Below are 72089 nucleotides of genomic sequence, written 5' to 3'. Positions count from 1 at the left end.
GCGGGCGACCAAGTGACACTTCATCTACACATTGTGCAGGTTCTAGATTATGCACAAAGCCATTCCTTCCCCGGTCCATGGAAAAACTGGTTTTCCCAGAACTGGTTCCTGGTGCCAGAAAGATTGGGGACCACTGATCTACAGTACAGCTAGTCCTTGAGTTACCATCACAATTCAGCTCAAAATTTATGTTGCTAAGCAAGGCAGTTCTTACCTGAGTTTTGCCCCACCCATGTTATGACCTTTGCCTGCTGCAGTTGTTACGTGAATCACTGCAGGTGTTAAGTGAATCATGTCATTAAGTGAATCCGACTTCCCCCACTGACTATGCTTGTCAGAAGTCGGCTGGGAAAGTTACAAATGATGATCACATGACCCAGGGACAGTGCAACCATCACAAAGACCATAAGTGCCATTGTGACTTCGAACAGTCAGTAAATGAATGGTTGTAAGTCAAGGACTACCTGAAATTCTCTGATAGTTCAAATGGAGGCAGATCGTGTGTGTGTGTGTGTGTGTGTGTGTGTGTGTAAGAGAGGGAGGGAGGGAGGGAGGGACAGACAGACAGACAAAGAGACAGAATGTTTCTAAACATTTATGTACGTCAGAGGAGCTTCTAGGTTATGACCAAATGCCATATGCAAACACCAGTAAATTTGTTTTGCAAATGGGATGGTTAATTTTACAAGCAATCGTTTCTACTTTGTAGTCATTAACTCTATTTATTGCCCTTTTTGGTGTATATGTTAAGCGGGTAGACAAAAACATCACATACATACATTTATTTCCCAGAAAGCGGCTCTCTGGGTTTGCTTTACAATTTGTTTTCCCCAATGTATTATTCCTGAGGGAAAGGAGCTGGGAAAAGAACCAGACAGGGCAGAGGGGAAAAACGGGTAATATTGTACTCATATGCAAAGACACTTCTCTTGGCACCTTCAAGCTTCCTGCTTCTCAGGTTTTACTATTTTGTTTCAATAATAAAAATGTGACGGGGAAAACAGTATATCAGCAAGCCAAGTGCCTGATTCCAACGTCAACTTTATTTGCAGGAATGGGACCCACAACAAGGGACTCATTCACATACTTGGTGGGGTGGGGGAGAAGAGTTACGGCTACGGCCAAGGTGTTTTTATGGAAATGTACAGCCCTGCCAGGGAAGAAAAAAAACATCAAGATTATGAAAATCTGCTTTATTCTCTTTCTAAATCCAAATACTGTACGGCCATGATGGTGAGCCTATGGCACGCATGCCATAGGTGGCACGCAGAGCCCCCTCTGCGGGTATGCAAGCCATCGCCCAGCTCAGCTCCACTGTGCATGTGTGCGTGTCTTCCAGCTGATTTTCGGGTCTCTGCCACGCATGCGGGAGATGTGTGCGCATGCGTGGGGGGCAGGGGGCGTGCGCATGCACGGGGGGACGGCCACCCTCACCTCGCACCGTTTTTGGTTTCTGGAGGCTTTAGGGAGGCCTGCTACGCCCAAAACGGGGCGCGGGGGGTGCAGTGTGCCCCCCCCTGCGGCCCATTCTTTGTCCCAGGAGACTGTAGGGAAGCTTGCTAGGCGCAAAACGGGGTGTGGAGGGGGGTGGCACGCATGCACTGGGGTAGGGTGTGGGATCATGCATTCATGTACAGGGGACGTGGCGCATTGCACTGTGTGGGCATGCACGCACGGGTGATTTCGGCACAGGGCAGGGGTGGGTTTCAGGTGGTTCGTGGCAGTCCCCGCGAACTGGTTAATCGGCGAACCCGAAAGTAAGTAACTTCCGGGAACGCCGAAGGATCCACCCGACCGCCCGCGTTTCTTACCCGGTTTTGATGAGTTCTGCGCTTCCACGCATGCGCAGAACGCATACAGCGCCTGCACGATCCTCCAGGAGCAGCTGGAGCATCGCACAGGCGCTAGTACGCATGCATGCACTGCGCGCGTGCACGAGGATGCCGCCAGCCCCGTTCCAACCGAACCGGTTGGAACGGGGCGAGAAACCCACCCCTGGCACAGGGGGACGAAAAGGTTAGCCATCACTGCTGTAGGGGCATAAATCAAGATCTCCCCTATCATCTACACACTTGGGAGAAACCCACCCAAGCTACCTCTGCCCACACCAGAGCAAAGAACATCTGAAGAGGGAAGGCAGAAAGATAAATCTGCACAATAACAAGATATGCCAGGGTAATATGCAAAGGAGCCTCCTACCTCCTTTAGTTTCCCGCCTTGTTTTTCTTCCCTGTTCAAGTTTGAACAAACATATCAATCACTTGCTCTTCTTTGAAAGTGGTAAGCCGAGTGGTGTCTCCTTCATGCAGATATGAATTTGCAAGCCCCATCGCTGTTGTCTTTAAAGCAACAACAAGGACTTTTAAATATGTGTTGCCACGGAAAAGTGTCTGGAGCTTTACAAAAAGAGGTGGATTGTCAGAGCCATGTTTGATCTTCTGATATAAGCTTGACTACTACAGATACTTGTATGTGGGGCTGTCCCACATACTACCAGAGATGCAGTTTGCTTCTACGTTTAGCTTGAGGGAAGCCACCCCTCCTAGAAGAGTGAAATATTTTGAGAAATGTTTAAAAAGGCAGAACATTATATTTCCCTAGGGGAGCAACATGTTTTTGAAAAAGTCTTTCTTAATAGCCCCAGCAGGATTGAGCCAGCCTATCTACAAGACAAAAGACCTTGAGCTCCAGTATGACATGATTAAGACATGACCCTCCAGGACATAATATGATTAACCCACTGCCATCTAGCAACAGAGCTCACTGCACTGCACAATCTCCTAAGAACATTGCATCTCCCACCAAACTTAGACAACCTACAGAGCTAGCTATGACCCCTACAACAGCCAATAGAATACAAGGCCTTCACTCTCAACTCGGTCAAACTATTCAAACTATTCTCCAAAGCACTTGAGGGTAGAATAAGAAGCAATGGGTGGAAACTAATCAAGGAGAGAAGCAATCTAGAACTAAGGAGAAACTTCCTGACAGTTAAAACAATTAACCAATGGAACAACTTGCCTCCAGAAGTTGTGAATGTGCCAACGCTGGAAGTTTTTAAGAAGATGTTGGATAACCATTTGTCTGAAGTGGTGTAGGGTTTCCTGCCTAGACAGGGGGTTGGACTGGGAGACCTCCAAGGTCCCTTCCAACTCTGTTATTTATTCTATTCTAACTCCATGTGGTCAGTTGCCCAGAACCCATGTTCGTTCCAGTAAGCTTCCATGTTTCCAGTGTCTTTCTCCTGGCTTGGAACTGGACCAGATGGATATTTCTTCCAACAAACTGTAGGTCTAGAAAAAAGAACTATTGAAAACCTGGCGTTAACATGAGGAAAAAACCTATCCTTCTCTCCACAAAGAAGCCACAGGTCAACCGGAATGCCTTCTGTAGAACCCATGCTGCTGTGATCATTCCTCTTCTAAATGCTTTCTGCAGAGGCCCATATTGCTATGATATTCCCTCTCCTAACTAACAGATGTTCAGAACCCGCAATTGGCAAGTACTGGAAGTAAATGCAAAGGCTTTTGCTGCCAAGGAATAAAAAGTATGAAGGCTCCTTCAGTGTCAAGAAGCCCAGGCCGAGTCTGTAAAGCACATCTGAGAGCTGGAAGCAGGCAGCCCTCAAACCACAGAATCACAGACTTGGAAGGACTCGTGTAGGCCACAGAGTCCAAATTCCTGATCAGTGCAGGAAGCCAAGTTAAAGCATCCCCAACAGATGGCTGTCTAGCCTCTGCTTGGACTCATTCAACAAAGGAAGAGGCCGCCTACTCTGGCCATGGCTTCTGTCGTCAAACTGTTCCTACTGTTTGGAGGCCTCCCTTTTCTTCACAGATGGTCAGAATCTGCCTTCCTGGAACTAAGATCTTTACATTTTGCACTACGGGACAAAAGAAAACAGATCGGCTGACACAGAACTGAAGAGACCAATCCTCTGTTCAGTGCAGAAATCCAGATGAAAGCATCCCCAGCAAACAGCAGTCTAGCTTCCACTTGAGCATCTCCACTGGGTTCCACTGACAAAGTCCTCTTAGCATTTGTTCATCAACATTGACATGTAACTCTGTCTGGTAACCAGTACATCAGAAGAGAGTGTAGAGGGCAGAGGAAACACCTGCTTTCCAAATGAATATCTGGCCACCTCTGGCTTAAATAGGATTTTCACCCTCAGATCACAGCTCACCTGACTACAGAGGTCCTCAATCCAAGGCTGGTCATCAGACATGCTCTCCTCCTCCAGGTATTTTGGACCAACTCTCATCCAGAGGTGGTATTCAACAGGTTCTGACCAGTTCTGGAGAACCGGTAGGGTAAATTTTGAGTAGTTCGGAGAACCGGTAAATACCACCTCTGGCTGGCCCCGCCCCCATCTATTCTCTGCCTCCTGAGTCCCAGCTGATCGGGAGGAAACTTTCCCCTGCCATGCCCACCAAGCCACGCCTACCAAGCCACGCCCGTCAAGCGACACCCCCAGAACCAGTAGCAACCACTGCTCTCATCAGCCCAAGCTAGCATGGTCAACTTTATAAGATTTGTCCAACACATCTGGAAGGTATCAAGCACACCTATGTTTTCCATATTCCATTTTTCTGAATGCTAATTGCTTATGTGGAAATAATCCATTTTATTCATCATCCCTTCACCCAAGGGCTTCTCTGCTGCAGCAACAGCACCTTTTCTGTATTCAAGAGACACCAAGACAGCCTGTGCTAGCCAGTTCATGGGTTTCTGAACTGTTAAGAGACTGGCAGATTGGCTTCCCCAGCCATGCAATCTTGCCTTCAGACAGCGTCTTAATACCAGACTTCATGTACAAACAAGACCTTCCAAGTTCCAAATATAAACACAGTCATGGAGTGCCTTTCAACCAGCCATCCTAAGTCTCTCTATTTAGAATAGCACAATGTGTGTGTGTGTGTGCGCGCGCACGCATGCCAGCAAAAAGTTATGGATACAGTGACTCATTACAGCCACTCGGAAAACTATTTCAAGCTTCTAACCATTTTTCCATCAGGGTCCAGGCCAGAGAATATTGTCATGTGTAGCAAGCCAAGCTATTGGTGTGTCTCCTGCTAGCAAGTAGTTGACTGGGATTGGAGTCATAGCCTCTAAATCCTTGTGTCAGCCCTGAAGCTGGCCTGACTGAGGCCACTTTAAGACTTCAGCACTTACACACTGGAGAAGAGGGACAGAGAGGAGGGGATAGAGATAGTTGGGGTGTTGTAGTCAAAACAAAATACTTTTATCTTGGGAACCAAGGACATTCCTGCAGATGCTCGGAAGGAGGGGACTGGAGTCACCCAGCAACTGGACAGTATCCTGATTGGACCATGTGACTGATTGTTTTGAGAAAGTGAAAAACGTTTACTTTTAATTAGGTGAAAACCACGGGAATAGTCAGAGTCGGTTTTCACCAGCCTGTGTCAATACGACATATCCAATAAATTTGTTCTTTGAGGAATTTATCTGCCTCAATGAGGCAGATAAATTCTATGGGTACATTACTTGGAACCCTGACACCTTCCTTACAATCTACACATAGTAAGTTACCAAACTTATAGTAGGGAAGGAAAGATTCAAATTGCTAAATCATAAACTTGGACTAACAAAAGGACAATAATTATAGTCACCCAACTTGCATTCCTATTATGTCTTTGTGTGAAGCCCTGGTTCAGACGACATGCCCAGTTGTAACTAGCCAACCACATTTTATCAAATCTAGTATGATGCGCCCACAAAGCTATTACAATACGTGATTCCTTGAAAACTCACTAGCAGACTCCTTGTTTCATGGGTAAATATGTCAGACATAAATCTTCTGATAAATCCTAGTTTGTCCAGTTGGGAAATTTTTAGTCTTTCTACCAAGGCCTTCCTCCTTCAGCCCATCTTTAGGGGAAAAAAAGGAAGGTGCTTTGGATCTTCTTACCTAAAGCCCCAAAATAAAGAATTTCATAAATCTTGCATTAATCCTTTAACCTTGTATAATATGACTCTTGCATTTTTGGAAAAGTTTAATGAGAAATTCCCTTATTTAAACCAATAAAGTCAAATCTGGTTAAGAAAACATGAAATAAGAAAATGATTTCTTGGAGAAAGAGGAATATAAGAGGGAATAGGGGCAGCAAAAATGCTTAGAGATCCGCTGGGTTTTCTGCTTGGATACTGATAGGCAGGGCCTCTTGGTTACTTCTTTATCTTTCTCCTCAGTGTGAAGTAGTAACTTGCATGTACCTCCTAGTGGTATGTTAACAACAGAATGTTAATTTGTCATCACAATAAATCCTAATATATGTTTATATGTTGAGGCAACAATAATCTTTTATTAAGCATAATTTAGAGTTCAACGTGTTGCAGCCTGTGTGCGAAATATGTGTGTAGTTTTTAGCTGTTAGGTTGCCTGCAACAGTACATCAACTCCAGGTAAAGGTAAAGGTTCCCCCGCAATTGCGTGCTAGTCTAGGGGTCACACTCATCTCCGTGTAAGGTTTCCAAAAGATGTCCTAATTAATTCATAAGCCTCAAGCAAAGTTTCAAAAGAAATCCAGTCATTTATTAGGAACAACATTTCGGCAATATCCCACTGCAGTGAGATCTGACTTCACATAACATTGCTGCTGAACTTTGCTCCTGTTTCCCCCCTCCCTTCAGTCTGTGTCATAAATCACATTATCCAATGAGGTGCTTGGTAATCTGAGATCAGACTCTAGCCAAAGGTATCAATAGAATGCTCTCCCCACCTTTTCTCTCATGAGAACTTGATAACAAATATGGGAATGTTTTACGTGTTGACATTCCGTTTCTAAGCCAAAGATCCAGTACTGTCCGAAGAAATCTCCGTGGTCATGTGACCAGCATGACTGAATGCCAAAGACATGTGGATCGCTGTTACCTTTCCCCCAAAGTGATCCCTATTTTTCTACTTGCATTTTTACATGCTTTCGAACAGCTAGGTTGGCAGTAGCTGAGACAAGTAACGGGAGCTCACCCCGTTATGTGGCGCTAGGGATTTGAACTGCTAAACTGTTGAACCTCTGATCGACAAGCTCAGCATCTTAGCCACTGAGCCACCACATCCTTTATCAACTCCAAGGTAGCCTCTAATTTGGAGATCCCGTGACAGGAAATAAAATATTGGAGGAGATGAATGAAAATTGAACAGGAAGAAAACCACAGATATCCAGAGAAGAGTGAAAAGCAAAGAAGCAACCAGACCAGGTTGGACATGAACTGCCACAATAAGAACTGATATGTAGTAGGACACAAAAATACTGTTGATGTGGAAAAGAAGATGCAAAAGAAGCTGTTGCGAGGAATTAAAAGGGAAAGCGTAACAGATAATTTGACATCCATGCATCTATCACCAGAATTGGGTGCCCCATCTCTCCCAAAACCCTTTACAACCTTGATCAATTTATATTGAGGAAACCGAGTACATGGATGTGCATGCCAGACTAAGGTGAGGCTTAAGCAAACTGTGTCCAATGAAAGCTTTGTAGGCTAACAGAGACTCTCTATGTGCTGCGTATTCCCTAGAGCATTTTCATTACAGCACAAGATTCTGAACTCCTGTACCTCAGCTGAAAGTGTGTAAGTGCATCCACTAATAATATTTCTCTCCCCTACTAAGACCATGCGTGACTAAGCCTCAGCTGTCCATATTTAGCCCCAGTGGGTTAGACAATTCACGAGGGAGATGACCTGCATATATACCTCAGCACAGAGTTGACAGGGGAAAAGAATAAACAGGAATGTTTAACAATTCTAGCTTGCTTGGAACAGAGAGAAAGGGTGTCCAAGCGAGGAAAAAAATACCTTTAGTTACACTTTATAGAATACTAGTAAAAATCGGGCATATTGTTCGTACTATTAGCAAGGAATGCTCCGTGTGGTATGGCTACAACTAAGATGGCAATGTAAATAAAACCTTGTTAGTATTATTAAAAAGGGTTTGAGACAGCCTCAACTGATCAAATCTATGACAAGCAGCAGAGGTCTAACTGAAAAGACTACATAGACCATAATCTAAGTGCGGGCAGGTATGTTCTCCTCTGTCCAAGCAGTGTGAAGAAAATAGCCAGCCCCTCTAATCACTGTTTTGCTGTTTATTTCTTAGGGAAATAAACAAAGATGGGCTGTGGTGGCGCAGTGGTTAGAATGCAATATTGCAGACTAATTCTGCAGACTGCCAGTGGTTCGATTCTCACCGGCTCAAGGTTGACTCATCCGTCCATCCTTCCAAGGTTGGTAAAACGAGGGCCCAGACTGTTGGGGGCAATTGGCTGACTCTGTAAACTCCTTAGAGAGGGCTATAAAACACTGTGAAGCGGTATGTAAGCCTAAGTGATATTGCTATTGCAAAATGGTATAACATCATCTGGTGGAGTCAAAATCCATATTACTCTTAAAAAACTTTCTGGGGCTGTAGTCCCAAAAGTGCATGAGGTTTAGTCTTTAATTAGGGCCAAAACAATTAATGGAATTATTCTGTACCTACAAATCATTCCCTTCGTTTCTTTAAAGCTTCCAGTTAGGCAACACTATGTTTTTCTTGAGATTAAAGGAGGTCCCTGATGATTTTTCACTCAGGCAAAACATCAACTCTGAAAAAAAATTAGCACTGATGATTCCTCATTAGGCTGATTTCTTGTGAGTCAATTAGTTTAATCCATTAATCTGGTCATCTGTTTATATTCCAACCTCTTTCCACTGCGGTGATTCAATAGATCTTGAGGGCAAGATAATCCATACTTGATAGTCAATGGTGTTCACAGCACTGGGTGTTAGCAAATTGGCAAATGGAGGGAAAGACACTGCCAGAGGCAGAGGTTGCTACTCCATGACTGAATCAGTAAAAGCATGAGTGCAAAGGTCTGAGCTCACAGAGAAAGCCTTCCTGTTGTTTTTGTTGTTGCTCTTGTCATTGTTGTTGCCATTTTCTACCCCGATTCTGGGGGAATTATAACCACCCCATCACTTGGCATGCTTTACCCTAAGGCAGCGATGGTGAACCTTTTTTGGCTCACGTGCCATAAGTGGGGGGAGCGTGAGGGTGGGGGTGTCGTGTGCCAGTGTGCCACACCCATAATGCAATGTGCGACCCCCTCAGTGCGCATATGCGCACTACAGGCGTAACCCCCCATTTTTTGCATGTTTTTTTCACCCTCCCCAGGCTCCAGAGGCTTTATAGGAACCTGGGGAGGGCGAAAACAGCCTCCCCCCCACCCCAGAAGCCCTCAGGAGGCTTCAGGGACCTTCACTGAAGCCTCCGGAGCAGTCAAAATGACCCTCCCAGCAAACCAGAAGTCACTTCCGGTTTGCTTGGAGGGTCGTTTTGAGCGCTCCAGACGCTTCAGGGACCTTCAGGAGGCTTCCCTGAAACCTCCGGAGCAGTCAAAACAACCCTCCAAGCAAACCGGAAGTCCATTCCCGAACTTCCGGTTTGCCCGTAGGGATGGTTTTTTGCACTCCGGAGGCTTTAGGGAAGCTCATAAAGCCTCTGGAGAGCCTCGGGGCGGAGGGGGGGCTCTTTTCACCCTCCTCAGGCTCCTATAAAGCCTCTGGAGACTGGGGAGGGCAAAAAATGACTTTAAAAAAGGGTGAACTCAGCTGGCCAGCGCGTGCATGCGTGCTGGCCAGCTGACAGTGCAGCGCCTCGCGTGCCCTGACAAATGGCTCCGTGTGCCACCTGTGGCACGCGTGCCATAGGTTCGCCATCACTGCCCTAAGGCAACCCAAAAAGTTTCAGATCAGGGGAAGTAGAAATCCCAAAGCAATGGGGAGGAAAGCTTGTCCTTTCATTAAGTACTACATGAAAGGAAATGAGGGAAAGTCACGAGAAGGCATGCATACCCATGCCTAGCCCATCAAAGGAGAAATAGAGTGTGAAATGTGTCAGAATCTTTTTTTTTCAGAGTGGTGATAAACTCCGAGCTCAGGAGGCAAGATCATTCCTGTATCTGGGGCTACTGAATTGCAATTCTTTCATTATGGATGGTTTTACAAAAGGAAGATTTTGACTCGGGTCTGAGGTTCTAGCCTCATCTGTTCTTAGCACCTAAATGGACCTTGTTTCCTGAAATGCTACCTTAAAATTCTTATTGCACATGCTATGTGATATTAAAACCTATTCTACAAGCTATGCCCTGTATTCTAATCTGATTGGAACTGGACCTTTGGCTTTGTTTGTTTGTTTGTCTGTCCGTCAAACATGTACAAGATAACAAGTATAGGTATGAACAGAAACATGAACAAAGAAAGTAAATACAGATAAATGGGGACAGTAAGACAGGGACGGTAGGCATGCTGGTGCGCTTATGCAGGCCCCCTTTACGAACCTCTTAAAAATGGGGTGAGATCCACGGTAGACAGCTTAAGGTTCAAGCTGTGAGGGTTTGAGGCTGTAACAACGGAGTCAGGTAGAGCATCCCACGCGTTGTGGCTGAAGTCGCATTTTCTGCAATCGTGGTCGAAGCAGTTTACCTTGAGTTTGTATCGATTGTTTGCCCGTGTATTATTGTGGCTGAAGCTGAAGAAGTCGTTGACAGGCAAGACGTTGTAGCAGACAATTTTGTGTTTTGGCTTGAAGTGGGATGGAGCACTGAGATTCTAGCAGCCTCTGTTTGCTCAGCTGTTAGGGCTTGGTCCTGCTCCCATCCTGATGTTGGATTGTCTTTCTCCCAGGCTATTAATACCCTGGGCTTCTCTGAAACCGCTGCTGGCACTTCTGGGATTTCTTAAGGTAGCTGCCAGCGCTTCTGGGCTTTTCTGCAGTGCAGTCAGAACTGTTAACTCTCACTGCCAGTGCTCGAGGCCTCTTCGGTGCCAATCAGCAGGCTTCTCAAGCATCTTCCAAAACATTTTAATGCCGGTGCCATGGCTGACGTTGTTTTGCCAATTTCTTCTGCCTTCACCTTGGCATTGAGTTTAGTACCCTGTACCTTATCTTTCCCTTTCTCTTTTTTTCTTCCAACTTCCATTCCCTCCCTCTCTCCCTCTCTCTCCCTCTCTCTCCCTCTCCCTCTCTCTCTCTCTCTTTGGCTCCTCCCCTGGAACATCCAGTTTCTACTAGGATTGGAGCTCTTTCTAAAGGGCTGATATACTGCAGGACTAAAGTGAGGAAGGATGCAGAATAGCACAGCTTCATTTCCATCCAAAGTGACTGACTGGCTGTTGTCTGGCAAATTACAATATCACCATTCATACCCTCTCTAAGCAGAACGGGATTCATTGGTTAAAAAACAAAGTGTATAATGTTTTAAAGCAGTGTTGTATAGGAACATTTCAGAATCCTGCCATGGAGGCATTACAGGATTCATAAGTATAACTGAGCCCAAAGATCTACATTGCATATGCCATCAATATAAATTCTAGCTCAAAAAAGTTCATTTCTACAACGCTGGTTTCTGTCATTTTCACTCAACATCCACACACTTCATTGTGCACTAAAGATGCGCGCGCGCGCGCACACAAACACACACACACACACACACACATATACCTTTTTAAAAACCAGGCAAATTAATTACTTTTTCTCCCATTCTCACTACTATCTCAAAGGTGCTTTTCAAAAGACAACTGGACTTTGTTTTTTTCTTGAAGACATTTTGTTTCTCATCCAAGAAGCTTCTTCAGTTTTCAAGAAAAAACAAAGGAAGTCCAGTTCTTTGAAAAGAACCTTTGGGAAAACCATGACCTCCTAGATCCGTGATAGTAAACCTATGGCACGCATGCCACAGGTGGCACAAGGGGGCCTCTCTGCTGGCACACGAAACCCAGCTGAGATCCACCAAGCATGCGCCAGCGACAAGCTGATTTTCGGGTCTCTGCAAAACACTATACAAGCCATCAATACACATCCAACAGGAACTGCCTCACAGGAGCAACTAGAGGTAAATCCTAGAGAGGCAGGAAATGCATCACTGAACAATGGAGATGAATGCTAGAGCTGCAAACATATAATAGCACATAGGCATGCACGGGGGAAGTGGGGGGGGTACGGGGGCACACGTGCCCTATTTGTTGTCGCAGGAGGCTTCAGGGAGGCCTGCTAGGCCCAAAATGGGGCACCGGGGGAGGGGAGTGTCGTGCCCGTGCATGTGCAGGGGGGCTGTGGGAGGGGGGCATGCATATTGTATTATGGGTGAGGGCATGCGCTTTTGACACACGGGAACAAATAGGTTAGCTATCACTGTCCTAGATGGTTGAGAATCTCCATAGATATTCTCACTACTGATTCTACCATTTCTTGCCATTTATGACACAGAGCTTGTATGTCTATCAGTTGGTGCCTTACTCCTTTTGAGGAATCCATTGTGATTATGCTACAAAACAACAGTGTCCTGTGGTTACAGTCTCCAGTTCAAATTCCCCAACATCTTACTTAGGTCAAGAATGTTTGAGAAGTCAAACTACATTGTGCAAGTCCCTTCCAGCCTTGTGGTACTATGATTCTTAGTGTGCAGGACAGTGAAGTCCTCAGGAAATAAAATGTAAAACTTGTGACTCTCATTCCAAAGAACTTGCGTGATCACATGAAATTTGAGTATTCTAGTCACAAACACAGAACATTTTTGGCCCTCTTTCTTGTAACCTCCCAGGAGTTGACAATGTTATAAGATTTCTTTACACACATACACACATAAGCACACACATGTTTTGAAGTTCTGCAAAAGCCAAATGGTCTCTCAATGTTTCATTTACACAACACATTTAATATTAAACATAGGTTAATAATCCACATTGCTAGCCTACCGAACATGCTAGGCCCAAACAAAGAAACCATCTAAAATGGAGGTTCTAAATAGGAGACATCTATTCGGTTTTTACCTAATAGATGGTCTCCTACAAAATGACACACTGCAAGGGACTCAAGCCAATTTCTGTTTTAGCCTAGCTGAGCATGTTCTTAACACCAAACCTTTCAGAGGCGCACAATTTTCTTCATACAAGATGCTTGACATCACCTCAAATCTCCCACCACTGGTGGATCCAACATCTGGAAAAGATTTCTGCACAAGTTTTGCAGGACTTTAGGCACAGAATCCACTCTCCATTATGAGATCTACCAGAAAAGACTCCAGAAGACACAAAGCAATGAAGCCACTTGTTTGGTAGCAAGGAGATTTTGAAGGGTTTTATTGAACAAAATACCAACAAAGCAAAACTGTTGCTTTAAAGTTTGATCACCCCTACAAAGCAGTCTCAGGTAGCATCAAACAATAGGTCTATTGTTCCAAACCTTTCACGGGGGAAAATTGAAGTCAGCGCTCATACAATCAGTACATATAAAACTCACAATAACAAATCTAACGCTTGCAAAGGCAAAGGAGAGATGGAAAGAGGTCAGCCTGCTCAGAAAAGGGGGCTAAATGTTCTGTCACATACGGTGGGAAGAAGAAAGATAAGCAAGATTGTTTTGAGTGCTGTTTCTATATATAGAGCTTGTTCTCGAAGTCCAGAAGTTGCTGACGTTCGTGGGATATGGCTTTCTAACTTGCTTCAATAAATATTACCTACAGTATTAGACATTCTTGGATTCCTTGTGAGCCTGATTAAGCAATGCTGTCCTCCTTGTGGGGCAAAGCCTGACTCACTCAACAAGAAGAAGCGCCATCTAGCAGACTTGAGTTGATCTGAAAGGCAGCCAAGCCGATTCAAACTCAGCTGGGGGAGCCATGTCCAAGTGACACAGACTAGACCAGGGATGGCGAACCTTTTCAGCACCGAGTGCACAAACTGGAATGCTGGAATGCACGCGTGCCAAAGCACCAGAAACCTGAAGACCAGGTGGCCAGTGTGCATGCGTGCGCCGGCTACCTGGTCTTTGGGTTTCCGGTGCACACATGCACGCCAGCCAGCTGGTCTTTGCACATGCCAGAGCACCGGATACCCAGAGACAAACTGGTCCTTGGGTTTCAGGTATTCTGGCACGCATGAAGACCAGCTGGCCAGCGCACATGCACAGGCAACCCAAGGAACAGCTGGCAACAGGGCACATGCCCACAGACAGGAGTCTGTGTGCCACCTTTGGCACGCATGCCATAGGTTCGCCATCACCTAGAGCCGAGGTGGCGCAGTGGTTAGAGTGCAGCACTGCAGGCTACTTCAGCTGACTGCAGTTCAGCAGTTCGGCTGTTCAAATCTCACCGGCTCAAGGTTGACTCAGCCTTCCATCCTTCCGAGGTGGGTAAAATGAGGACCCGGATTGTTGGGGGCAATATGCTGACTCTGTAAACCGCTTAGAGAGGGCTAAAAGCCCTATGAAGCGGTATATAAGTCTAACTGCTATTGCTATTGCTATCACGGGACTTGACCAAGGAGTCAAGAAGAACCACATTTGCATTTTTTGCCCTGAACTGCTATGCTCATGCCAAGACAACATATAGGCATGATCTTGAAGTAAACAGGGACCAGGTTCAACTCAAGGGAGCCTTTACCTGTACAAAATATAGATAGTTCTCCATTTATGACCATAATTGAGCCTGAAATTATGGTCATAAGTCATGATGAGCGAAAGGTTGGGTCATCCCATGATTTTAGGACTTTCCTGTAGCAGTTGCTAAGTGAACATGGTGACTATAACATGAGCCCTGTGATCATTAAACAAATGTCACAGTCACTAAGTGAGTCCATTGTTCGCTATGGGATGTTGTTTTTCCGTAAACCAGAAGTAAATTCCAGTTTCAAGAAGAAACACTGTAAATCATGGTTATGTGACAATGGAAAACTACAAATGTGATAAAGCAGGGGTATCAAACTCAATCCGGCCCGTGGGGTGCTTAATTCTGGCCCATGGGGCCACCCTGGAAACAGCGAAGGACAAGCCTGTGATGCCTCTGCCAGCAAAAACACAGCTCGGCGGTGGGAGGGGGGGCATGTGCAGCCCTCGTGACTTCCTTTTTTGGTGGCAGAGAGTTGCAGGAGACCGTTGCAGCCAAAACCAGAGCTTGCGAGCCCATTATCGCTGGCAGAAGCAGCTTTTTGGATGAGAAGCTAAACATCTTCAACGAAAAACCAGAAAGTCCAGTTGCCTCTTGAAAAAGCACCTTTGGGACAACCATGACCCGGATGACTGAGAATCTCCATAGACCAGGGGTCAGCAACCCACGACTCAGGAGCCTCATGTGGCTCTTTCTTCCCTCTGCTGCAGATCCCTGTCACTGGTCGGCTCCACAATTGATAGGGCTTTCGGTTAGAATAGGTAGAGGAAAAAGGAGGCCACACTAGGAGGAGACTCTATGGTGAAGGAACCGACTTCCGGTCAGCAGAGGAAAAAGGACGCCGTGCTAGGAGGAGATGCTACGGTGGAAGAACCAGACTTCCGGTCAGCTCCAGAATTGAACCGGGGGGAGGGGGGCTTCCGGTTAGGACCTTTGTAGTTCTTTGAGTGTTTAAGGTTGCCGACCCCTGTCATAAGATGCACCAGAGTATAAGGTGCACCAAGAAGAGGTAAAAAAATTTAAAATAAGGTTTTGCACTCCACAGGCCTCCCAAACCCTCTGCACACCTCGTTTGTTGCATAAAAAAAAAACACCGGCATGCAGAGCTTTGGCAGGCTTGTAGAGTGCTCCTGGGGACCAGGGGTGGGTGAAAAAACAAGCAAAAAACGGTCCGTGTGAAAAACATATGGCACTTTTTTTCAGGGCTGTTGTAATATTGAACAGTCACTAAACAAATGGTTGTAGGTCGAGAACTACCATATTTTTCAGAGTATAAGATGCACCTTTTTCCCTCAAAAAAAAGGCTGAAAATCTGGGTGTGTCTTATACACTGAATACAGCATTTTTGCCTCCTGAAACCCTGCCCTTTCACCAAAATGGCCATGCATAGCCTTTAGGAGGCTTTCAGAGTGCTCCTGGGGGCTGTGGAGGGCAGAAATGAGCGAAAAATGGGGCGGTTTTTGCTCAACCCCCCCCCCATCCCTCAGGAGCACTCTATCAGCCTTCTAAAAGCTATGCATGCCCTTTTTTGGCAAAAAATGGGGCATTTTTGGCTCATTTTGGGGGGGCACCCCCCAGGAGCACTCTACAAGCGTCCTAAAGGCTATTTATGCCCTTTTTTGAAAAAGAAATGGGCCCATTTTCACACAAAAAAACGGGCCATTTTTAGAAGGTCTGCAGAGTACAAAACTTTTTTTTTAATTTGCCTCTTCAAAGTCTTGGTGCGTCTTATACTCCGGTGCATTTTATACTCCAAAAATATGTTACCTGTACATTACAAGGTAAAACTCTGCTCTTTGCTTTCTTGCATGGGATGTCACAAGTCAAATCAGAAGGGGTAGAGTTTGTTCTGATATCACAACGCAATTTTGATAATCATGGCTAAATGCTGGAAGTTATGCCATCAGCTTTCTGCTTTTATGTCTGCAACAGACAGATTACAAGAACAGCCTCTCTCCTGAACAAACACTTCCATTTATTCACAAGAATGCACCGGGGATTCTTTTGAACTGTCAATTCTTTTCCTATTTAAAGTCTGAAATGGCAATTTTCCCTGGAGTAAACATTCCTTCTCTGATGCACTGACAAAGAAGCATTTCAACAAAGCACCTGTCAGTACCCAAAACTCAGAAACGCTGTTTCATTATTTGGAATAGGACTGGAGGTGGGAGAAACTAATAGCCACTTTTTCAGTAGGAAAGTTATACCTTTGTCCTATTTTTTTGCCGATTCCCTGAAGGGCGCACTACAAATGCTTCACATGCTGACTGGAAGACCACTGTGCCTTTTGTTATTAAATTGTTTTTTCCTCCCTCTCCCCCCCCCCCTTAAAATTTCCAAAGAATAATAAACAGACTAGATGGGAACTGGCAGACATTCAGTTATTACAGCATTGCCTCAGTTATCTTAAGCAGTTCTAGGCTGCATTAGCAGAGGGGTAGAATCAAGATCATGTGAAGTGTTAATACCAATTTATAAAGGTCTTGATAAGACCACACTTGGAATACTGCATCCAGTTTCAGTCACCCCGATATAAAAAAAATATGTTGAGAGTGTAGATTCTAGAAAAAGTGCAGAGAAGACCAACAAAGATGAATAGCAATAGCAATAGCAGTTAGACTTATATACCGCTTCATAGGGCTTTCAGCCCTCTCTAAGCGGTTTACAGAGCCAGCATATTGCCCCCAACAACAATCCGGGTCCTCATTTTACCCACCTCGGAAGGATGGAAGGCTGAGTCAACCCTGAGCCGGTGAGATTTGAACAGCCAAACTGCAGAACTGCAGTCAGCTGAAGTAGCCTGCAGTGTTGCATTTAACCACTGCGCCACCTCAGCGCAGGGAGTGGTTAAATTAGGGAGCAGTGCTGCATTTAACCACTGCACCACCTCAGCGCAGGGAGTGGTTAAATTAGGGAGCAGTGCTGCATTTAACCACTGCGCCACCTCGGTTAAATGCAGGAAGTGGTTAAATTAGGGAGGTGGAGGCTAAAACAGATAAAGAACGATTTCAGGAATTGGGTATGTCTAGTTTAATGAAAAGGACCAGGGGTGACATGATAGCAGTGCTCCAATATCTCAGGGGTTGCCACGAAGAAGAGGGAGTCAAGCTATTCTCCAAGGCACCTGAGAGCAGGACAAGAAGCAATGGGTGGAAACTAATCAAGGAGAGAAGCAACCTAGAACTAAGGACCCTGCCGCAGTTGTACTATAGTTAAATGTCTATGGAGCTTCTCAGTCACCTGGGTCATGGTTGTCCCAAAGGTGCTTTTTTCAAAAGGCAATGGGACTTTGTTTTTCCTCGTAAACACTTCACTTCTCATCCAGGAAGCTTCATCGGTTCTGACTGCATGGTGGAGAATGGAATGATTTATATTCCTTGCAAGTCATCTGGTCCTTAGAACTCTTTCTGACTCTTTCAGTTCGATTAAAATTCTTACGCCCTTAAGATACACAGTGGAATAACTAACGAATTGACAAGCAATACCCCTCAGACTCAAAATTGCATGCATTAAATTTAGCACACCATATTGTCACCTTCAAACTTTATAGGGCATTAGAAATCAATGAATACAACATGGCAACATTACATCATAGTCAATAGCCTAGGATCATGATGGAGAACCTATGGCACGCTGAGCCCTCTCTGTGGGCATGCGAGCCATCGCCCCAGCCAGCTCCAATGTGCATGCACGTGCGCCTCTCGCCAGCCAGCTGATTTTTGAGTCTCTGCTGTGCATGCGTGGGGGGATGGGGGTCATGCGTGCATGCGCGAGAGTGAAGGGGAGTATGGGGTTGCAGCGTGTGTCACCTCCCCACGGCCCATTTTTTGGTCCCAGGAGGCTTCAGGGAGGCCTGCTGTGTCCAAAACGGTGCATGGGGGTGGTTGCACAGGGTGGTCACACACACATGTTCAGGGGGTGTTGCGCACGCATTACATTATGGGTGTGGGCATGCACTTTCGGCAAGCAATGACAAAAAGGTTAGCCATCACTGGCATAGGAATTGGGTAGGATTTGCAAATCAGTAAACAACTTCCATCAAGATTTCACAAGGTGAGTAATATTAACAAAAGTTAAGGAGAGGTTTGTATATTATCCTGCGTACACTATCCTTCTTTTCCTGAATGCAGCAAAGCTAAAAAGGTGTAAAACTGGGAAAAAAGCAAGACAAAATCAGCAAAGGGCATTCTTTCACAAATACATTTGCACTATTATTAATCTCACAAAATCCAATTTTTATTATCCTTAGAATTTGAACAGCCAATGCACAAAAAGACATTTTATTTATACTTTCCAATTATTTATCCTGCTCCTTATCTGGGTCTACCATCAAATTCATCTCCAAGAGAGCTAAAGGATGCCAGAATAAAAGAGAATTCCGATGTAACATGGTACAACTAGTCAAACATTTCAAAAGAGAACAAGACATCTACTTAAATGTTGGCTGGGTTTGACTTTTGCCAAACTGTGTTAACAAATGCAATTGCTGCATTTACATAACTTGCTATGCCTAAGCAAGTAGAACATATTATGACTTAACATGAAGATCTGGTTCACTCAACATACCCATCCATCCCCATTTTAGCTTAGTTTAACATGCATTGTATGAAGTCAACCATCTTGTTAAGGGAAGAAAGAAATCCCCTAATGACCTCAGAAACTCTTCTACTGATTTCACAATTTCTTTCAAGGATCTCTCACCGTTACCCATCCATCAACTACCCATCCACAATCACCCATCCACTCCCATTTTACCTTCGTTTAGCATACAGTGTATGAAGTCAACCATCTTGTTAAAGGAAGAAAGAAATCCCCTAATGACCTCAGAACTTGGTTCCTACTGATCTCACAATTTGGTTCCAGGATCTGTCTTTCCTGGGTCAGCTAACAGTATCATAAGAGACCAAGCAATGACTTAATCCTGCAAGTTAGCAGAACCAAAAAAGATGCTTGGGTGAAAGAATTGTAAAACTTTTCATGGCCTCTAGTATCATGGGGCCCAACTTGGTGATGTCACACCTGTCCAGTGTATAAATGAAGGCAACAAGATCTGGCCTTATGGAATGAATTAGAAGACAAAGTGATGCTTACTTCCTTCCTCAGTCACCACAACAAAAGGGGTAGCTGAAGCAATACTCAAGAACAGCAAAGAAATAGATGGTGTAGCTTGTTTTTGTCTTATGTCAAACTTCTGAGAGAAGAGCTTGGTCAGAAAGGTCTATTTTCAGTAAGATCTTACATACCTTATCCATTCAGTCAGGTGTAGATTGAAAATAAAATGATACAACACACACACACACACACACACACACACACACACACACAAAAGGAAATGAAGTACCATACAATTTGTTTCCAAGTTGGCTTGAGAGCTAACTCTTAACTTTTTAAGTTGGCTAGATGGATAAATAGTACCATTCTTTCTGGACCCATTTCAACCTCAGAAGTGGCTGCTATGCTTTCTCATAGTGCTATTCAAAATTTGAAGTACTTTTCTAGAGCTTCCTGTAGAATTCAGTGGTAAGTGGGGAAGGATTCCAATGCAGTTTATCTCCTGGTTCTTTACCCATAATTTTCATATTATGTGAATATTAAGTTCAAATCCAAACATACACACACAGAATCCTCGGCATCCTTACACAGAATACACAACCAATTTCAACACATTTTTCCACTCATGTAAATGTAGAAGATGGGAATTTTCTCTCAGCTAGATCTCTTCCATTATCTTGGTCTGTCAAAATGTGTCTTATAGTGAAATAGGTGCAACAGCTGTTTAGTTTGTTATCAAAGCACATATTCTAACGAAGCAAATACAAAATGCATTGAACGGTGCATCAAAGCACAAGTAAAGAAATTAGCTACATTTTTAATAGAATTTTTATTAAAACATATTTTCAAGTTGAAATTCAAACTTTGAATTTGGGGCTGTTACAAACAGTATTAACATGTTTCTGGAAATATCCTTGTGTGCCAAAAGCTGACTTGATGGAATTTGTTTCCCTGTATCAGCGTAAAGATTTGGAGAATACAATTCCACTTGGTCAAAGCTCAATTCCAAACAGAGAGGTAGCAATTTCCTAAAGAAGGAAATTACATAATATCACTACATTTTATTTACTTTTGATTTGACCTTATGTTCTTTTTTTATTGTCAGTTTTTTTTAATCTAATTGTTCAGTCATCTAGTTTGTTTTATGTGTAATCGTATTTGTTTGCTTTTTATTGCAGTTTTATATCAAAATATTAAAACAAGTGTCAAGTTTGTTGTTGCCTTTTTTTTCCCGGCTTAAAGAGTATTGTGCGAGCCTAACTCATTTGATTAGTTTATGCTCCAACAGACCATGCAAATTCAGAAAATGGATTAATGCAGTAACTGGGTTCAATGAATTGCATGAACCTATTTGGTGTTGCTCCATTAGGGAGAAACCAATATCTGGAGTCCCTTATATGCCCACTGCAATCAGCTTCCTATCCTGACTGGTGAGAGGAAGAGGAAAGGGATTTTTTGAAGGGAACCAGTGCAGTCCAATTAAAGCTGATGTACAGTTAGTCCTCGACTTACGACCACAATTAAGCCGAAAATTTCTGTTGGTGAGACATTTGTTAAGTGAGTTTTGCCCCATTTTATAAATGGTCTTGCCACAGTTGTTAAGTGAATCACTGCAGTTGTTACATTAGTAACACGGTTGTAAAGTGAACCTGGCTTCCCCATTGACTTTGCTTGTCAGAAGGTCGCAAAAAGAGGATCACATAATCCTGGGACAGCGCAACCATCATAAATAGGAAGCAGTTGTCAAACATCCAAATTTTGATCATGTGACCATGGGGATGCTGCAATGGTGGATAAGTGTGGAAAAACAGTCATCAGTCACTTTTTCCAGCAACTTTGAATGGTCACTTAATGAACTGTTGAACGTCGAGAACTACTTGTATCAGGACATTTTCCAGGGTCTAAGAGACGGATGAAGGATGCGGTGGCTCAGTGGCTAAGACGCTGAGCTTGTTGATCAGAAAGATCGGTGGTTCGAATCCCTAATGCCACGTAACGGAGTGAGCTCCTATTACTCGTCCCAGCTTCTGCCAACCTAGCAGTTCGAAAGCATGTAAAAATGCAAGTAGAAAAATAGGGACCATCTTTGGTGGGAAGGTAGCAGCATTCCATGCACCTTCGACGTTGAGTCATGCCGGCCACATGACCACGGAGACGTCTTCGGACAGCGCTGTCTCTTCAGTTTTGAAACGGGGATGAGCACCGCCCCCTAGAGTCGGGAACAACTAGCACATATGTGCGAGGGGAATCTTTACCTTTTAAACCTTGGATGCAACAGACAATTCCTATCTATATTCTATATGCCTCTGCTTACACATAAAATTCTATCCGCCATTTTAACTTCTGGTTGTGTTTGTTGATTTTGTTTGATTTCTGAATTTTTGTTCTGATGCTGCTTTCGTTGACTCTGCCCTTGTTTCGTTGTGAACAAAGCACAGCATCCTTTCAGATAGAGGCAGTCCTTTCACTTCCATTGGCCTGAGCCTATTCAGAACTTCCTCTTGGATGGTGCCCCTGCACCCCCATTTCTGTTATCCTCAATGGAAACCAATGGGATTGCAGTCTGACCGATGCATAGATTAAAACAGGCTAAACTAACCTTCCCTAATCTAGCACTCTTCAGATGTAGCCATGCTGCCTTGGAAATTTGAGTGCTGCAATCCTAACACACCTGGAGAACATCCCATAGGAAGATGGGACTACAGGTATTCCTTGACTTACAATCATTCGCTTAGTGACCTTTCACAGTTACAACGGCACGGAGAAAATGACAACCAGCATGTATGTACAACAGTTGTAACATCCGGGGATTGTGTGGTCACCATTTGCAATCTTTCGAGCTGATTTCCGACAAGCAGTCAATGGGGAACTCAAATCCATTTAATGACCACATTATTCACTTAACAAGTGTAGTAATTCGTTTAACAACCATGGGGAAAAAAGTTGTAAAATCGGGCATGACTCACTTAACAACTGCCTTGTTCAGCAACAAATATTTTGATTCCAACTATGAGAGGCTGTCACATGGAAGATGAGGGTCAAGCTATTCTCCAAAGCACCAGAAGGCAGGACAAGAAGAAATGGATGGAAATTAATCAAGGAAAGAACCAGCCTAGAACTAAGGAGAAATTTCCAGCCAGTTAGAACAGTTAATCAGTGGGATGAGTTGCCTCCAGAACCTGTGGGTACTCCAAAACTGGAGATTTTTAAAAAGAGATTCAACAACTATTTGTTTGAAATGGTATAGGGTTTCCCACTTGAGCAGGGGCTAGACTAGAAGATCTCCAAGGCCCCTTCCATCTCTGTTATTGTTATTCAGTTACTTGTGGTTGTCAGTCAAAGATTACATGAGCCGTGGTGGCGCAGTGATTACAATGCAGTATTGCAGGCTAACTCTGCCCACAGTCAGTAGTTCAAGCCTGACCGGCTCTAGGTTGACTCAGCCTTTCATCCTTCCGAGGTCAATAAAATGAGGACCCTGATTGTAAGGGGCGACATTCTGACTCTGCAAACCACACAAGAGTGCTTTAAAGCACTATGGAGCGGTATATAGGTCCAAGTGCTATTGCTATTATCTGTATGCTACCTGAGAAGCTATTAAATCCAAGTTTTAATGTTTCCCCTGCTTTTTTCTAGGCCTCCTGCAAAGAAAATCAATATAGCCCAACAGTGATGTTTCGGTACCCGTGGGAAGAAGGATGTCCATGGAGAAAGAGAAACATTCAACAACTACCCCTCAGCATCTACGGATTGATGTGAAATGTCCTCTCTGCTATCACAGGACTAAATCTCCTCACCGTTCCAGAAACTGAGCCCAAATTTTCTGACCTCCAAGACTCACCACTTCTAGAAAGGGTTAAAAACAGAATCCTTCTCAAGATCTTTCTGGAGCCTTGCAAAAAGCCCTTTAACAAGAGAGAGAGAAAGCGTGCAGGGCAGCTACAAATTAGAAAAAAAAGGGACAACATGACAAAGCACTCTCTTTGATGTGCAGAAACCCTCCTCTTTAATTGGAACTCAATTAAGTGAATAATTGTTACAAATGTAATAATTACATTCCAGCACTGCATGGAAAGGAACCAGGGCCTCGGGATTCCAGATGAGTCAGAGCTGGAAAAGAAAAGGGTCTGCTCTGGTACAACTTGCGACTCGCTTTTGCACCCAGCTCTGCCTCTGCCAGCAAAGTGTGGCAAGAGGGGATTTTTTACAGTGAGTTCATGAAGCAGCTTAGCTTCTAGAAAGATGAGACCCGCCAGCCAAGAAAACAAAGGCAACACATCCAAATAGCACCGAGATGAAAACTATAGTTCCCCGTGTTGCAGAAAATGACAGGCTTTAGACTTCTCAGGATACAGGAAAAGTTTATTTGGCAGCCAGGTTCAGAAAGTTAGCGAAATGGTTAACATTGCAAGTTCTGAACAACCTTCATTATCGAAGCACAAGTTCTTATACATTCTCAAAAGCATTGCAACACGGAAATACTTAACACATTTCTTAGTGGTTACCTTGAGGAGAAAGCATTATAAGGAGATGGGGTCTTACTTCTCCTTTTGTTTATGGAGTACGTGTCATTAACGAACTTTAATTGAACCTTGGACTTTTGATATAGGCTTTTGACATAGGCTTTTGACATAGAGACATCTAGTGGTTAGGCACTGGCTTCCTGTTTCTTTTGCAAGCTCCAACTCTGTCTATGTGGCTTTTAATATAGAAGTAAAGGGGCTCTAAGAGGCTGTCCAGCCTGACCCAGTAGGTTTCACACTTAATGTCCAAATCTCACTTTACGTCTCCTTTACCCGTCTATTTTTTTTTTAAGGATATTTCAACCAACATCCTTTTCTGGGCAACTCACAAGTTAAGATGGTATTTATTTACAGATAAGTCCTTGACTGACAACCACCATTCAGCCCAGAATTATAATTGTAAGTCATGGCAGTTGTTAAGTGGGTAGCCATGTGACCGCATCCAATTTTTGCAGCAGTTAAGCAAACACAGCAGTCATTAAATGAGTCATATTTTTCCGCATGGGCATTGTTGTTTTTTGTCAGAAACCGGTAGTAAAGGCCGGAAACTGGCAAAACCTGCCAAAAAAATGCAGTTGTGTGACCGCAAGGCACTCCAAATAGCCATAAATGCAAATGGCTATAAAAACAATAGACTTTCCATGATGGAGAACTATTGCCAAGTACCCAAAATGTGATCACAAGATCGTGTGTGTGTGTGTGTCAGAGGTGGTATTCAGCAGGTTCTGATCAGTTCTGGAGAACCGGGAGCGGAAATTTTGAGTAGTTCGAAGAACCTGTAAATACTACCTCTGGCTGGCCCCGCCCCATCTATTCTCTGCCTCCTGAGTCTCAGCTGATCCAGAGGAAATGGGGATTTTGCAGTAACCTTCCCCTGCCACGCCCACCAAGCCACACCCACCAAGCCACACTCACAGAGCCGGTAGTAAAAAAAATTTGAATCCCACCAGTGGTGTTTGTGTGTGTGTGTGTGTGCGCGTGTGTGTGCGCCGGCACCCGCGCGAGTGCATACACATGCAGCTATCAGAACTTTGCAAACTGGTTGTAAATAGTTCAGGAAGGTCCATCACAACTAAAGTCAACAAGCACCTGGTCCATAAGCAAGGACTACCTATATTTACAGTGGTACCTTGGTACTCAAGTTCTTTGAAACTTATAGAATTTGGTACTGAGGATTACTTTTATGTAATTGGGTTGCTTGTATGTGCTATATAAAACTGAAATGTGTGTTTGTGTGTGTGTGTGTGTTGATTCAGAAAATAATCATACACATGATCTGATGGAATTGACTTTAACATGGTTGTAATTTTTGGCAAATAAGAATGACTGTAGAATTATTTTAATTTCTAACTGATTAAGAGAAATTATAAAAAGCAATCCTTAATGCTGAAAACAAAAGTAAACAATTTGCATAGCAAAATAATGGAACAAACTGTTGCTCTCTGTTTTATCAAATTAGAAAGCATTGCTTTTCCAGAAAAAAAAATAACAGAAAAGAAGAACCAGGTGTCAGAACACACACTTTGCCATATGCAACAGTCTAATTGGTCCTATTTTCTAAATCTGAAAGTAGTTTTTCTTTTTCAAACCTTTATTTTTTGAACATCAAATTAGCATTTTCATGGATTTCTAAAAGAAGTACTTCTGCTTATTAAGTGATCTCTAATCTTGAAGATGTGACTTTGTTTCTCAACTTGGTGCGAATATTTCTAAAAGCAATTGCCTCCTTTCATTTTAGCCACACAATATTCCTATGTGCTATTTTAAAACAACAACTTGGCAGGGGGTGCGAGAAGAAACAGTGAATTTTCTCTTTCTTTTTTTCCCCTTCTTCACAACTCTAAAAAATGCCACTCCAGCAATAGACAATGGACAGTCCAATAACTCTCTGCCCCTCCTGTTCAACTTCCTCTGGGAGGAACAAGCAGAGCAAAATATCTATCCAATCTTCTGTGTCTCAGTCAAGTACAAAACCAGGATGCTGTATGTTATCAGACACTGCATCTTAGAACACAGAACACAGTTGGAAGGGACCTTGGAGGTCTTCTAGTCCAACCCCCTCCCCAAGCAGGAAGGCCTATGCCAGTGATGGCTAACCTTTTTGGCTCTGAGTGACAAAAGAGTGTTTGTGTGTGCATGCACACTCATAATGTAATGCACATGCACACCCCGCATATGCCCCAACCCCATGCGTGTGGCCCCCAAGTATTCGACCTTCCCCCCTCACATGGACGCATGTCTTCTTCATGCACCCCCCCATGCATGCATGGCAGACGCCCAAAAATCAGCTGTCCACCAGGAGGAGCGCATGCATACGCAGCAGAACGGAGCCAGAGTGATGGCTTGCGTGCCCCCAGAGAGGGCTCTGCATACCACCTGTGGCACAGATTGGCAATCATGGGCCTATACCATTTCAGATAAATGGTTGTGCAGTCTCTTTTTGAAGGCCTCCAGTGATTAAGTTCCCACAATTTCTGAAGGCAAGCTGTTCCATTGGTTGATTGCTCTCACTGTTAGGAAATTTCTCCTTAGTTCTAGGATACATCTCTCCTTGGTTAGTTCCCATCCATTGTTTCTCGTCTTGCCTTTTGGTGCTTTGGAAAACAGTTTGACCTCTTCGTCTTTGTAGGAGCCTCCCAAATATTGGAAGATTGCTATCATGTCACCCCTAGTCCTTTTTTTCATAAGACTAGACATGTAACCCAGTGGTTCTCAACCTTCCCAATGCCGCGACCCTTTAATATAGTTCCTCATGTTGTGGTGACCCCAAACCATAAAATTGTGTCTCGGTTCCTAAGACCATCGAAAATATGTGTTTTCCGATGGTCTTAGGTGTCCCCTGTGAAAGGGTCGTTCGACCCCCAAAGGGGTCCCGACCCACAGGTTGAGAACCACTGCTGTAAACGTTCTTCCTATGTTTTAGCCTCTAGATCCCTAATCATTCTTGTTGCTCTTCTCTGGACTTTTTCCAGGGTCTCAACATCTTCCACTCTTGGTTTTTGTCCTGGGTTAATAACTGATGTTCTGGTATGTTCTGATTCTGAAACTAAGGGGGAAAACCCTGGACCTTTCTTGAACACCTCCCTCACCAGCCAACCCACCTACCCAAAGTTGGTAGTGTTCAGTTGTGTCCAACTTAGGGAGCAGTGCTCATCTCCGTTTCTTAGCCCAGGGAGCCAGCATTGTCCAAAGACATTTCCATGGTCATGTGGCCAGCATGGCTATATGCTGAAGCACATAGAACGCTGTTACCTTCCCACCAAAGTGGTATCTATTTATCTACTCGCATTTACATGCTTTTGAACTGCTAGGTGGGCAGAAACTGGGAGCTCACCCCATTGAACAGAGCTCAGGTCTCGAACCCAGGCTGTCAACCTTCCAGCACAGTGTCTTTAACCACTGAGTCATTGTGCACCTTCTTTTCCCAATATCTAACTGAAATACACTTCCTTGCAATTCCCACTCTGTTTCATTGCTCCTGACTTCAAGAGCAAGAGAAATCTTCTAAGCTTCCTCTTCTGCATCTTTCCAACATTTCAAGATTCTCAAGCTTCTCTTTTCCAAGAGAGACCTACCCTCTTTTGGACACTGTATATGCTTTTCTTCCTGCAGTGGGCCACCAATCAGATCTGGTCCTAGTAATAGAATTTGCTTTGCCTTCTCTCCTGATGTTCCTCAAGATGCAAGCAGAACAAAACTAATTTCCAAACCACTGTTGCATTCTATGTCTGTGTTTTCACTACAGCTACCATGTTTCCCCCAAAATAAGACAGGGTCTTATTTTCTTTTGAACCCTGAAATGAGCACTTGGCCTTATTTTTGTGGAAGTCTTATTATTTTTGAGCTGCAGGGGGTGGCGAGCGTGGTCACCTTATGGTTGCTGCTGTGTTGCAATATTTTCAGGGAGGGCTTATTTTCAGGGAAACAGGGTAGTCCTCGACTCACAACAATTCGCAAGTTGTTTTGTGACTGAAAAAGTGTTTTGGATGCATCTGTAGCAGCTACCTCACCAGAACTCTGTGCATGCTCCATGGCAAGTGTAATTATGACTGTGCTTGCAAATCAGTGAATTATTTATTTGCTTGTTTGCTTATTTATTTGTATCTTGTATTATTTTTTTAAAAACATCTGAAGGTGGTGAGCATATCCAACACATCTTCCTCCTCCTATATTCCCCACAACAACAATCCTGTGAGGTGGGTTGGGCTGAGAGTGAGTTACTGGCCCAAAGTCACCCAGCTGGTTTTCATGGCTAAGGTGAGACTTGAACTCATGATTTCCTGGTTCTAGCCTGGGGCCTTAATCACTGGCCAAACTGGCTCAAATAGACAGTCCAGAATCTGTGCCTAAGACAGGAGCCAGTTTTTCAGCCTACAATTTTCAAGAAAAAGAAAAGCATATTCAGCCTCTGTTACTGTAGCAATAGCACTTACCTATGTACTGCTTCACAGTGCTTAACAGCCCTCTCTAAGCAGTTTACAGAGTTAGCCTATTGCCCCCAACAATCTGGGCCTTCATTTTACCCACCTCGGAAAGATGGAAGCTCAGTGAACCCTGAGCCTGGTGAGATTCGATCTGCCAAATCGCACTCAGCCAGCAGTCAGCAGAAGTAGCCTGCAGTATTGCACCCTAACCACTGTGCCATTGGGCCTCCTCTGCTGGTATGCTAGGTATATCACACTTAACATGCCAGCAGAGGCATCTGAAGAGCTTTCATCGCAGCTTAAAAGCCTTTGTGAATCCTCATTCATTAATGGCTCCTCTATGGGTTTAAAATGTGGCCTCCATTCAAGTCATGGGCTCAGAAGAGACTCTGTGGCTGAGAGAGGTAGGGCAACTGCACAGAGGTTGCCAAATGGTAGTCATATGCAATGAATCCCAAAGTCATTGTAATTTGTAATTAATTGTAATTTTAATAGATTTGTATGCCGCCCAATCCCGAAGGACTCTGGGCGGCTTACATAAAACAGTTAAAAATATTTAAAAAGTTTAAAAATACTAAACAGAGACAGATTAAAAGAGACACAACATACTCTCGATTATAATGGGGCTGAAGTCCAATCAAATATCAGCAGCCCTAGGCCTGCCGGAACAGCCAGGTCTTAACAGACTTTTGGAAGGCCGAGAGAGTGGGGAGGGTCCGGATCTCAGGGGGTAGATCGTTCCAGAGGGCCGGGGCAACTACAGAGAAGGCCCTACCCCGAGGAACCGCCAGAAGACATTGTGTAGTCGACGGTACCCGGAGAAGGCCCGCCCTATGGGATCTTATTGGGCGCTGGGAGGTATGTTGCAGGAGGCGGTCACGGAGATATCCAGGTCTTAGGCCATGTAGGGCTTTAACGATGATAACCAGCACCTTGAAGCGTGTTCGGAGACCGATAGGAAGCCAGTGCAGCTCACGGAGGATAGGTGTGACATGGGTGTACCTAGGTACACCCAATATCGCTCGCGCGGCTGCATTCTGGACCAATTGTAGTCTCCAAACACTTTTCAAGGGCAGCCCCATTGTGGCTCATGGAAGATTTCCTGCTTTCCCATACTTCAAAACCCCTTGCATCAGCAGCTGTCAAAGGATGGAGAGTATTCCTGGGGGCTGTGTTTGAAAGGGAGAGATGTAGGAGCACAGCTGAGATATCTTGCCTGGCTTGGACAATTAGAGAAGACAGCCCTTACAGCTGACCGTGCACCCAACACCTCCTGTTTGCCAGTGTAACTTACTGAAAGGGTTCTACTTCCATTTTTGCTCCTTCTAGCACTGATGCCAGAGCAGATCCAATTAAGTTTTAACAAGTGAGAGTTACTCTTGAAAGACCATGCCAAGAAGTTCTTCCATTTAGCATTCTGTAGCTAAGCAGATAGCAGAAAGATCACAAGGAGGCATGGAGACAATTAACACCCCCTGTTTAAATTCTGTGAAAGAATATAGACCTGGCCTGAAGAATGGGGAAAGAATAAGTGAATCATTGGGATTATCCAGTCCTGTGGAAGAAGAGTGAGAAAGGAACTCAGGATAAATCTGCCTTGATTTTATTTCGTATAAGTTGGGGCAGAGAGAAATTCTTACAGGCTTTCACTATTCTGTTATTCTTTATGCTACAGCAATAAAAGAAAATTCTAGAAATCCTTTCTGTGCCAGTTGCTTCAACTTGCCTACCTCAAAGGCAATCTTCATCTCATCAATCTTAAAAGCCACTCAGAATTTCTCTCATCCCCTTGGTTAATTTTGTACAGATTAAAGGATAGTAGATAGCAGTTAATGGATTATCATTTCAATTATTTTTAGAGCTCCAGGATGTAAAATGAGCGAGCATTTTATTTTCCTATAGTGGGATGCCGGAAATTTGCCTCAGAACAAAATATTTACTCCCCAACATATACAACTTAACTAGACTCTTAGCTAGGAATTTGGCAATAGTCTCTCAGACATCAACATGATATAACTCGGTAAGAATTTTTATTGCAAACTAGAACGAAGCCATATGAAACAGTTAATTGCCTTCTGTTGATGTGTGGATGTAATTCCCTCTTATACCAGAGAAGGTAAAACTGTTTTTTCTTCCCCCTATTTCAACATACTCTCTGCATTGTATATTACGACCCTGCAGCTGAGCAATTGTTGGTTGTTGACATAACTAACATTTCTGTCCTGAGGCCCACTGCCTCTCAGTTTATATCTCTCTCTGAACAGAATGCAATGCTTTATTTGGTTTATCATTTGTAAATATTTGTCCTCGTGCAACAAAGGAGATCTTGAGCTACAAAGCTCCTGGCCGAGGCCAATCTGATCCATTCACAAGCCCTCCTTCTTGTAATAAATGACTACACAATCAGTCATTTGGAGAAGCAAGGGGTAATGCCACTTCCTACACATATACACACAGCTGTTTCTCCCCCACCCCTGAAAATTTAAATATAGAAGTACTTCAAAATTTCTGCAATGTTTATAAAGCTGGTAACTAAACTTTTATGAGGATATTGTATGGAATATGACTTCAGAAGACATATAAGATCTACTAGAAAAGCAGCTGGGAAGAGAAAGGTTTAGAATGGGCGAATCATGGCAAGAATAGAATTGTGCTCCCTACGTTCCACTATTCCGTGGTGGCACAGTGGTTAGAGTGCAATACTGCAGGGTACTTTTGCTGACTGTCAACTGCCTGCAATTTGACAGTTCAAACCTCACCAGGCTCAAGTTTGACTCAGGCTTCCATCCTTCCGAGGTCTGTAAAATGAGGACCCAGATTGTTGGGGGAAATAGGCTGACTTTGTAATCCGCTTAGAGGGGGCTGTAAAGCACTGTGAAGTGGTATAAATGTCTAAGTGCTATTGCTATTCCAAAGTGAGGCCTCTCCATGCTGCTTTTTATTACTATGCTTTCCATCATTTAAAACACCAAGGTGGAAGAAAAGGTACATTTTCGTGTTAAATATGCTTCCTTCTGAGGTACAACAATCTCTCTGTGCTTATGGTATGGATATAAAGCATGCATGAAGGGTTTTTTTTTCCCTCTCAGAGAAAGTGGGGATCAGGGATGGTCATCTGATGAAGCTGACCAGAAAATTTAAAACACGCAAAAGGAAACACTTGTTCATTAATTAACCAATGGAATCCACTACCACAAGACAAGGTGAGGATCACTAACACGGACATTTTAATAGGAGAAAGGATAAATCCATTTAAGATAGATCTATCAAGAGCAATTAATCTTCAAGGATCAATGGTACCTCCAGACTACAGGCAAAATGTCTTCAAATACCAGTTGCAGAAGAATAATGGCAAAGAGGGAATAGAATAGAATAGCAGGGTTGGAAGGTACCTAGGAGGTCTTCTAGTCCAACCCCCTGCTTAGGTAGGAAATCCTACACCACTCCAGACAAATGGTTATCCAACATCTTCTTAAAAACTTCCAGTGTTGGAGCATTCACAACTTCTGGAGGCAAGTTGTTCCATTGACTAATTGTTCTAACTGTCAGGAAATTTCTCCTTAGTTCTAAGTTACTTCTGCCCTTGATTAGTTTCTACTCATTGCTTCTTGTTCTAACCTCAGGTGCTTTGGAGAATAGCTTGACTTCCTCTTCTTTGTGGCAGCTAAGAGATATTGGAACACTGCTATCATGTCTCCCCATGTCTTTCTTTTCATCAGACTAGACATACCCAGTTCCTGTAACCATTCTTCATATGTTTTAGCCTCCAGTCTCCTAATCATCTTTGTTGCTCTTCTCTGCACTCTTTGTAGAGTCTCAACATCTTGATGGAATAATTTAAAAATATTCCTCCATCTCCTTCTTGCAAAGTTACTACAGCATTTGACTGAACACTGAACTAAGACCTTGGCCTGATCATGTCCTCATGTACTGAGGCCCCAGGAAAATAATTCAGAAAACCACAAGCTGCCAAAATTGATCCAGAAATCAGGTAGACACCAACTGAACATCCCATGTTCTGTTCTAAAACCTCCAATCAAAGATGAGAACAAAAGCTTTGGACATCAATCACAATTCAGCAATACTAGATAAATTAGTCCTCCTCACAATATACCATAAGATACTATAGTTTTAAAGGCTTTGGCATAAAAATAGGATGTTCCAAAGCTCAGTGAAAGATTTAGTGTTCGGCATATCTAAAAACTGAACTTGAGATGTGGTGATTGAGGAACGAAGGATTCAGGGGAAAAAATTCCTTGCAATAATATTAGACTTGTAATGGATGCTTAAACAGGTTAGTGAGGACCAAATCTGCATGTGTGGAATTTAATCTGTTTTAATATTGTTTAGGTTTTCTGACGATATACTATTGTGTAAACCCAGCCCAATTTGCTGGCTTATGGTTCAGTATTAACAGCCATAGTTATTACAAACATGGACTTGCAATGTTGATTGAGAAAATGGGTGGGTGAAATTAAGCATATTGTGCAAGTCTAACCATAGAGCCATTGTTTGTCTATATAGTAGAGTTGTCCATTCTGGTTGACAGTAGCTATCTTGAACCACAGAAATCTCCCAATTCCTTAAAATAGCAGAGCAAAATTAAACTGTTTGTTTTCTTCTTTGGTTCATGAACTTTGCCTCTTTTTTTGACCTGTGCCACAAACATCACTGCCCGAAACCACTTACTTACTCCACCTGCCTCCTATCCTGTTATCCTTAAAACTGTGAGTTCCAATCTCACCATAGTCATGAAAGCCAGCTGAGTGATATTGGGCCACTCACTCTCACTCAGCCCAACTCACCTCACAAAGTTGTTGTTGTTGTTGTTGTGGGGAAAATAGGAGGGAGATGTGTTGCATATGTTCATCATCTTGAGTTTTTTGTAAAAATAATAAAGGCGGTATATATAAACAACCAAGCAAATAAATGAAAACAGTGTCTGAGCTTCTAATACAAAGCAAAAACTAGTTTCCCCATCTCTCATAGAAGAAAGACTGCAGACACTCTGAACCGTTGAGGTAGGCAACCTTAAACACTCAAAGAGCCACAAAGGTCCTAACCAGAAGCCCCCCATTCAATTCTGGAGCCGACCAGAAGTCCAGTTCCCCCACCACAGAGTCTCCTCTGAGCATGGCATCCTTTTTCCCCTACCTGGCCTAACCGAAAGCCATATCAGTTGTGGAGCCGATGTCAGCCTCTGTTTTGCTGCTTGCTTTCGGCTGCCATTGAAACGGGGAGGGGGGGGGGCATGGTATTTGGGTGGGAAAGTATTCAGTGCAGGAGTGACTGTTAAAAGGGAGTTCTTCTCACCATCTACTGCACATGCTGCAGATAGAGGATTTGCCGCCAAGGCCAACTGTCCGGCATACCAACCTGATGACGCTTTTTGAAGATGTCTCCCACATGACACCTGTGGGATGTGCGGATTGGACTATGGGATGGGGTTACCAGGGGGAGGGGGTTGGGTCACATATTGATATCTATGATTATGCGTGCTTTTGCCTCAGATCTTGCTTTGCTTAGCTGCTATCTACTCATGACCAGTAAAAGTACTCTTAATTCTGCAAAATGGAGTTGAGTGGTTTCTCTCTTGGTTACTGAGGGAGGCCGCCTTGACAGCCAATGGGCAACAAGGAGCCGCATCAGAGGGATGAAAGAGCCACATGTGGCTCCAGAACCGCAGGCTGCTGACCCCTGCATTATGCCATGCAATCACGTCACTTCAGAATTAATCTGAGAATCTGAACCTGTGATATCACCATAGGATATTTTTTTTCCTAATTTTCTCACAAAATTATGTGGCAGTTCCTTATTTGCACAGGGCCACATTCGCTTCAAGTGCTTCAACTCACAGCTTCCTCTCCAGGAAACACAACACCCAGACTCAAGGAAAACTCCAAATCGCACTTTGATGGAAAACGTTAAATATAAGACAGGGACAGCAATTTTGCTTCTCTTCTTCTTCTCAGCTGCACTCCATGCTCTGAAGTCCTGCTGATGTGCAGGAGCTGCTTTATTACAAACTGCTAATAAAAAAGGGAGGGGAAGGCAAGGCAGAAGCAACATATTTTTAAAATAATAACACATCAGGAGAAAAAAAATGATAAATCCTACTCCTCCGTTCGCTAGCTATTTAGAGTCATTTGCACAAATCATACCAAGCATGGGAAGAAAAGAAAAAAGAAACGCAATGGCTTTTTGTGAAAATAAAGAGATTGGCTCTTATTAAGCCAGAATAGCTTGTTTAATGGGATGCATCTGTTGTTGAGTTAGGGTAGAACAGGTGATGGTTTTTTTTTAGGGTAGCAATAAAACACCAGCTGTGCTGCTTTGCCCATTCTTAGCAAGGAAGATCAAAAGAACATATTCAAATTCTGGACTCAACCATCATCTGGGCATATATGAGATTGAATAGAATAGAATCATAGGGCTGGAAGGGACTTTGGAGGTCGTCTAGTCCAATTCCCTGTCTGAAGAAAGTCTAGTTTATTTGGCTCTGGCATAGCGCAATGAAAATTGTAAAATTGTAAATTTAATGAATTTATATGCCGCCCAATCCCAAAGAACTCCGGGCGGCTTACAAAATACAGAACTAAAAAGATAAAAAGTTAAAAATAAGGGAAGAAAAAAAAATGGTATGCACCCATCTGCTAATAGTCATACATGACCATTTACTGTGCTCCTATGGGCCTCCCTCGATAAAACAGGGGGAGATTTACCAAAAACTGTGGTTTATTTAACTTAAATTACCTAGGGTAGTAAATTACCTAAAGTAGTTAGATATGTAAAGGATATGATATATAAAGATAAGTAAAGTTTCTGAAAACCTTTTTCCTGGAAAAATTGGACATTTGGGGAGAAAATTAAACATATGCCTTATTTATTTTATATGTCTCTTCACTGATCTAAGCTCACTTTGCTATTTTAGGAACATTCAATATTCAATATGCAACTCTGTTGACTCAGAGTTGTCATGTTTGATATATTTATTACATGTAAAAGTATAATTCAGACAGTCAACAATTATGGTTACTAATTTAATTTACTTTAAAAATGTTTAATTTTTGTATAAGCTGTGGAAGAATTCTTAATGTCGTCAGTTTGGTAAGACAGAAAAAAAAACGAAGCTAAGAAGAATCCACCCACAAAACCATCTAGAGACATGTCTTTCGAGGTCAAAGAAGAGCTGATCCAACAAATCAGCAACAAATACACCCACAAGCAAATTGGCCACCAAAATCATCTTCCTTCCTAGCAAAATAACATCAGTGCCCAGGGGGAGTGGATGGGATCCAAAATAAAAACAATTCTCTCTTGCGCTGGAGATTTGTATTATCTTGCTTGTCCACCAGATACAGAAATGGAAAAGCTGCACTATTCAACAGCCTTGTATAGTAATAGTCTTCCTATTCTAAGTTAATAGAAAACATTTTAGAGCAGTAAATGATGACAGTGTATGAGCACCTCGTCTTATTGTTTTCATTATTCCAAAACAAAATATTTCGTTGCAGGTTTTTTTCTCTTTCCAAAATATTTCAATGCTTTCCCATTTTAAAAAGGCCCAGGGGAGAGAGAAGGAAAATCAGTTTTCTCCCAAAACATTCTTAATTCTTTTAAGTGCCAGTGTTTATGATTACACCTTACATTTGTTTCCATTGTCTCATCCTATTCTATTTGGCACCTTTGCTCTCACGTTTCATGAGTCCCGTTGTGGGTCGTAATCCTGTTTATGGCTTATTGTGTTGCGTCAATCCAGCCAGTTGTGTCTTATCCCCCCCCCCAAAAAATAAATGAATTCAATACACTGGCTGGGATAACAGGGGTCCATAACACAGGTCTGCCCCCCCAAAAAAAATTTCGAGAGCTGTTTTGGTTATTCCACATAATCTTTATGTTTTTTGGTATGCTGAATCCGAAAATGACCTATCATAGGACATCACGTTTCCTGACAATTTAGGTAACTATGTTAAATAAGGCAATACCTCAAAAAAAAATGGAAATAGACTTATAAAAGTAAAGTTTTATTACAATATTTTTCATGAAAATCCTTTTTTGAACTGAAATGAGCTCACCTACACACACTAAACTCGATTCTTCTTTCTTGTGAGGCTCCTCTTGGTGCATTTACGCTTGTGAGTAGCATCTGGAATGTCTCTCTGAAGCATCCAACAGTAGTCTGCCATCATTGTAATGCTCCATTTTCCCTCGTATTTCCTTGCCATCTCTTTAATGTCTTGGTGGAATCATTCACCTTGTTCCTCACTCACAGCTCTCAAATTTTCAGGAAAGTAGTCAAGGTGGGACTGGAGGAAATGCACTTTCAAACTCATCAGGCAACCTAAAGCTTGAAATGCTTTCAGCATTCTTCCGATGATCTTTTTGTAGTGAGGATCTTTGTTATTGCCTAAAAATTTCTGTACGACTTCTTTAAATGCAATCCACCCTTCTTTTTGGGGATCCGTCATGGTATTGACAAATTCTTGATCAACTATAAACCTTCTATTGTCTGGTCCGACGAACACACCTTCCTTCAATTTTGCCTCCAACAGGCATGGAAACTTGGTGACCAAGTATTTGAAGCATTCTCCATCTATTGGAAGTGATTTTACGAATTGCTTCATCTATCCCAATTTTATGTGGAGAGGTGGTAGAAGAACTTTATGGGAAGGTACCAAAGTTTCTTGGAGGACATTTTTTTCACCAACTGTTAGCACCCTCAGCTACCAAATCTTCTTGGTCCAGTGATTTTGTCGGTCTCGACTGTCCCATAGACACAGAAAACAAGGGTATTTGGTATACCCAGCTTGTTGCCCGAGCAGCATGTACAAGACCTTCAAGTCCCCACACACTTGTCAACCATGGTCTTCATATTTAAATTTATGAAGAACCAATTCCAAGTTCTCATAGGTTTCCTTCAAGCGTACGGAATGACCTACAGGTATGGAAGTGTAAAAACTGTTGTGGAGTAAAACTGCTTTGAGACTTCTTTTTGAAAAATCTATAAAAAGACGCCATTGCTCTGAATCATATTGGATTTTAAATTGACCCATCAGACCTTCGACATCGATGCAATAAACCAACTTGTCTTCCTGGGCGAAGTAAGGAACGAACTCCTTTTCACGATGTCTGAACCATGAAGATGACACTCCTGGCAACAATAAATTCCTGCTTTTCAGCCTTGATCCGAGTAACTCAGTGGCATCTTTGGGAAGATTCAAGTCTCTTACCAAATCATTCATCTCCTCCTGAGAAAACAATTTTGGTCTTGTATCATCTTCAAAGTCAGAACTTGATTCGTCATCTGGTTCAGGTATGACTTCACCTTCATCGGAGCTAGGTATCTCTTCTAAGGTAGCAGGGGGCTTGGGTACTGGTATTTCTGTGCCATGGGGGATGGGATGAATTGCTGAGTGAAGATTGGGGTATGAAATGGAATGCTTCCATTTGGAATTAAACCTTTTCACATCGCATGAACAAAAGTAACAGTTATCACTATGGTTCTTTTACTCTCACCACACCATAGGAATCCCATAATGGAAAGATTTTTTCTTACCCTTGAACCAGTTTCGGAGGTCCTCAACACATCATCTGCACACTTTATGCCCAAACTTTATCTTGATCTCCAATTTTTAGCCCAAAGTATGCAAAGTATACTTTTTTCACAAAGTCTATAATATTCTGTTGTTGCTTCAACACTGTATATTCACTACAGATGAAACAGAAACTGTCTGGCGCATTAATACACTTTCGCGGAGCCATAACATAACAGTTGAAGAATGACAAGCTAACATGAATTGCGATGAAAAAGTGTGAACAGCCTAGAACCAAGAACCTGATGATTCATGCACAAGTGTGGCATGCAGGAGAGAGCAACTCTGTGTCTGTACATGAGACATGACAGTGCTGGCCACGCCCCCTACACTGATCGGAGATGCTGCTATCTGCCCTGTGTCTCCCTCCCACTGGATTCTACCATTAGAAGCACAGACTTAAAACTTGCTTATCTTATGTATATATTGCTGACCATCAGATTTATAGTGCTATATTTTTTTACATAACTCAGACAAACCCTTTAAGGGTTTTGTTTTTTTGCATTTTATATCTTAAATGCACTTATGTGAATTAATTAATAGTAATTTGGACTTTAAATTTAGTTAAAAACCTATAATATAAAAATTTTAAAAAATGATAAATTTGAAGACAATTTTGCATGTTGTGGCAAATCATGACGTCTAGGAGTTTTTTCAATATTTTATTTGTTTTCAGCACACCAAAATACATGGAAATTAGATGAAAATAATCAAACAGCTTTTTAGTCACAGGCTTGTGCTAATTTTTCAGGTATCAGGCACTATCTAATGATTTTGTAAACATCCCTTCCCTCCCTCTCCACCGACAATGAATTTTAAAGATTGTTACTTCAGTTGAAATGTCACCCAATCTCACAAAAGGACAATGTTCTCACTCGCACATTTCATGAGATTTTGATTTCACCCTAATTTTGCAAGACTCTCATCTCCCACAATATTCTGACTAGGCAATGAAAACAAAATGGCGTACATCTTTAGAATCCTACAGAGGCCCTCTGAGATGTAATAGCTAAAAGGAAGCAACAAGCATTAGGTTACACAGCTCCTGGCTTATATGATGCATGAACTCAATCTCTAATCAAAGTGGATGTTATTAATCTTGAAGTCCCCAAACTGAGTTGATATGCCAATGAATGTCAGGCGCCTCAGCATCCCAGCCATAAAAATCAGGATGTGGTACTTAAAGCTGCCAGAATTTAGCACAGTGGTTTCCTCTGTGAAAGTCGGTTGATTCAAATCCATGCCATTTCAGTTGTCAATTAAGTCATGATTTTAAAATTACCACACACAAGAAGACTTTTAAAATTCCTTGTTTATTTTACTCTAGAAATGTACATACTGTGCTTCATTTCCCTGTCATTCCCTGATTGATTGTAAGAATGAACTATAGCTCCTAGAACAAGAGAATGCCATTAAAAGACAATACTCTTTTGCAACACATGTCAAAATAATGGATCTTTGTGTCTTTTGTATTGCGAAACTGTACCTATTCAGTGATATGGGGATGTTAAGTGACCATGCAGATAGACTTTCTCCAGGAGGATATGACCCCCAACTTGGCCCTTCAGCTCTCCCAATTGTGCAACCATCCATCTGATGGCTGTTTTTTTTTTCTTTCCTTCCATTTTTCCCAGCATTATAGATTTCTCCAGAGACCTAGGTATTTGAATAATATGTCTGAAATATGATAATTTGAGCCTGGGCAATGAGAACTTTGGTTTGATTTGTTCAATGAGCCATTTATTTGTTTTCTTGGCTATCCACGAGATTCCCCCAAAGTTTCTCCAGCAACAATATTCAAAAGTGCTAATATTTTTTCTGTGTCGCCTTTTCTCAAGCTCCAATGCAGAACTAGAGACACCCGCCGAACTCACTATAATCTAGAACAGGAGTGTCCAACCCTGGCAACTTTAATTCTTGTGAACTTAAAAATCTCAAAATTCCCCAGCATAGTTGGCTGGAGAATTCTGGAAGTTGAAATCCACAAGTCTTAAGGTTGCCAAGATTGGACACCCCAATCCAGAATATTCAAAATGCTCGTGAGAACTCTTTTTCCATTATACTAGATATAATAGCACTTAGACTTATATACTACTTTACAGCCCTCTCTAAGCAATTTACAGAGTCAGCATATTGCCCTCAACAATCTGGGTCCTCGTTTTACCGACTTTGGAAGAATGGAAGGCTGGTGAGATCTGAACTGCCAAATTGAAGGCAGTCAGCAGAAGTAGCCTGCAGTACTGCATTCTAAGCACGGAGCCACCATGACTCAACCTAGGAGATAAGATCTTTTGTCTATAATATCTGTTAAATCTGTTTTTCTTTTCTTTGTTACCCTTGGGCCATTCCTTTCCTCCTAATTCTTGGTTTTCAATATTGTAAGTGCTGAAAACTTTGAATTAAATAAAGAGAAAACATGTATAAAGCCACCTTGATCATTAAAGACTTATTAAGGCTTTTGGAATGACCAGCTGTTGTTAAGGTTTTCTATGAAAGATTAGCAAAATTAGGCAAACTCAGAATGTTTTCAATACTGTGTCCCACCTAACATTGCAACAGCACAGAAAAGCTACAGACAATATACTCTTCACTATCCTAAGTCAAAAGTCAACCTGGATAGCAGGTTAAATAACAGCACTCCAAACATTTAACTCCTTTCTCAGGATGAGACTAGTCTTGGGATAAGATTCTCACACAAGATTAGAAATTTTATTGCAGAAGAGTGATGTTTCTAACATAACTGATTGCTCCAAAGGAAGGAATTCAAACTCTTATCTAGCTACATTTGAACTTTTTGTTTTGTTCTCCTGCCTTTCTGGCATTTGGCAGATCTCTGGATAGCCTCTGGAGGCAACTGGGATGTTTTCATAACAGTTCTCTTTAGCTTGGGTAAAAAGGTTGAACCAGAAGGCATCCAAAGTACTTTTCTACCCTATGATTCTACGATATTTTCAACTTCGTATTTATCCCAACTACTGTATACTGTATTTCTTTGAATTGCCACAAATTCAAAAGCATGAGCAGAAGCTAAAGCTTTGTCAAAATGACAAAATGTGTGCAATTATGTCACAAACTTTGTACCACACACATTTACAAGCGATATCACAGTGCAAGAGGAGGGCAGTGATATATTTTTGTTTTCTGCTTCCCTTTAGACCTCCCCTTATCAAGAGGTTACCAAGAGCTCAAAATTTAAAGAATCAAAAATATCTCAACTCCACCAGAGTATTCATGTCAAATTCCATTGTTTCATGACCATGCAGACTTTAATTGCATTTGGGAAATGCACAAGCCTATAGCAAGGATGACCCTACAGGAAGGCCAAAGAAGTAAAAAAAAGAACAATATCAAGACATTACTAGAATATACTTTTTTAAAATTTTCATTCAGTATTTAAATACATCGTACGCTTCATGTAGAATTAGAAAAACGAACAAACTGGCTGCTAATTAATCCAAATGAGACAAGCAATACAACTTTGTGAGTCAACATCCTTGCTATGAATAAAAAAAACCCATCCATCAAAAGAATCTATGAGGGCAAGTAGGATCAAGCATAGGGTTAGGGGTTCATGAAATCAACTGCGAATCAATCCAAAGGAGTTTGCAAAGGTGGTCGCAAATGATCCCAATTTCCCCACACAAAAATAATCACAATTATTTTATCTCGGTCCATGTTCAGAAACTGAACAAAAAGATGTTTATGCTCCTTCTAAGATCTCCTGAGCTCTTCTAATTAGCCAGCCAACAGAGACATCCATTCCCTCCCTGGAATTTGATTGCCAAGAATACAAGGTTGGCTCCAACTTTGGCACAATCTTACACTTAGTTTTGAACAACCTCTGTTACCTTCTCCTCCTCCTTCACATCTTATAGGAAAAAAAGTGCTGTTGGGAAACCTTGCAGCAGCCTACAATAAAATCCAGCCAAACAATTCTTGTATGAAATAAGGAAGGGAGGGAGGGAGGGAGGAAGGAAGGAAGGCCATCACTAGCTGTAGAAATCAGGAACAGTAAATAGGGCTGTAATGGCAAACCAGTGGCACGCAGAGCCCTCTCTGCGGGCACTTGAACCATCGCCCAGCTCAGCTCCACTGCGCATGCGTGCGCCTCCCACCAGCCAGCTGATTTTTGGGTCTCTGCTGCACATGTGTGGAGGGGGAGCGTATGCGGGAAATGCATGAGCATGCATAGGGGTGGAGGGTTACACGCACAGGCATGGGGGAAGCGTGGGGGTGCAGTGCCCCCTCTTGGCCCCAGCAGCACACCCCTCCATGGCCCCCAGGAGGTTGCAGTGTGGCCTACTAGGCCCAACCAGGTCGTGTGTGCATGCGCAGGAGGGGATGTCACGCATGCATTGCATTTTGGCACACGATGACAAAAATGTTAGCCATTACTGAACTGGGGCCTAAACATTACCACTTCCAGCTTCAGCCAACTCTTCTAATGAAAAAAGCTTTCCAGCAGGTGAAGTAATAAGGATGCAGTGGTGGGATTCAGCCAGTTCACACCTATTCGAAAGAACCAGTTGTTAACTTTCTAAGCAGTTCGGAGAACCGGTTGTTGAAAGAAATCTCATTTTGTGTTTTTTCCGCTTTACAGGGCTAATCCTGTAAGGAAGGCAGGAAGGAAACATTCTGGTGTTGTTTCTAGCCTAATCTTTATTGCCCCGCTTACAGAAACTGCCTCTCCGGTTAACCCTTATTACATTGTAACAGCTAAGATGAAGCGCCCATCGGCATGAGTGACGTTGAATTGGCCACACCCACCCAGTCACATGACCACCAAGACACACCCACCCAGCTGGTCATTAGGGCAGAGAACCGGTTGTTAAATTATTTGAATCCCACCACTGTAAGGATGCCACTGTAAAAAGAGATTTTACTAGAAACTGAACAAAAATTTTTAAACCCACAACTAGTAGCCAATGTGCTTTTAGAAATAGTCACTGAAAGCTCATGTAAGGAGGCTCTCTCTTCTGCTCCTTCCTGTCCACTTCCTCTCATTTCGGAGGCTAACTCATAACAAAAGGAAACATCTGAATTTCTGGGCAAAAGAAGAAGTTACAGCCTACCTGGACCAAGGTTGCCGTCAACATCATAAGCCAAGTCATAGCAACTGTGCAAAATACATTAATAGTCCTGCCCTTCCTGATTGGTCAGACTTATCTCACAAGCCGGCTCAACATCACAACTAGATTTGAACACATCTGTAAGAGAACCAGTTGAATACAGTTACGTTACTGATTCACTATGTTCCCTTATCTAGACATGGTAAGGATAAAAGACATGATAGAAATATAATAAATGAGTTACTAAAATGTAACCATCCCCCATCACCACCACAACCACCACTAACACATTTTCTCTCACCAGATAAAACCAGCTTGGCTTAACATTGATTTTTAACCTCAGCAACAGTTTTGTGAAGTTTATCACTACCTTTTAAAAACAGGACTGAAAAAAGAGAGATGAGAAGCTGAGAAAAATGCTGAGAAAAAGAGAAAAAGAGCCATGCCGACAGCTATTCAACAAGCTTGTGGAAGCCACAGCGTGAGTTTGCATGGATTTCCAATCCAGGATTTTCACTTGGGAGGGGGGAGGAGAGACAATGATGAGACATGCATGACGTCATCATGCTACAACTTAAGGATTTGCATCTGGTATCAGAATATACTGTAGGTACACACCACTGGCATATGCATATATTCCAGCACCACTGTTGTTTGCTGTAAATACCGATGGGAGACTGTCAGATGTCAATCTGATATATTATCATTATCACCACCACCATCATCATCACCATCAAAAAGCTACGTCGGGGTCCATCTTGGGCCTGCAGACCATCACTCTCCCTCAGTGCTGGGTTCCGGATCCCGTTGCAACCGCGTCCTCCACATGAACGCGTGCGGCGTGTGCGCATATGTGTCTTACCATCCAGCAATGCCTCCACGACACTCCAGCTGCTCGGCGGAGCATCACGCAGGCGCTGTACGTGCCATGCACGGAAGCGCCGAGGGGGTTAAAGACAGGTAAGGAGCGCAGACAGGCGGGTGGGCCCTCCGGAGCACCGTACTGGAACGATACCTGGTGCTCCGGGAAGGCTCCAGTACGCCCATACCGGGGCCTACCACCTGCAACCCACCACTGCTCTCCCTCCTTTTCCCTGGATAATCTTTGGAGATGTTTTCATATTCCTCCCATAAGAACCTTCCTGGCCTTTGGAGCCCCAACGTGGATATGGTGCACTAAGAATTTAATATATAAGTCTTGTTTTAAAATGACCAAGCTCTGTACCGAGGGCTATATTCATGTAGCTTGTCATAGCTTTCATTGATTTAATAAAATAGCAAATGTAACATCATTTTCCAAGGTATGTAACTTCTCTACATGGTAGTTTGCTTAAGATCCTGTATATAATAGTGGTTTACAACTGTCCTTCCCATATATTTGTCTAATGTCCATGTGACTTCTCAGACTCCGATTTCCATCATCCTGCTCTACATTCCCGTAAAATGGAAGATACGCACTTTAGCATTTACAGCGCATGCCTGATTCACACAGTTTTGATTCAACAGCTGAATATAGTTATGAGAATAGATTCTTCTCAAGGTCTTTTGCTGGAGAGGTTAATAAATGGTAACATAACTTCTTCTGGGTTCACACCACACAGCACAACAAGCTGTATCACACCAAATAGTTTTCAATTTGGCTTCTTATTTGTGACTTGGCACATTGTAAGAACCTACCTGATTCCATTATTTATGGTCCAGAATATTATGCGCATCCAGAAAAGGTAATTCATGAGGTTGTGCACATTGTGTGATTGCAAAACTACATTTAGAATTTTTACAACTTTTTAAAGGCCTTACAGCATTTTATTTACATCATTACAATTGCATTAACAAGGCGGAAAATTATTGATTCCCTCTATTCCACACGGAGAAACCCGGAAGAGAGGCTTTTTATGGTGGAAATGAGATCAAAACAAAAATCTTTCTGATTCACCAACAAGTCTTTCAACCATGGTGCAATATACTGTTGCTGTTTTTACAGAGTAATCCATTGTAGCATCTATTCCACAACACGCTCTGCTGCAGGCAAGAAAACTTTTGGTGATTGAAAAAGGTGAGAGGTAATTATTTGGTGTTGGCAAATTCAAGCTGAAGAAATCTGTATCCCACGCTTGTTCTCCACCCACCTCATCCCTGTTAATACATCTCTCCAGATCCAGATCCACTGCCATAAGGTGCAAGAGATCACAGGGGACCCACCTTGAGCAGAGAACAGATCAGAAAAGCAAATGACTTTTTGTCCAAAGGGATTTTGAAGTTTCCATGGCACACACATACAAACAAGCACAGGTTGTGTGACTGGAAGGGGAAACACATGGCTCCTAACAGCTTCTCCATCCTTTCAATTTCATGCTGCTTTGGTGAAGTTATTACAGTCGATGGAATCACATCCGACCATGTAAACACCTGAACGGCCAAAGGATCCTCCAACAATTCATCTCTTCATATTTCACCGACGATGCAGAGAGACGGCGCCTTTCCCTTCACCATTCATTTAACCCCATTTCAGATGTCAGAACTGTAATCCAGGGAGGCAGAACAGATCTTTTAAGAGAAGATACACTAATGATGTACACACGGAACTGACTGCAGATGGAGCAGAGTTGATGCTCAAAATCCTCCATACAAAGGAAACACTACCCCCCCTCCCCAAAAGAAAGAGGGTGGGGGATATATTTCATTGCTGGAGAGTGGATGAACTGATACAGATAAAGGTAAAGGTAAAGGTTCCCCTCGCATATATGTGTTAGTTGTTCCCGACTTTAGAGGGGCGGTGCTCATCCCCATTTCAAAGCCAAAGAGCCAGCATTGTTCGAAGACATCTCCATGGTCATGTGGCTGGCATGACTAAATGCCGAAGATGCATGGAACTCTATTACCTTCCTGTTGAGGCCCAGCAGGATCCGTTTGAGCTGCTGATGGACTCCGATAGCGAGGAACCCTATGAGTCTGCTATGGAAGATGTGGAGGATCCTGGGCAGGGTTCAGACTCAGAGCAGGGACCAGAGAGGCTGGTTGGCCACCAGGAGGCACCCGAGGCATGGAGCAGTGGGGAGGATCAAAGGGAGTTTGTCCCTGATCCAGGCAACGTCAGGCGGAGAAACGGAAACAGCAGCTGCAGAGACAGATCCATAAGAGATAATCCAGGTGGTTGTGGCTTGGGCCCTCCCAAGAGAGTATATAAGAAAAGACTTTGGGAGGAGTCCTTTTGCAGGACACAACCATTCATAACAAACTGGAGAAGCTCTTGTTTGTATTGTATCTCTTGTCTGTGGGAGTCTGGGTTGCTGCCAACTTATTGCTGTGAGTCGTGTTTGGGCTTTCAGCCAACAGGATTGTAATTGCTGTGAATAAAGCGTGGCTAACAGTAAGCCTGTGTTGGCGTTAATCACGGGATGGAGGGGGGGTCAGAACACCTTCCCATCAAAGTGCTTTCTATTTTTCTACTTGCATTTTTACATGCTTTCGAACTTCTAGGTTGGGAGACGCTGAGACAAGTAACAGGAGCTCACTTCGTTATGCGGCATTAGGGATTTGAACCACCGAACTGCTGACCATTGTGATCGGCAAGCTCCGTGTTTTAGCCACTGAGCCACCACATCCCCGATGCAGACAAAAGGTAATGACGAATCAATCTTTTTCTTCCAATGAGAAAAAAGGGGGTTACTTTCAGGGAACTTGGAAGGAAAAAGCTAGTTGACGCCAAACATTTTGTTACAGTCACTATGTAGGTCAGGCAGGCAGAAGACTAGCAGAGTGTATCCATGCAGTGGGAAGACATGCTGAAAACTCTTTCATTGCACAATACACGAGCAGACTTAATCATTCTTTTAACTGGGAAATAGTGAGCAAACCAAGTCCAAAAATGCTAGGGAATTCCTGAAAGTCTGGTATTCTGACAAATCACCCCTCAACAGACACATAGATATAAACAACGTCTACATACCATTCCTGCCAACAAAACTGGATATGGTCAAGGCTATGGTTTTCCCAGTTGCAACGTATGGCTGTGAAAGTTGGACCATAAGAAAGGCTGAGCATCAAAGAATTGAGGCTTCCTGGCTGCTCTTTAGAAGGCCAGATCCTGAAGATTAAACTCAAATATTTTGGCCACTTAATGAGAAGGAAGGACTCACTGGAGAAGAGCATAATGCTGGGAATGACTGAAGCAAAAGAAGAAGGGGACGACAGAGAATGAGGTGGCTGGATGGAGTCACTGAAGCAGTAGACATGAGCTTAAATGGACACCAGAAAATGGTAGAGGCCAGGAAGGCCTGGAGAAACATTATCCATGGGATCACGATGGGTCAGACATGACTTTGCAACTAACAACACATACCATTCAAAAGAGACAATCAAACAGCTAAAAAGGATACAAAAATGATCGAAACACCTCACCAGCAATCAACAACCAGGTAAGCAAGATTAACAACAGGATTAATACCAGACCAACAATCAAGCAGTAAACAATACCCCAATCAAGGAATTACCAACTTAGACCATCAAACAATAAACAACAGCCCAATTAGGGAACTACCAAGAGGAAAACAATTACTCCCACCAAAACTGACAGAGCAAGCCATTTCTATATAAACCCAAAGCAAACCCCATTCTCTTCTAACGTGATGCTACCTAGTTGAGTAATGAAATATCTGCATGAAAACAACCAAGTTCAGAGCGCATCACGGACCCCATGCCAAATGTTCTATCTCAACAATGTTCTCAAGCAATTCTGAAATTGCAGCCGGACCATGAAAGCATGATTTATATTAGGGGCGGGGATTGTTCCTTGGGAAACCAAGAGGGGATTGTAGTGGTAACCTCTAGTTCTACAGCATATCAATTTTGAAGAACAGGGCAATGAGCCAGGCAAGGATCTGCTACAGGGAGCAGATAAAGAAGGGGAAGGGATGGGAGAAGGAATTCCCCCAGAAGGAGATTTCACATATGCCAGATTCAATGAAGGAGAGGAAAACCTGTGGCTTTCTAAAGGCTGCTGAACATCTGAAGGCAGCAGTATCCGCAGGAGGGGAAGGGCGGGGAAGGGGTGAATTATGAAAGCGTGGCTTTTCTGGAGACACATTATGTCACGTCACCATACAAAACGGGAAGTGCTTGTGTTGCAATGACACAGTGCTTTCATTATATTAACCAAAGTGGTGAATCCTGTAGATGCTTTTGTCAGGAAGATCACAGTTTCCCTCCCTCCCTCCCTCCCTCCCTCATAATCCTTATGCTCAGAGTTTCTAGAGCGCAATGTCGCCTAAGAGCCAAGGTGGCGCAGTGGTTAAATGCAGCACTGCAGGCTACTGCTAGATCAGCAGGTCAGCGGTTCAAATCTCACCGGCTCAGGGTTGACTCAGCCTTCCATCCTTCCGAGGTGGGTAAAATGAGGACCCAGATTGTTGGGGGCAATATGCTGACTCTCTGTAAACCGCTTAGAGAGGCCTGAAAGGCCTATGAAGCGGTATATAAGTCTACTGCTATTGCTATTGCTATTGCTGATCCCAGGTAAGATCACGGCAGATGGGGGTCCCAGGTAATCTCACTGCCAGCTCTTTTAGTTAAAGACCCTTTTAAACTCAAGGTGCCAAGAGCTGAAAGGTGGCTTGCATGCAAAGCAGAGATAAGAGAGACACTAAGAACTACCACAACTTTACCTCCTCAGGGAGGTCATGCTAGATTGAACTTAGAAACATCTTTAGCAAGGCCTGTTTGATGTAAGATTCCCTGGGAATACCAGCAAAATACCTGAGAATGAATCGGAGATCCAGGTAGAAGATTCAGTAATGTCCAAAGAAAGAGTTGGAATTATCAAAAAATGCAAGACGGTCACTGACAGGACCTCATCAAAGCCCCAATCCTTTTATATGTAGATACTGTATGGGGTGTATCTACATAAAAGGGACGCGGTAGCTCAGTGGCTAAGATACTGAGATTGTTGATCAGAAAGGTCGGCGGTTCACATCCCTAGCGCCGCGTATCAGAGTGAGCTCCCGTTAGTTGTCCCAGCTTCTGCCAATCTATCAATTCGAAAACATGTAAAAAATGCAAGTAGAAAAAGAGGAACCATCTTTCGTGGGAAGGTAACAGCGTTCCCTGCGCCCTTGGCATTTAGTCATAGCAATAGCAATAGCAGTTAGACTTATATACCGCTTCATAGGGCTTTCAGCCCTCTCTAAGCAGTTTACAGAGTCAGCATATTGCCCCCAACAATCTGGGTCCTCATTTTATCCACCTCGGAAGGATAGAAGGCTGAGTCAACTTTGAGCCGGTGAGATTTGAACCGCCGAACTGCAGCTAACAGTCAGCTGAAGTGGCCTGCAGTACTGCACTCTAACCACTGCGCCACCTCGGCTCATGCCAGCCACATGATCACGGAGACATCTTTGGACAGTGCTGGTGCTTTGAAACGGAGATGAGCACCACCCCCTAGAGTCAGGAACAACTAGCATATATGTGAGAGGGGAACCTTTACCTTTACCTTACTGTATGCAACGTATGAGACTTTGATGCTACAGAATAGAATAGTTTTCTTTGACCAAGCATGATCAGACACACAAGAATTTGTCTCCAGTGCAGAAACTCTCAATACCAATAAGAGGCCATAGTAAACAGCTTAGAGAGGGCTGTAAAAGCACAATGAAGTGGTATATAAGTCTAAGTGCTATTGCTATTGAGTCCAAAATTTCTATTGTTAAGTGAAATATTTCTTAAGTGAACCACTGCAGTTGTTAAACTAGCAACCTGGTTGGTTAAGTGGATCTGGCTTCCCCCATTGACTTAGCTTGTCAGAAGGTTGCAAAAGGGGATCACAGCCCCCTGGAGACTGCAACCATTATGAATATGAGCCAGTTGCCATGCCTCTGAATTTTGATCCCATGACCATGGGGTGAAATGCAGCCACTCTCTATGTTTAACGGATCTGGACCGTCATGTAGCATCAGCAAAACTGCTGCTCCTGTACACAGCGTGTATTTTTCAGGAGATTCCTAGGAAATTGATTTAACTGGTACCAACCACCCAGGCAGCCACTGGCCTGAAATGGGAAACAGTCATACAGTATTGCAAGCCAAACCTTCTCCCCAGAGACTTATTAAAGCAGCCTCCATGTATAAAGCTTTTTCTCCAACTTAATCACAACTGTTTAAGAGAAAAGTAAAACCCATGACTCTTTGATTTGCCAAAATAGATGAGGCTTCCCTTTAAAGGAGGAGGGAGTCATGATCAGCTATAATAAATGGGTTTGCGTTGCTTGCAAGCATTTTTGACATGGACAGATTGTGTTTAGCTGACTGTCTTGTGTTATGCTGCTACACAGCATTGTGTGGCATTTTTCCCTCCTGGGAACAGCATGTTATACAGTATGAATATAACAGGTGTTGAAATAACCCACGGACTGCATTTGCAAACAGCCACACAGACTAAGCCCCTGTACTGTATACCACAACACATCAGGCCATAAAATCTTAACACAAACCAGGTTTAAGCAGATTATTCAAATGCATCTGCTTAACCTGCCCTGTTCAAGCATGTCCAGTGAACACCACCCAACTATGATTTATTAATGCAGGTTTAAGATTCGGGGTGAACCCAGCCACAATAGTTCATTTAAGGGTAATATCAATTATTCTCTCTCTCTCTCTCTCTCTCTCTCTCTCTCTCTCTCTCTCTCTCTCTGTATGTGTGTGTATGTGTGTATGCATATGTATATGTATATAAAAAAGATAAAGGTTTCCCTTGTACATATGTTCTAGTCGTTCCCGACTCTAGGGGGCAGTGCTCATCTCCGTTTCAAAGCCGAAGAGCCAGCGCTGTCCAAAGACGTCTCCATGGTCATGTGTCTGGCATGACTAAATGCCGAAGGCGCACGGAACGCTGTTACCCTCTCTGTGTATGTGTGTGTATGCATATGTATATGTATATAAAAAAGATAAAGGTTCCCCTTGTACATATGTGCTAGTCATTCCCGACTCTAGGGGGCAGTGCTAATCTCCGTTTCAAAGCCGAAGAGCCAGCGCTGTCCAAAGATATCTCCATGGCCATGTGTCTGGCATGACTAAATGCCGAAGGCGCACGGAACCTTCCCACCAAAGGTGGTTCCTATTTTTCTACTTGCATTTTTACATGCTTTCAAACTGCTAAGTTGGCAGAAGCTGGGGCAAGTAACGGGAGCTCACTGCGTTACGCGGTGCTAGGGATTCGAACTGCCGAACTGATCGACAAGCTCAGCGTCTTAGCCATCGAGCCACCATGCCCCCTTGTATATGTATATTTATGCACAGAAGAGCAGATGTGTGGAAGTCTGTAAGCAGTGAGAAATTCTGGGAATTGAAGTCCACACATCTGAAACTGCCCACCTCGAAAAACACAGCTCTAAACCTTTAAAATAATGTCCTACATTAGTCACTCCCCAGCTCGGTTATTTGGGGTCAAGCACTCCCTCTCACTACTAAGAAGACTACAATGGAAACCACTTACAAAAATCTTGCCAAGAAAAGGCACAGCAAAAGGAGGCATTTTTAAGATGCTGGTTTTTGAGCATCATAAAGATATCAAAGTTTCCCACCGGAATGTTGTCTGGATTCCCAAGAGGGAGGGGGTTACATTCCAGAGAGCAAAGAGGCAGCTGTTGTGGCCCGCCAGCGGCAAGCTTAGAGTAAGATAGTGAGGAGGGGAGGAGCATGAGTCAGTCCTGGAGGCTGGGGAAGGCTCGGACGAGGGCTCTGCATCAGAGGCAGAGAGGGGGCCGAGGCCGTCTGGCAATGATCAGGTGCCTATGGAGCTAAACAGTAATGAGGCAGAGGAACAGCTGGAGCCTGTTCCCAGTGTGCGCCTGTGCAGAACTGCCAGAAAAAAGAACAACTCAGAAATCAGGGTAGACTTGGGAGTAAAGTCACAGGTGGAAAGTGACTGGCCCCTCCCATAGGGAATAAAAGAGGAGCAAAAGGGGAGTGGGCTTTTGCAGGAAACAATTCATTCGTACGGTAGTTAGATTTGTTTCAGGAGTGTGAAGATCTGTCCGTGAATCTCAGAGACTCTGTGCCCAGTCTTTCCTTGCACAGCATCTCATTTGGAAAATATTTACATAGATAAGGTCTGTAGTCATAAATATTCCTTTGAAAGACTGTTTGCCAGGCCTTGCTGAATGTGAATGAGAGGAATTCACATTCGTTTAATAAAAGGGGTGTTAGGTAAGCTCCCTGTTGGGAGAGCGAGTACGTTCAGCGAAGCGTTGTGAGAGTTGTGTTGGAGAACACACAAACCAGCATACAGAGACACTGCAGTTTAAATAGGCTTTTACTTTTGTGGAAATAGAGGTATCAGAGTCCATCAAACAGTCCAAGTCATACACGGATAAGACAGTCAGTCATCAATGTCTTTCAGTTAAGGGATAATCCAAATAACATAGTCCAGTATCATATAATCAGTTCAGAACTCAAAGTTTGCTAGCAGTTGCAAAAACGTACAATAGCTCACGGCACTTTCTAACAGCTAGCTTCCAAAACACTCAGATCAGATCAGCCCAGCATCTAACGAACAGAGAGAGAGCTAACAGTCATTCTGGCTCCCTCTTATGGCCGATTGAGGAAAAACAGCAACCAACCACATTTTACAGTATGATTTTAAAGAAACAGGTATAACATTGCTATAGGATTTATATATTGCCAACCCAACGGTTAGAATTGTATTCCTAACAAGGGGTTTTGTCAGGACCAGGACTCTGCCTTGTGCTCTTTGGGGAAGCCTGGGTCAGAACAGCAGCAAAGCATGGAAAGCTTGATGGGTAGGAAGAGAAGTAGGACAGCAATTCTCAGAGTATATCTGCCGTGATCCAAAGATAGGTAGCCCTCAACTTCCAACAGTTCACCGAGAGACGGTTCAAAATTACAACGGCACTGAGAAAAGTTAGGGCCATTTTTCATGCTTACAACCGTTGCAGTATCCCCATGCTCATGTGATCGAAATGCAGATGCTTGGCAACAGATTCATATTTATGACAGTTGCAGTGTCCCGGGGTCATGTGATCACTTTTGCAACCTTCTGATAAACAAAGTCAATGGGCAAGCCACGTTCATTTAACAACGGTGTTACTAGCTTAACGGCTGCAGTGATTCACTTAACGGTGGCAAGAAAGGTATTAAAATGGGGCAAAACTCCCTTAACAAATGTCTCCTTTAACAACAAATGTTAGGATCAATTGTGGTCATAAATCAAGGACTGTCTGTATTTAATGCATTCATCCATTCACATTTTATGCCACCCATCTCATTATCTAAAGCAGTGTTTCTCAACCTTGGCAACTTGAAGATGTCCGGACTTCAACTCCCAGAATTCCCCAGCCAGCGAATGCTGGCTGGGGAATTCTGGGAGTTGAAGTCCGGACATCTTCAAGTTGCCAAGGTTGAGAAACACTGATCTAAAGCAACTGTTGAGTTTGAAAGGGAGAAGAGGATTGCAACTCTCCGAATACTGTTGGTTTAAATTTATTTTTGGCAGTCCATTGGGAAAACACACCATAAGGTAAAAAAATACACACACATAACACATGCCACATTTCCCCCACAGAGGAAATCCAAGGGGACCATACTGTGTTTTTAGAAATTTACAGGGAAACAAAACACTTTTTTTTGATGGCGACTCTCCCTTTAAAAGAAAACCTCAACCTATTTCTGAGGAAGTGAATTCCAGCAATCTGCAGCTGTTCAGGAGAAAGACACTGGAAGCATAGTAGCTGTTTGGAAAGATGGTTTAATGATGAACAGGATCACATGGTTTGAGGTCCTGGGCAAAAAGGGAGGAGATGCTGAGATTGCTTGAATTTTATACCCTCTCTGAGTTTGTGTTCTGATTGGTTGTCAGACTCCCATGGGGCCATGCAGGGGCAACTTAGTAAGCTGTCCTGAGTACCAAGCTTGGTTGAGACTTGCCGGGTGATGATGTAATGAAAGGGCTTTGGGCAATTCCTACTATGGCTCTGCCTGAAGGAGGTAGATCTTTGTTATGTAGAATAGACTAGCTCAGGCCTTAATGACCCATTGACAAAAGGGGGCGGGGGATGAATTTCTGCCTCCCTTTTAGGGAAAATATTCTGTCCTTTTAATATTTCCTAAAATATCTCAATTTTCCTAGGGGAAGGGTGGGTGCTAATTTCCTACAGGTGGGACTAGAACTCACCGTCTCCTAGTTTTCAGCCCGGTGCCTTAAGCACTAGACCAAGTTTTCTATGCTAGATTGGTTTGATCCAACAAATTCTTGTGTTTTAATCACAATTTGATACAACCTTTTACATCCTAGGCCTCTCCAGGAGTTTTTGCATTTACAATTTCCACACACACACACACACACAGACACATCCAACCATTTGCTGGAATCCAGAGTTGCAGTTTTCAAATGCATTTCAGAGTTTGAAACTCTTGGAACTTAATACATGTGAACCTAAAACTACCAAATTTGAGCCAGGAAATTCAAGGCAAGTCTTCAGGATGGAGGCAAAGACTAACTTCACTGTATCTCTGTGCTGCCCCCTAGTGGTGATCCAGGCAATCGGACAGCCCTACTCTGTCAGCCACTGTATTGTATAATGACCCTTGCACACCCCACATCCGTGTTGTTAATGTAGTCTTTTTTTTTTTTACTTTTTGTGTTTTATTTTCACAAAATTCACTGGCTCCGGAAAAACCTGGAGGTGTTGAAAAGCTATCAGGGTATTCAAGCAGAAAGTTAGCAACAATTTACAAGAACACAGCTAAGCCCAGAATGATCAATATTCTACAGCCATGCCTTAAGAACAAGGCACATTAATCTGCATTGATAAACAAATATCCCTCTGCACCACTGCTACTGAGAAAGTATGCAAAGTACCATTCCAGCGATCAGGAAGTATCCATGACAATTAAACTAACATAGAAACAGAGTAGATTAACCCCTGACATACAACTGATGCATTTCTTCATCCCAGCCGATATATTCAAGAGAGCAGGAAGCACCAATCACCAAGTTCTCCCAGCACCAATCAAGCATAAAGAGGCAATTACTACTGTCTGGAGCCCCATAGAGTAGAATTTTGACTGTGTGTGTTGTATGCAGCAAAAAAGAAAAAAGAAAAAAGAATTTATTTAATTAAACTATTTTATCTCCTTTTTTAAAATCTCCCCCAATGTTTCAATAGGTAGAGAATTCTTGCAACAGGGGTGGAAAAGGAAAAGGAGGTAGGAAGGGAGGAGGTGAGGAAGCAAACTCAGTGACTGACAGAATAACAGAGTTGGAGGGAGAACTCAGAGGTCTTCTAGTCCAACCTCTTGTTCAGGCAGGAAACCCTGTACCGTTTCAGACAAATGGTTGTCCAATCTCTTCTTAAAAACTCCAGGGATGGAGCACCCACAATCTCTGAAGGCAAGGCATTCCATTGATTAATTGGTTTACCTACCAGGAAATTTCTCCTTATTTCTATGTTGGGTCTCTCCTTAATTAGTTTTCATCCATTGCTTCGGGTTCTGCTTTCAGGTGCCTAATATTAGTAGTAAATAGAGGGATAGAATCAAGAGCGGGTGAAGCTCTAGTACCACTTTACAAAGCTTTGCTAAGAACACACTTGGAATACTGCATCCAGTTCTGGTCACCACCATATGAAAAAAGATGTTGAGACGCTTGAAAGACTGCAGAGAAGAACAACAAATATGATTAGGAGGCTAAAACATACAAAGAACGGTTACAGGAATTAGGCATGTCCAGTCTAGTGAAAAGAAGCACTAGGGGCGAAATGATAGCACTGTTCCAATATTTGGGAGGTTCCTACAAAGATGAGGGGATCAAACTATTTTCCAAAGGCAAGGAAAGAAACAATGGTTGGAAACTAGCCAAGGAGAGAGTCCTCTCTGTGGGCACGTGCAGTCGCTGGTCCAGTACGCATGTGTGCACCAGAACCCAGAAGAGCAGCTGGCCGCCATGCACATACACATAGGCAGTTGCTGGGTTCTGGCACTCCGGCACACGCACACACACTCAGTGCCGAAAAGGTTAGCTATCACTGGTCTAGAGTCCCCTGCTCAAGCAGGGGATGGACTAGAAAACCTCCAAGGCCCCTTCCAAGGCTATTGTTCTATGCTTTGGAGAATAGACTGACTCTCTCATCTTTGTGGCAGCCTCTTAGATATTGGAACTTTGCTATCATGTGATCCCTAGTCCTTCTTTTCATTAAACTAGACGTACCCAATTCCTGAAACTGTTCTCCACCTGTTTAGTTTCCAGTGCCCTAATCATCTTTGTTGCTCTTCTCTGCACTCTTTCTAGAACAGGGGTCAGCAACCCACAGCTCTGGAGCCGCATGTGGCTTCTTCATCCCTCTGCTGCAGCTCCCTGTTGCCAGTCAGCACCGCAATTTTGAGAGGAGATTCTGGTTTGGGGGAGGGGAGGAATCACAGTGTGCCAGAAGACTCTATGGCAAGGGGTGGGTTTTCAGGTCAGCTCCACAACTGACAGGGGTTTTCAGTTAGGACAGGTAGAGGAAAAAGGACACCATGCTAGGAGGAGACTCTATGGCAAGGGGTGGGTTTTTAGGTCAGCTCCACAACTGACAGGGCTTTCAGTTAGGACAGGTAGAGGAAAAAGGACACCGTGCTAGGAGGAGACTCTATGCCAAGGGGTGGGTTTTCAGGTCAGCTCCACAACTGACAGGGCTTTCAGTTAGGACAGGTAGAGGAAAAAGGACACCGTGCTAGGAGGAGACTCTGTGGTGGGGGAACCAGACTTCTGGTCGGCTCCAGAATTGAAGGGGGGGGCGCTTACGGTTAGGACCTTTGTGGCTCTTTAGTGTTTAAGGTTACCAACTCCTGTTCTAGAGTAATTTTAAATTATCTGTTTATTCGTGTCTGGCAATTAGCATCCCCCCCTCCCCCCGAGGTGGCTTTTTATGTGAAAAGCAAATTTAAGAACAATAGGGCCCTGGGAGAACTAAGCAGGTATATATGTAGGTTTCCGTGTTTGCATGCATCTATTTCTATCCGCACTTGCTTGGCAGTTATTCAGAGAATCCTTGGAAGACTGATTTGCCTGGAAGGGATCCCCTGAAAATCAGAAAACAAAAATAACATACCCATCTGTGAGTAAACCCAGGAGAAAAAAAAATTCACAAAAGGGAATAAAAATACTCTTGCTAAAGATCCCCATAGAAGATCTGCATGTGGTAAAATGAGAGCAGCCCCAGGTTGTGAAAGCCCATCATTCAGGTTCACAGCTTTCCTTCTTTCCGATAGAAACGAGAAAAGAGGCAAGGAGAAGAAATACGGCTAAGCGCAGTTATTATTTACTTCAATGTGCCGCAGTAGAGATTAAAATACTCAAGCCAAAAAGCACCCAGCGAGAAGTGATTTCCAGAAGGGGAGGGTGGCATCACGCTTCATTCAAGCTAAATAGTCTCCATACTCGGAAGCTGCCTATCTCCGAAAACCAGCCATTTATTCTGCATATCAGCTGTTACTACAGGATGCCCAAGAGCTGCAGACCGTTGGACAATGGAAGCTTTAGCTAAAGCCACTGAAGGCAGTTTTTATATTCGCGCAGACCAAACTTGGGATTGTTCCTGAGCTCCTGATCCCTGGTCCAACTGAAACATTAGTTACTGCGTGGAACATGATGGGGTGGCAGCAGGGGTGGGCTGCTGTGGGTTCGCCCGGGTTCGGGAGAACCTGTAGCAAGGATGGGTTCCTGCCAGTTCTAACCTCTTATATAGAAGAGGTTCGACAAATCTACAGTGCCGTTTAGAACCGGTTTCATCTCCCTCCCCCTGCCCGTCCGCACATCATCAAGATGAAAAGCAAGAGGAGGAATTCTGGGAGTTGAAGTCCACAAGCCTTAAAGCTGTCAAGTTTGAACACCCCTGGGTTTTCTTTTCTAAAGGGTTAGGGGTGCAAGGGCCTTGTAACTTGACAGCTTTAAGACTTGCGTGCTTCAAATGCCAGAGTTTCTGAGCCAACATTTTGGTTGCTAAGCAAGAGAGTTGTTAAGTGAGTTTCACCACATTTTACAAGTTGGCCATGCCCACCCAGTCACATGGCTGGTAAGCGACTCCCACTCGGTCACATGGCCAGCAAGCCACTCCCACACAGTCACATGGCCAGCAAGCCACTCCCACAAAGCAGGCCACACCTACAGAAGTGGTTCTAAAAAGTTTGAAACCCACCACTGACCTGTAGCTAATGTTATGACCGGTTCGGAGACCCTCCAAAGCCCACCCCTGGCTGGCCAATCTCCTCTTAAAAGCCTTCAGTGGTGGAGCACCTACAACAGTGTTGGTGAACCTTTTTGGCATTAAGTGCCGAAATGGGAGCGCCGGAAACCGGAGGAACAGCTCCCCAGTACGTACGGATTGGAGCACCAGAAACTGGAAGAGTAGTTCCCCGGCATACATGTGCACGCCGGGCGGCTGAGCTTGTGGTTTCCTGCATGCACATGTGTGCTGGCCACCTGGTCTTCCAGTTTCTGGCACACATGCGATCACAAAGACCAGCTAGCTGGCGCCTATGCATGCAGTGGAACCTGGAAGAGCAACCGGCAACGGCTGGTGCACCCAGAGAGATGGCTCTGCATGCCACTTCCGACACACGTGCCATATGTTCGCTATCACGGAGCTACAACCTCTCGAGGAAAGTCATTTCACTGTTTAATTATTTTCACTGGCAGAAAATTTCTCCTTTGTTCTAGGTTGGAATTCTCTTTGATAAGTTTGCATCTGCATTACTCCTTGTCTTGCCCTCAGGTGCTTTCGGGAATGGGTTGTTCCCCTCTTCTTGGTGACAATGTCCCAAATATTGGAAGACGACGGTCATGTCACCTCTAGCCCTTCTCTTCATTAGCCCAGACATTCCCACTTCCTGCCGCTAGTCATCATATGTTTTAGAGTCCAGACTCCTAATTACCTCTGTTGTTCTTCTACTCAGGTTACGTCGGGTACTCCCTTGCCTTGATTGACAGATAGCAGGCATTTTTCTACTCTGTCCCCCCCCCCCAAATGCTTTGGAACTTCTAGCTCCCCCAGGTTTACTCACTCCCCTCCCTTCTGGCATTTGGGGAAATTAAAATCAATTAAGAGCAAAGCAACCCTATTGCAGCACATTTTTAACTTTTTTCTAGTGATTAATTAGCGGTGGCCCTCTCAAGGGCAGTTCTGCATTCTTAGATATATATTTTTCCTTTATACTTTACTCTGCGGTACACTTTCCCAGGTTTGTAGAATTAAAACTGGTTGCAAACCCTGTAAAATAAATAAGCAAAGAAACCAACTCAAGCAGGCACCTCCGTTGGGTGAGCTAATGCTCCCAAGATGTACAGACTCTCTACCAGTTTCATTCCTTTTTCTAAAAACCCGGCATGGGTCGGCACTTATATATTATATATTTTCCCCTACTCTTGAAAAATGGAAGAAAGCCCATAATTCAAAAGAGCATGCAGTGAGGAGAAACTCCTTTGTGCAAATTGAGGTCAGCTCCTGAGACCGACAGTCTGTAGATTTCAACAAAGAGAGAGGACCTTTTTATTCAACCCCTCATTAAAGGACAGAACCCAATGCCCCAAGATGAAATGGCAGGCCTTGCCTTAAGGGCCACTAAAAGCAAGCCGGTGAACTGGCAGAGTTATTACAGCTAAAGGAATCGCCCTGCACAGAATCTGCAGGCTTTTAACTGAGCCGACAGAAGAAACCGGCTGCTGTTCTCATTTCTGCTTCTACTCTTGTGATGAATTTAGAGAATCGGAAAAGATTGGGCAGGAGGGTTTCTAGTGGGCAATCAAAAAGACTGTGGTGATAACCTTTGGTTGGTCAAAACAACCCGCTTCGCAAGAAATTCTGCTGAGACCATTTATCCTGCCGGTATATCTCTTTGTATAGCCCAACCTACCAGCTGTCGCAGCTGAAGTGCATAATAAACCCTACTTCCAACCCGAAGTCCATCGGAGCTGGCTGGCTGGCTGAGTAGAGATTTTTTTATTGTCCATGGATCTTGAACTGGAATGCTTGCTACTGGTGTCAAGTAAAAGGAGGATGAACACATGCAGACCCTCCCCCCCCAAAAAAAACATCTGCTGGACAACTATTAGTAGCCTGGCAAAGAGAAGAGAACAGCCAGTGACGAAGAGCTGGCTACCAGGTTTAACATCTATCCCCACCTACTGGTTTCAATATCCAAATGCCAGGGTTAAAAACATAGAATTTATCTTTCTCCCCTCCCTCCCTCTTTGGCTGCAATCAGTCTTGCTTCCAGGTAGGAAAGAAATAAGCAAGAGGAGGGAGGACTGAAGGGGCACGCATCAGAATGGTGCATTTTCCAACAGATTGTCGCGAGAAAGAACATCTATGACCATTATTTATTTCCATGCACTAATGTGGATCTTTCTCTCCCACCCCCCCACCCCCACCTCGACTCTCCTGCCCCCTCCCACTGCACAAAGAGCTCTAGGCTGGCAGAAAGCACAGGGGGAAAAAGAGTAGGCAGATGTAATAGTTTTAACAGCAGTCTCAAAGGCCTGTGAAATACAGCCGGGCCACAGCAATCTCATCAAAGGAGAGAACGCTTGCTGGCAAGGCGCCGGCATTTTATGACTGACCGGCTTGATGAAGATGACAGGTCAACCTATTTCTCTACTGGCCGTGCCACATTCCCACCTACGCAGGTCGAGTTAGGAGAGGACAAGAGGGAGAAAGAGAGGAAGGCGGAGAAATGGACAGTATTTTTCCCATATATCAGATGGTGCAAGATGGAATGTATGGAAGGGAGAGCTTCTTCCCATACGATAGGCGTGGTTCAGGGGTGGGTTTCAACCGGTTCGCGGCGGTTCCCGCGAACCGGTTGGTCGGCAAACCCGGAAGTAAGTAACTTCCGGGAACGGCGAAGGGCCCACCCGCCCACCTGCGCTCCTTACCGGTGTTTGAAGGCTTCTGCGCTTCCACGCAGGCGCATGGCACATACAGCTCCTGCGCGATTCTCCGCGAGCAGCTGGATGGCACATACAGCGCCTGCGCTAGTCTCCGCGAGCAGCTGGAGCATCGCGCAGGCACTAAGACGGACGCCGCCGGCCCCATTCCAACCGAAGCGGTTGGAACGGGATTAGCAACCCACCCCTGGCGTGGTTAGAGATGGGGGGGGGCACACTCACTTCATCCAAAACAGCACTGTGGCTTTCCTTGGTTGGGAGTGTTTATAGCAGCATCTCCTAATCTTGCCAACTTTAAGGTGGACTTCAACTCCCAGAATTCCCCCAGCCAGCATAAAAAGACACAAGTGGCCACTACCGTAGCTTGTGGCAATGAGTTCCATTAGCTAGAGATTCTCAGTGCAGAGCAGCACTTCCTTTCTGATTCACCTCCTACAAAAAGTATCATAGAATAATGGAAAAGAAAGGACTATGGAGGTCACCTTTTTTACCAGTTTGACAGAATAACGGAGTTGGAAGGGACCTTGGAGGTGTTCCAGTCTAACCCTCTGCTCAAGCAAGAGACCCTATACCATTTCAGACAAACAGAGTCCAATTTCTTCTTAAAAACTTCCAGTGTTGGAGCATCCATAAGTTCTGGAGGAAAATCGTTCCACTGATTAATTGTTATCACTGGCAGGAAATTTCTCCTGAGTTCCAGGTTGCTTCTCTTGATTAGTTTCCATCCATTGATTCTTGTCCTGCCTTCAGGTGCTTTGGAGAATAGCTTCACTCCCTCTTCTTTCATCTAATCCAACTCTCTTGCGCTCAGCACAAGATCCTCTACAGCACTTCTGATAAATGACCATATAACAAAAGAGAACTCCTCAAACTATGACATGGCTGTTCCACTGGCTTATAGCAATTTCCTCCTGCTATCTAGTCTGAATTCTTCTTTGTTGGTAGTTTTAACCTGTTAGTTCTGGTCTTGACCTGTGTCCTCAGCCCTCACCCAACCTTCAGCACTACTGTACTGTATTAAGGGGAGGGGGAAAGAAAACCATTCTATCCCCATTTAAATTCTTATGTATGGCTATAGACACACAAAAGTATCAATAAAGGCGAACATATGTGGCTCAAGTTTGAAGTGAGGGGTCCTTAGTGCTCTCTGAGCTTGTTTGTTTTCTTGAAGATGCTTCATTATTCAGTGATGATGATACCTAGTTTGGGTAATGAAGCATTTGCAGGAAAACAACCAAGCTCAGAGAGCACAAAGGACCCTCCCACGTAAGTATTTCAAATACTTGCCAATCAACTCAAAGTCTTCACCCAATTCTGCTCATTTGCACTTATTCTATAGGTTGTCTTAGGACCACAATTGGGACCGGAACCTCTGTTGTTAAGCAACGAGGTCATTAAGTGACTCATGCCAGATCTTATGGCCTTTTTATTATGGTCATTAAGTGAATCGCCACAGTTATTACGTAAATCCAGCTTCCCCCGTTGACTTTGCTTGTTGGAAGATTGCAAAGGGTGATCATGTGACCCTCTCCAGCCATCACAAATACATGCCAGTTGGCAAGCATCCAAATTCTGATTACATGATCACAGGGCTGCTATAATGCAAAAACACTTAAGTCTATCGACTGTGGAGGCTGAGTTCTCATGTCTGTCATTATTATGTACAGATTTGGTGTGTTATAAACAACTCCTGCGAGATATGGGAATTGACATACGAGAGCCTATTGTTGTTTATGAAGACAATCAAGCAGCAATTCAGATGGCATCCAATCTTGCTGTAAAAACTAGGTCAAAACACACTGATAAAAGATATCTGAATGTACGGCAAAGTGTGAATAGTAAATTAGTTTCACTAGAGTACTGTATGTCTGAGGATAACATTGCAGACCACTTTACCAAGGCCCAAGGTACTATAAAGCATAAACGTTGTTGCAAGGAATACAATACACATTGTAAGATTTATATATTGTCTTACCCAAAGGGGAGAATGTTAGGAATATAATTCTAACGGTTGGGTTGGCAATATGTAAATCATGTCACAATGTTGTACCTGTTTCTTTAAAGCATACTATAAAATGTGATTGGTTGCTGTTTTCCTCAATCGGCCATAAGAGGGAGCCAGAAGGACTGTTAGCTCTCTCTCTGTTTCATTAGATGCTGGACTGATCTGATCTGAGTGTCGTGAGCTATTGTAAGTTTTGCAACTGTTAGCAATCTTTGTGTACCGAAACTGATTATATGATACTGGACTATGTTATTTGGATTATCCTTTAACTGAAAGACATTGATGACTGACTGTCTTATCCGTGTATGACTTGGACTGTTAGATGGACTCTGATACCTCTATTTCCATGAAAGTAAAAGCCTATTTAAACTGCAGTGTCTCTGTATGCTGGTTTGTGTGTTCTCCAACACAACTCTCACAACGCTTTGCTGAACCGCTCTCCCAACAGAGAGCTTACCTAACACTTTTAACTGCCAGGACTGGTTATAAATCTCTTTGTTCAGCACCATCGTAACTTTGAACAAATGGTCATAAGTCGAGGACTATCTGTATTCAAGTTGTTTAAAATTATATATTATTTGTACAAGTTGCATCAAGTTACTTATTTCTAGATGCAAGAGAAGGTAGATGTAAGGGATGACCAGGCTGAGCGTGAGGGAGGGCTCAAAAGCCTCATCAGTATGAGTCCCTTCGCACCCAACAAGAGATCTATGTCCAGCCCACCTTGAATTCTTTGACTCTTATTTACCACCAATTTGCTTTGGCCATTAGTACCCTGTTTCCCCCCCAAAACAAGACCCAGCTGGAAAATAAGCCCTAGCATGATTTTTCAGGATGCTCGTAAGCCCTACCCCAAAAATAACCTCTAGTTAAGATCGTCAGATGATCATCAACCAGCATTTAGTACTGTATTTCCCTGAAAATAAGACCTAACTGGAAAATAAGTCCTAATATGTCTTTTGGCACAAAAATTAATATAAGACCCGGTCTTATTTTCGGGGAAACATGGTAGTTCAGATTCTTGTAGAGAGCTTAAGCTTGCAATAAATCTTTTGAACTGCCTGGAACTTCTGATTTCCCTGATGCTTGACAGTTTACTCTCATTCCTCTAGCAAGATGCTGGCCAAAATATCCTAGGGCTACATTCAGATGCAACCCCACCTGACAAGTGGTATTACTAATATTGTGTAATATCCGCCTTTTCTACTCTGCCTTTTTGCCTGTCCTGTAATTATTCTCCAGAAACTCGATTAAAAAAAGCTGAAAAGATTCACACTAAGCCCAATCAGTTTCTATTCAAATTCCCCCAAAGCAATGAAGCGGATAAATACATGGAAAGGCCTAATGTATTTTATTGATTTCCTTCCCATCACCTCCATGTGTGTGTGTGTGTACGCACACACTTATACACATACATACATACACATGGCTGAGTTCACACATCACCCCAAGCTATGATCTGTTGTGTTTTTGATTTATTTGCACAACTGAGAATGGCGGGTTTCACACATTAGGCACAGCCAAAATGAAATCTAACAACAACAAAAAAAGGCTTCTTTCCTGGGAATTCATCCATGATTTTTGATGGATAACAAATCAGATCCTGAAGGACTAAAGACCGATTCCCTCACATAGAAATGTGACGGCACGGGAAAGGGGAGGGTGACAAAAAAATAAGTTCTTTCCCTCCCATTTCCTTGATTTTTTTTGCTGCTGTCCTCCCCTTTAATATTCCTGATTTTCAAGGGTAAAGTGAGATCTCTTTTTCCTTGACGTTCAAGTCTCAACACACAAACAGTATTAAGTCTTCTTATCCAAATATTACAGAAATAGAATAACAGAGTTAGACGTTGGAAGTCTTCTAGTCCAAACCTCTGTTCAAGCAGAAGAACCTATACCATTTTAGACAAATGGCTGTCCAGTCTCTTCTTTAAAGCCTCTCGTATTGGGAATACCCACAACTTATAGCAGTTATCAGTTAGACTTATATACCGCTTCATAGGGCTTTCAGCCCTCTCTAAGCGGTTTACAGAGTCAGCATATCGCCCCCACAGTCTGGGTCCTCATTTCACCCACCTCGGAAGGATGGAAGGCTGAGTCAACCTTGAGCCGGTGAGATTTGAACCGCCGAACTGCAGCTAGCAGTCAGCTGAAGTGGCTGCAGTACTGCACTCTAATCACTGCGCCAGTTCGGCTCTTCTGAAGGCAAGCTGTTCCACTGGTTGATTGTTCTTACTGTCAGGAAATTTCTCCTTAGTTCTAGGTTGCTTCTCTCTTTGTTCAGTTTCCACCCATTGCTTCTTGTCTTGCCTTCTGATGTATTGGAAAATAGGTTGACACCCCCCCCCTCTTCTTTGTGGCAGCCCCACAAATATTGGGACACTGCTATCATGTCAGCCGCAGTTCTTTTCACTAGATTAGACATACCCAATTCCTGCAACCAATCTTCTTGTTTTAGCCTTCACACAAACACCCTCCAATCATCTTCTCTGCACTCTTTCCAGAGTTTCAACTTTTTTTTATGCAACAAATTTTCAGTAAGATCTTATAGATCCATGACGGCGAACCTATGGCACACGGAGCCATTTGTTAGGGCATGCGAGATGTTGCCCTGTCAGCTCCAGCGCTCATGCGCGTGCTGGCCAGCTGACTTTGGCCTTCTTTTAAGGCCGTTTTTCGCCTTAAAGCCTCCCGAGTGCGAAAAAACGGCGCAGTGGGCAAACTGGAAGTTTAGGAACAACTTCTGGTTTGGCCATAGGGCTGTTTTTCGCCCTCTGGAGCCTTCAGGGAAGTCTCCTGAAAGCTCCGGAGGGCAAAAAACGGCCCTATGAGCAAACTGGAAGTCATTTCCGGTTTGGCCGTAGGGGTGCTTTTCGCCATCCGAAGCCTTCAAGGAAGCCTCTGGAGGGCCTTGGGGGGCTGTTTTCGGCCTCTCCTGGCTCCTAGAAAGTCTCTGGAGCCTGGGGAGGGCGAAAAACGGGTCCATTGCATGCCAAGAGCCGAGGTGGCGCAGTGGTTAGGGTGCAGTACTGCAGGCCACTTCAGCTGACTGTTATCTGCAGTTCAGTGGTTCAAATCTCACCGGCTCAAGGTTTACTCAGCCTTCCATCCTTCCGAGATGGGTAAAATGAGGACCCGGATTGTTGGGGGCAATATGCTGACTCTGTAAACCGCTTAGAGAGGGCTGAAAGCCCTATGAAGCGGTATATAAGTTTAACTGCTATTGCTATAGAAGGGTGAGGGTTGTGTGCGCATGTGCATTTGCCGTTCACACGCATAGCATTATGCCCGCACACGTCCCTCCTGCACTCATCTAGCTTTTAGCACGCAATGGGAAAAAGGTTAGCCATCACTGCTTTAAATCTTAATCCACTCAAATATCCTTCTGCAAATGTGGATATTCACACTTCTGATTTCCTTACTTTTCTTTCCCAACAGTCCCCCCTCCCTCTGGTCCGCCCCCATCAAGAAACAAAAGCGCAACTTTGTGGGTTGTTGGCCCAGCACAACGGAATGTGTAAACAGGATGCTGCATTGATTCAGGTTAAACCTCAAGGCAAATTTTTCAGAGTTGCATAAGAGAGAAACAGATGGTTTTCTAGGAAAGCCAGATCAGCTAGATTTGAACAACACTCAACGTGGTTAGTGAATTAACCCATTTTCTGGCTTTGCCTTGGACACTGATTCATAAACCAGCTACATAGGCTGTGCTCACAAAATACACACTAAAGCACAAGAAAGCAATACTTGTGCAAATGCAATTATGTTGTATTTAACTGAGTTGGCTAACTGTATTGTGTAAATGCCATCATCATCATTCTTCCATGGGTCACTCACTCCATTCCAAAACCTTATGATTGGGGGGGGGGAGAGAAACCTTTATAATAAATAAAATGGCTAGAGTATCTCTCCAAAATGAATATCTTGCCTGACGTAGAGAACTCAAGTCTATACTGTATATTTCAGTCATTTCTGCCCCCCCCCCCCTGTGCAAGATCCATGCTTGTTTTTCTTAATATCTGTATGGCAACATGTGAAGAATTCCTCTTAAAGTAATTTTTAAGGGGTAGATAAAGTGAACCTTGATTATTCTGATTTAGTCTCCTAAAGATATTGCTCGGTTATAGATGCTGGAGTTTTTTTTCCTTTCCACAAAATAATTTATTTTTTAATATTAAAAAATTACTCTGATGCAGCTCTAATAGTATCCACAATCCTATTTTTCCCAGTAACATTCTAAGTGAAGTGGAAGTATCCAAGATCCAGATTCACACTGGATATAAACATCATGATTACGGTATCTGCAGTGAATGAAGTATTTGGTCCAGCTTCAGGGAAATATAGACAGATGGACTATTTGAACATAAAAGCTAATGTCCACATGTGAATATTTAGCTTGAAATCAAAGCAAACACAACAGCAGTTTAAAGAGCCCGAATTTTATTGCAGCATAAGTTTTCATGGACTAAAATCCATGAATCTTAATACCTAACAAAACACACCAACTAAATCGTACCCAAATAATTAGTCTTGAACGTGCTCCAAGACTTTTTGATTGACTTCATGTATCACACTACACCATGCTTTGTTTACAGCACAGCACAACACACCGTAACTGATCACAAATTGTGTAGGAATCATCAATTTGACATGGGTGTAAAGCAAAAAAAAAAAAAAAAAAAGGCAAACACTGTTTTTAACTGCAACAACAAAAATAAGAGTTTCGAATAACAAAAAACAATAGTTTCACCTTCTCTGGCAAGTGTTAGAACAGTGCTTCTCCATCTCTGAATCCTTAGGATGTGGAGACTTCAACTCCCACAACTCCCCAATCAGCATAGGTGGTGAGGAATTCTGGATTTACACATCATAAAGGCTCTGAGATTGAAAAGCACTATGTCTACCTCAAATGTTCTGTCCAACTGACCTAGATCAGTGTTTCTCAACCTCAACAATTTTAAGCTATGAGTGAGCTGACCTTTTTATTTACTATTTTATTTATTTATGTCATCAAGCATGAATTAGATAACAGATATATGTATAAACATGATTATGAATGTATAATGGAATGGAATGGATACAAATACAAGGGAATATTAGGACAGAGAGGGTAGGCACTCTTGTGCGCTTATGTACGCCCCTTAAAGACCTTTAAGAATGGGGTGAGGTCAGTGGTGGGTTTCAGCCAGTACGCCTCAGTACGGGCTTACGGGTGGCAGCTAGGAGCAGCAGCCACCATACCAGAACGGTGCTTTGGAGGGCCCACCCACCCGCCCTTTTTCCTTACCTCTATTTGAGCTAAGCGGGCCATTTGTGCACGCACGTGCAGCGTATGGCGCCTGTGTGACATCCGCCAAGCAGCTGGAGCATCACAGGGTGGTGGGTGTGCATGCGTGTGTAGCACCAATGCCCATGGTGGACGCCCGGCCCTGTCGCAGTGTACCAGTTGCAACAGGATCTGGAACCCACCACTGGGTGAGGTTGACAGTAGGTTAAGGTTAAAGTTTTGGGGGCTTGGGGAAGAAACCACTTTGTCAGGTAGTGCACTCCAGGCATTGACAATTCTGTTACTGAAGTCATTTCTGCAAGTTTGGAGCAATTTACCATAAGTTTCTATCTATTGTGAGCTGGTGTGTTGTTTGGTTGAAGCTGAAGTATTCTTTGACAGGTAGGACATTGCAGCAGATAACAGGTTAGGTTGGATTGAAGACGACAAAGTTCTAAGTTGTTTAAGCCCAAAATTTAAAGTCTGGTGTCATAAGGTATTCTGTTGCAAGCAGAGGAGTGGAGGACTCTTCTCGTGAAATATCTCTGGACTCATTTGATTGTCTGCGGGTGCGGTTCCAGACAGATGAGCTGTATTCAAGAATTGGTCTAGCAAAAGTTTCGAATGCCCTAGTTTGCAGTTCAATATTACCAGAGAAGCTACAGAGAATTAGGTTTACAACTCTTAATACCTTTTTGGCAATGCTGTTACAGTGAGTTTTGGCACTTTGATCATTTGATATGAGTACTCCGAGGTCCTTGACAGAGTGGGGGTCGTCTACGAGGTCATATCCACCCAGCTTGTATTTTGTGTTTTGATTTTTCTTTTTCTCAATATGTAAGACAGAGCATTTGGAGATTTGGAGTTGCCAATTGTTTGATCATTCTGACACCCAGTCTAAGGTCTTTCTGTAGGATGGCAGCATTGTCAGTGGTGTTGAATAGTTTTACATCATCAGCTAAGAGAACGCAGTTGCTATTAATACGATCACAAAGGTCATTTACGTAATGTATAAAGAGTGTGGGTCCTAAATCGCTACCTTGGGGGACGCCGCTGTTAACATGCAGATGTTTGATAGGCCGTTTCCTATTTTGACTATTTGTTGCCTGTTTGATAGGAACACAGCTATCTACTTATGCAGAGAACTGGAGATGCCATAGGATTTTAGTTTATGAAGTAGTTTGTTGTGCACCACTGAATCAAAGGCTTTACAGAAGTCTATATAAATTGTGTCCATTGCTTTTCCCTGGTCAAGTTGTGAAGTCCATATGTTTTTGCAGTGTAAGAGTTGCAGATTGCAGGACATTTTTTTTCCTGAAGACAAACTGCTTGTTAGAGAGTAGGTTGTTTGTCTCTAAGTAGAGGGTAATGAATTGGTTTATGGTTGATTGACATGACTTTGCAGGTGATGCAACATAATGAGATTGGTCTGTAATTTTCAACTAGGCTGGGGTCACCCTTTTTGAAGATAGGGATGACTGTGGCTAGCATAAGTTAGGCAAGGAGCTGGTTCTGAACAGTGGTGGGTTCCGGATTCCATTACAACTGGTACGGTTGGAACGGCCCCGGCGTCACCCACATGGATGCGTGCAGCGCGCACGCACACACACATGCATCGTACTTGCCTGCGATGCTTCCACAAGCCTCCGCGACACTCCAGCTGCTCGGCGGAGCATCGCGCAGGTGCCATACGTGCCATGAGCGTGCGCAGAAGCACCAAAGGCTTAAAGCACAGGTAAGGACAAGTAACTCATACATGGTGCAGTTCCACGTGAGATATCAGGGAAAAGTCTTGCTTGGTTATCTGGGATAATTTGATCGTGTTGGACCTGAAGAAGTGGACAGGGTCCTTAACACTGTCAATGCAACCACCTGTCAATTAGATCCTTGTCCTTCCTGGTTGGCAAAAGCCTCCAGGACGATGACTAACAGGTGGGTCAAAACAGTGGTACATTCTTCACTGCAGGAGGGGACATTCCCAAGGCCTTTTAAGGAGGACCCCCTCCTTAAAACAACATTGCTTGATACCACCTGCCTAGACAGTTTTTGTCCAGTTGCTTAGCAGCTTCAGAAGGTCCTGGGTGAAATGGATTACATGGACCCCTTCCAGTCAGGATTCAGACTTGATTATGGGACAGAAACAGCATTGGTTGCATTTGTGGAAGATCTCTGGTGACAGCAGGATGGAAGTAGTGTAGCCTGTCAAGCCTGAATTTGATTGGGGTGCGGGATTATTTATATCCTTGGGCATTCTGACATGAATTCAGTTTGTCACAGTTTGGAGCTGAAGGGGGATGGAGCCTTCAGTCAAAACATCATTCCTAACTGATGAGTCAACCACATTCCAATATCAATTTATGAGGGATGCATTACTTGGAACATGACAAAGCCGCCCTTGCTCTCCTTGACCTCTCAATAGCCTTTGATATCATCAACCAACCTTTTTTGTCTGGACTACTGCCATGCGAGTTTTCGGAAGCTACAACTGGTGCAGAGAGTGGCATAGGCAGTTTTTGGGCCCTAGAGTGACCCATAGTACAACGCTGTTCCACAAGCTACTACACTGGCTGACAGTATGCGCCTGAGTGCAACTCAAGCTGTCAGTTGTCACCTCTAAATCCCTGCGTGCCATGGGTCCAGGCTACTTGAGGACCATCTTACTCCATTGGGACTAGCCCACCCTATCCATGGCAACAGAGGAGGCATGCTGCAGACCCCATTGGCAAGGGAATTCTGGTTGGTGGGATCCAAAAAAAGAGCCTTTTCTGCTGTGGCTCCTGCTTTTTGGAACATGTTGCTCCTACCTGCCTGACCTTCTACAATAACCTGAAGTCTTGGCTCCACCAGTTGGCCTGGGGCCCCAACAGGGACCATCATGCTGGAGGGGGGGGCTATGAACAACTAACCCCCTCCCTCCCCATCTTAAAGTTATAACATGGATTTTTATTGTGATTTTGCTGTAATTTCTCATCTTTTTTTTTACCAGTTTGACAGAATAACAGAGTCGGAAGGGACCTTCAAGTCCAACCCTCTGCTCAAGAAAGGGACCCTACACCATTTCAGACAAATGGAGTCTAATATCTTCTTAAAAACCTCCAGTGTTGGAGCATCCATAAGTTCTGGAGGAAAATGGTTCCACTGATTGATTGTTATCACTGTCAGCAAATTTCTCCTTAGTTCCAGGTCGCTTCTCTCCTTGATTAGTTTCCATGCATTGCTTCTCGTCCTGCCTTCTGGTGCTTTGGAGAATAGCTTGACTCCTTCTTCTTTGTGTAAAGAAAGACATATATATGATAGCTATTATAACATAGGATGTACGTTCAAAATAGGCATGAAAAATATCTCAACCTAAACAATTTCCCCCGTCAAATTTACCAATCGCTTAAACATTCTCTGCCTTACCATTTGTTAAAAGCAGATAGCAAAGGGGAAAAAACCCTAATCTGAATACTGACAGATAGTACACATCAACAATACACCAGTGTACATTTATCCATTCAATAGCTCTTTGGTTATCCCTTATGAGTGAAAAATCCACAAGTCCTGATGTTCTGACACATTTCAAGCATTGTAAATGTTATCAAGCAGAACATATGGATTCTCAACATACAGCAATCTTGCTAAATCATGTTAATAATCCTTTGGATTTCAATCCAAAATGTAGCTATACTTTTTCTAGAAGACCAGAGCAAGCAATTAATGTTCCAATTCCTCAATTCCTTCTCCATTAACAAGGCAATTGCAATCAACCCTCATTAAACATTACCTGAGCTTTCTAGTAT

The sequence above is a fragment of the Thamnophis elegans genome, chromosome 4, assembly GCF_009769535.1.
Source record: "Thamnophis elegans isolate rThaEle1 chromosome 4, rThaEle1.pri, whole genome shotgun sequence".
Taxonomy (NCBI): domain Eukaryota; kingdom Metazoa; phylum Chordata; class Lepidosauria; order Squamata; family Colubridae; genus Thamnophis; species Thamnophis elegans.
Note: the sequence above shows the minus strand (reverse complement) of the source record.